This window comes from Siphateles boraxobius, unplaced genomic scaffold (assembly GCF_051911475.1).
Source record: "Siphateles boraxobius isolate OS27281-9 unplaced genomic scaffold, OSU_SipBor_1 66, whole genome shotgun sequence".
Taxonomy (NCBI): Eukaryota; Metazoa; Chordata; class Actinopteri; order Cypriniformes; family Leuciscidae; genus Siphateles; species Siphateles boraxobius.
Window position 1 is genome coordinate 16715589 of NW_027509193.1, and position 60948 is coordinate 16776536.

The 60948-nt window shown below is 43.5% G+C and overlaps 1 protein-coding gene across 1 annotated transcript; it reads right to left on the minus strand.

The window, feature by feature from the left end:
• Positions 1-6762: 6762 nt before the first annotated feature.
• gsg1l (gsg1-like) lies at positions 6763-59659 on the minus strand. Its single transcript, XM_077212614.1, has 5 exons — positions 59074-59659; positions 32129-32176; positions 28684-28836; positions 25734-25845; positions 6763-7860 (listed from the first exon to the last, which is right to left on the minus strand). The coding sequence occupies exons 1-5, from the start codon at positions 59360-59362 to the stop codon at positions 7548-7550; spliced, it is 915 nt and encodes a 304-aa protein (XP_077068729.1). The 5' UTR covers positions 59363-59659; the 3' UTR covers positions 6763-7547.
• Positions 59660-60948: the final 1289 nt, after the last annotated feature.

Sequence of the window (60948 nt, forward strand, 5' to 3'; positions counted from 1 at the left end):
GAATGTATTACAGAATATGAGAAATAAAGATAGAATACATCTGTTCAAAAGCACAATCCACATATCCATTATAGACCCAAATTACATACATTAATCACTTTATACTGGTTAAATTGAAGAATTGAACATACCTGGAAACATATGGGACAATTTGATCAGAAAATGTTTGTTGCGCCAACCTCTTTCCACGTTATATATAGGGATGCACCCATATGGAAATTTTGGCCGATACTCTTTATATTTGGAAGCCGATGACCGATAAATTGTCCGATAAATGCAAATCTTAATATTATTTTCTCTGATTACAAAAACAAAAGCAAAACGAATACAGTGAACTGCTTTTATTTCTTTTTTAAAAATGACTGCAGAAAACAAGGAAACTCCAAGGAAACATCTCAATCTTTCTTTTCCCAAATTCATTCACTAAATGTAGCCAACTTATATTTGGAACATATTTCATAACTTTTCAAATTAATTATACAATTATATCTTTGAACAATATTATTTATACAAATATATATTTTTCCTGACAAAAATGTTAATAATGCATAAAACTTACTAGTCACTGAACAACATTAACAAATAATCAAAGTAGAACTAAAATCATTCCTAGTTCCTGTGGTGCGAACACCCCAAAATCCAGGTACTTCCGCCATTAGTTCTAGGAACTATGAAAAGGTTCCTCCGGTGCGAATGCCCCTATAGAGGTGATCACATTTGCTTATGATCAATTAATCAAAGACATTTGATTAGCAGCACCTAACTGCTACTCATTCCTTTTAATATGGAAGCAGTAAGGGTGTTCTTAGTTTGTCACACATGGCTTTTCCATTTTGGTCTAGTTTTTGTTAAATAAATAATGACACGGTGTAATATGGCATGTGTTGTTGTTCATCTGAGGTTGTATTTACCTAATTTTAAGACATGCTAGTAAGGACCCAATGATATTTTGTTATGTTCTGATACATAAAACCACAGAATTCAATAGGGTGTCCTTTTTTACTGACTACATGCACAGGTTTCTTTATTGACTATAGAATTGACATTATTGTCTCAAATTTTTAGTTGCCATTTGGAACTCTAGCTTGGAGCTCTTGCATTTTTTAATTAGCTAAAATGTTTTATATATATGCACCCACCCCTGCTATGTCTTCACCAAACCACAAAGTTTATTAACAATGCCTAAAAGGGTATGCATGACTGAATAAAGAGAAAAACAATGCCTTGAATTGGCATATTTCCACCTAACAGACGTAATTAAATGTGAAGAGTGGTATATGATGTGATGATGCCCTCATAAATTATTCAGCATTTTTGATGAGTATAAGAAACTAATGAATGTTTTGGAAAATGCCGTAAGATTCAGAGGCGGCTTTATTATGTTTCAGTTCAGTTAATATCCTCCAAACTATAAAACTGGCAAAGATAAAATATATGCAGGTTTTCAGACGGGCCACTCAGAAGCTGAGCTATGTGAGAGGGATAAAGCCCCATGCTTTGTGACTGCTTGTATAAATCTCCTGTATCCATTAAGAAGTGGTCAGTGATGCAGTGTAAAGCACACGTCCCCACATGTCCGCCCACACTATACCTCACCAGCCCACTAAACCTAATACATCTCATGTGCAAGCGACACTGTGGAACAAATCACACCCACTTAAAGGACATTAAAAACACAGACAGGTCAATGAAAGGTGAACCACAGTCTAATATGTTTTTGTCCCTCTAGGTCAGTCATTTAAATGTATATTGACACAGAAGGGTTACCGTAATTTCTGTTGCAGATAAATTTCTGTAAGTCTGCTATTGTTGGAAAAAGAAAATATAGGGAGATATAGGGTTAAGAGAAGAGGGAGCAAGTTTCCATTCCAAGGCCGATTCCAGTCCTACAGATGGAGTTGTTTGATTTGACCATCCATCAAGCTCTGATAAGACCTTTGATTATTCTCCGTCTGGAACATATGTCAGGATCTGAGAGACCCAACTAAAATCCCATGATGATGGAGATAACAGTCTATCATGCATCAAATACCAGAGAGTCTAATGAAAAAAAACATACATGGGTGTTTCTTTAACTGTGAGCACTTTTGGCCCTGTGGATGTTTAGGAAAATGTATTTATTGCCCAACAGCATATAATAACGAAAAATTATAATATGTACAGAGAGAACAATGCTGGCTTTTTGTTTTCAATGTCACTGTTTTCTTCTTGGTACACTCATTAAAAACAAGTTTATTCAACTTGATCAAATGTTCTTATATTTATAAAATATACGTTTTATTGTTATGTTGTTTTTGGAAAAAGGGATGTAAATCAGTATCACACAGAAAATGCTCAAATTAAATAGTTTTATTTCTCTCTTTTGATTTTAATATTTTAAGGTTTAAAGCCTGAGCCTGGGACAAGGGTAAGGCATGGTAAAAAGTGTCTGAGACATTTTTAATAAGACAAAATGAAAAAGGTTGAAACCAACCACATTAATCCCCCCCACACCCCACCCCATACACAATCCTAAAATGTGGGCATAATCATAATCCAACATATCCCGCTTAAATGAATAGCTACCATATGGCTTTAAAGGCTTTAGAAGAATAGAGCACACGAGTTAAATGCACCTCTTGCTGTTGTTTTGTTTTTGTTTTGTTTTTTACTTTAGAAATCCTGTGGTCATTATGAACTTTCATTTGAAAGAATGCATAAAGTTTCCTCAAAATGTCTCCTTTTGTTTTCCTACAGAAACGGCCAATGGAACCATTTTTCTTTAAGAGACATATCCCTCTCTGTAGTTGCATTACCATCCTGCAATTAGAAGATGTTTCATTTTTTCAGTCCGGTAATGATGCATGCCATATTATGGGAAATGAATGTCATTATTACACTGCAGCTAGTCTCTCTGGTTTTGTGTGCAGCATGCTGCTTATTTTGCGCTTATTTTCAACCTCCATTTTGCCCATTGAGAGGAACATCATTTATTATAATTTACATGTCTTAATTACTGTTATCTGAGCAACATCAGGGGCAGGAAGTGAGAGAGATTCCTCTCATCTGGAAATGAGAATAAAGCTGAATCTCAGGCCAGTCATAACTTCAGACGTAGATGTATCATGTCGACTGGCCGCCTAATGAAAATTAAACAAATTTGGAAACAGCCCAGCAGGTACACCTCATAAACTTCTTCAGCTGGATTTCATTACCTACCATGACTAAACATTATGTAAATGGCAAATATATGCTCTGAAAAAACAATTGCTGTCTGTTGCCTTGTATGTGGATAAAAGGAAGGCAATTTTAGACCTTGGATTCATAGCTTGGATTCATTCTCGTAGTACAAATGAGCTTCTTTGTTTTGCACATAATTTGCAGAACTGAAAGTTATAATACTGTAAGCAATGCCATGAGGCAGGAGACACACTGCTGATGCACTTTAATTAGTGATGGGTTCTCCTTCAAATATCAACAAACCGTGATGAATTTCTCCTCTCCCTCTGAGCTATCTCTTACCCCAAATGTCAGCTCATTGTGTTTCATCTCCAGGGCTGAAATTGAGCTTGTACTGTATGACCCTTCCTGTAAGACATGATGAAAGTGGCTTTGTATTGTGTGCTTTGTAAAACTGAATGTGAAAGGAGGCTCTTTTCCATCACTGAACCATCCTGTCAATGGCAGGGTGATGGAGTGTTAATACAAATGCCTCTGTGGTCTGCCGTCAATCCCTTGTGCCATATGGAAATAGACATAATTGCTATTTACTTAAGGTGCTGATAATCATTGTCCAATAGTTCAAGGGTCGTCCACAGGTCAGCGGCCTAGTTAAGGGGCAATGTTGTGTAAAATAATCTGTAAAAAACGGATCTGAGACATCACACTGTACTTAGGGCAGATGGCAGGTGGTCAATCCTTGAGGAAACAAAGGATGATGGATGAAGAATGAATAAGAGGATGGATGAATGAATGGATGTTAGCTGATTTGCCAGATGTTTGTCACTATCTATGCTGCACTACTTCCGTGGCCCAGCTTGGAAAAGCAGATTCTTCCCTGTAGATTTCACCCACTAGAGAAAGCACTTCACTGATGTACTTATGAGCACCATTGACCAGCAGAGTGTCACTTGTGTCTTAAATATATATTGATTATAGAGAGCATGCACTAAGTGCTCTTAAGGTCTTTATTTAGTAGGGCAGCAAAAGAGGATATCTAGAAGAGATTGTAATAGAAATCTCAGCCGAAGCTAGACTCCATAAGTTAGTACTGTACTGTTACTAATACAGACTCACAGTTTGACTGCACATTAGCACAATATGTTGCAGGATCTGTAAAGACTTCGGAAATAATGAACTAAATTTCAAGAAGAATGCTGAAGCAGCATATTCTTTATGTATACGGGAGTGTAGTAGGCTATGTGCGTAATATTTGCATGTGCGTAACTTAACTGCAAAAATCATTACTGTTTTCAGAAAGTTTTCAAACATTCTCTCTGTTTAGCTCCGTTATCAGCTTTCGCACATGCATTATTCCATCTCCGTTCTCAGCTTTCGCACATGCATTATTCCATCATTGTGAATTGGCAACCGTAATAAAATCCTCAGATAGAGCTTTCTGAAATACTTCATATGCTGCGCACCGATGAATCTACAGTGTGATCAGTGTGGTCCAATTCCAGAATGAATGGCTCTTTTGAGCCAGTTCTTCTTAATGAATCATAAACACACAGCTCAATGAGTGTAATCCAATTCCCAAAATAATGACTCTTATGTGACGGTAATTTGGTTGTTGCATCATGAATTCTAATTATTCCATATTCCATACATCTCATTTGACTGCTTTTGCATGCTGGGTAGCAGGGAGCATAAGTATGCTCTCAGAGTCACAGTGAGTGTTTACAGGTTAAATGAGTAATTACCTTAATGTCCAATAGAGAAATAAAATAAGCTTGCAGCTGTTCAGGTGTTTTGATAATGTATGAAGATGAGAAAATGGACATCCACTCTTCTTAACACAAATGAATGAACGAATGCCCACTCTCTGACTGTCTAACTTCACATAATTACATGAGCATTAAGAGTGTTGCATTAAGCCTAGTCTCGCGTAGCCAGAGCTTCAGACTGACGGCAGAAGGTCTGGACTCTATCGCAGCTTGCTTGGTCAAGGATCGCCCAAGAGGACGTTTACGCAACCAATCACAGTTAGTTTTGTTCTGCGTCATGTTTAGGGGCGGGACGATATAATGTCGATGTCCCTACAATAACAGACCGGCGTGCATCTAATCAATTATTCATTCAAGAACGTTATGCAAGTTTACTGCAACAGTGGAGCAGCAAACTTCACATACTTTTGAAAATCCAGCGTTTAGTTGATCCTGGTAAGCGTTTATTGTCACGGTTGTAAACACAACGGCTTTCTTCTTCCACGAGGGGTTTTGGCGTCACGGCATTTGTTTGCCAACGGTTCGTGGGTGTGACGTCTGAGGCTGAGACTACATTAAGCCTCATCTGTTAGTTTTCAAACTGCAAGATCAGTCCCTTTTAATTTGACTTCTGTTTGAAGGGCCTCTGCTGAAGGCAGGTTCTAAACCATGCTAGCGCTTGTTACAGCATGGCTTCTAGTATAATAAAGTAGCTTGAATTGCATAAATCCAGAACTCGGAGAACATGATTCACTAAGAAAGACTGTATTCAGAGACTTGCTGCTGAACTCCAGATGTGAATAATATTCCCAATAAAAGCATTACAAACAACTGTGCGTTATGAACGAGTCATACAATCATATACTGAAATGATTCGATAATGACCAAAACAAGTTTTTTTTTTATTCTTTCTTTGAAATGTGCATGTCTGCAAATCTGCTAACCTATTACAGAATGTGTTTATTCATAATCATTCATCTATAATTTTTAGTATCTGTATTTAGTATTAGTATAATTTTTTGTATTTTCTGCTGAAAATTAGTATTGGAAGCATTATTTCATTATCCATATGTATCGCTACACTACATTACACTTATTATTTCTGATACCTTTTTAAAAGACTACATTTTAAAAATGCATAGCCTATATTATACATCAAATTCAACCCGCCAAAGTTGCAAATAGGAGTGACAGTGGTACACGCCACTGCTGAAATCAACCCGGGTTGGCGGGTGTTAATGTCAAGCCCTGTGTGTGTGTACACACAGTATATATATAGAGTGTAACTGTAATGTTTGATCAGGCACCAGTCCACCAGAGGGAGCCATCACCTGAATATTGAAGTCTGTCACTTCCTGTTCCTGCAACATCAGTTTCTGTCTTGTCATTTCCTGTCACCAGGTATTTAAGCCATGTGCTATCACTGCCATATTGCGAAGTATTGCCAGTTCTCTTTCTTACTAAGCGTTCTACCATATCTCTGTTGATGATTACTGTTATGACCATTATTTTTGCCTTTTGACTCACACTTTTGGATTGCTGTTTTAGATTTTTCTGCCATTGGATTGTTTTACCTGTGCTTCGACCACGGCCTGTGACCTGACTACGAGCTGTGACTATTGTTTGGATTTTATGCTCAGATCCTTTAATAAAGACCCGCTTATGGAATCCACTGAGCCTACATCTTCCTTACAGTAAGGGTACATCTATTCGTCCTGAACTGTCATGGCCATGGCATGGATGTCACGATCATGAACTTTTGCCAAATTATTCTATTAAGAGGTTTCTAAAGAATAAAGAACTACTGTACATGGCTTTCTATCTTCTAAAAGCAAACCCCAAAAAAATCAACAAGATGACAATTTTGTACCTCTTTTATCAAATGAAAAAGACAGGATTATAGTGCATACATTGATAAATATTTAGTACATTCATTAATAGATATAATTCCATTCATTGTATGTACATTAATAAGAATATTGCCACAAAAATAAATTACCAAAAAAATGGGGGCAGGGATTATAATCTTGTCACTGACTGCTGCTAATCGACCCAGTAATGCACGACAAAAGACAAAAATCCAAGTGCCAGTAACCTTTTATCCCTAGTGGATGTTGCAACTGAAATGGGCTGTGCTTCTCCTGTGTTCAGCTGCAGTTGTATTGAAGGCAGGATTTAAACGGTACTCTACTCTGCTGTTTGAAACATGAAGGCATATTCAAGCAGATCTCACCAAGAGAGGAGGGCATTTCACATACTGTGTAAGACCGGTAAATACTCAGGAGCTTGTCTAGCTGTCAGGGCGAGGGACTGACAGATGCTATGATACGGTTTTAGCAGCATGCACTGCTCAGTCTTCATGGCAATGTAAGTCGTTTTGTTTTCCCACCTGCCCGTACATAATTCACCTATCTGTTGGCGGGGAAAAAATGCTCCCTTTCCACATGATTTTATTTACAATCACCAATTTATCTTCACTAAGACTCAGCTTAATACCTGCATGCCTCGTACAATACTGTTATTTATGTCCATTTTCAACCTCATAATCCATATTTTTAAAAAAACCTCGCCTCCCAGTTAATCAGTATTCTGAGATATCCGGTCAGAGCAAGGCCACCTGTGCAGTACCGGATGTATGTCCTCTCAGCACTGCTCTTCTCCCAGGGACTCTGTGTTGTCGCCCTGGTCCACCGAAGCCGGCGGGGAGCGCATTTTCCCATGACTGCTCCCGTGGCTGCTCCCGTGGCTTTGGTAAACATCTATAGAGCTGGAGATGGACTGGACGGACGTATCACGAAAGTAATGGAAGGCCTCCGGGTCCAGAAAGGTTTGCTCCTCTCGCAGGCCTTGTTCAAAGAGCTTCCGTTTGTGCCGGAACTCGATCACCGTCTTTGTGTAGGAGTTGAGGGTGGTGACGGAGGCGGCCATGCAACAGGTGAACGAGCCCCAGGCCATACTGTGAAACATACATATATAAAAAAGATATTGAGATGTATTATTGTATTAAGCTATTTATTTGCATTTGTTTTTTGCATAGTGCACTATCAAACAGGATGGATGGATGGGTGGGTGGATGGATTGATGACATTTGTTGAATGTGGCATTTTGCATTTATGGACTAACAAAGATACTTGTTGACTGTAGAAAAAACAGTCCCAGATGCATTTTGAGCTGTCCAGTCTATTATACATTATATCGGTTTAGTGGAATTGAAATGAAGCCCAAAGCAAGTGGCATGCAGCACAACAGCACACTTTAAATCAGGTTTTGTGATGGGGATTTTGATTAATCTCAGTGACTCAATTCACAGATCCTTCAGTGACTCTTTCTGTAGGTTACGTTGTTACACCAGTAGGTGGTGACAATTAAGCACACTTTTATGCTATGAACTAATAATTGAATCATACACTCAAACCCTTAAATTATGACAGAAATAGACTATGTCTACACATCTGCTTAGAGATTCCAGAAAATGCTAATTCATAAGAGTCATTCATCTATTTTGTACTGTACAGGTATTTTTATCAAGCTATATACAATTGTTCATTCATGTATGAGATTCAGACTCAAAACACCCACTCAATTTGGAAAAACAAGGACTATTACATATCAAGCATTATATTATTTGGTTTTTTATCTTTTTTTTCTGAATAACTTTTGTTTCAGTTAGCATTTTTGATACCTTTATCCATATTTGGAAGTTTTATCTTAATTTTTGTTCACCTGCAGTAAAAAAGAAAGAAAGTTGCATTCCCAAAACATGTCTGTGATTTATAGACTGCAAATTACCTTTGGTTTCCAATCAGAAACCATGAGAGTGCAGTATTTGAGCTTGTGAGCTGGGGAAATTAAACCTTGAAGCTGAAGGATTTACTCTTTGATTTTCAGAGTCTTGCCATTCAGTAAGATAGTAAAGGTACAGAGGGAGGAGAAAAATTTGGCCAGATGGCAGAGGACAAATGAAGCAATTTTGGCCTAGAATAATGGATGCCAGGCAAACATCTGTGGTAATTCAGTCAATGTAAATACCACTTTCATGCTTGTCAGAACCCCAATCCATGTCTCTTATTTCCATGTGCCAAAATAACACACATTTGTTGGGTGATCCAATAAAGCCATTCCCTCTCTGGTCTAAAGGACAGGCATGGTCCCAAAAAAATTTAATGACAGAAACTCACTCCAAAAATTCACCGTAGAGCTGACACGCACAATTAAAAAGTTCACATTTAACACTTTTTACATTCTTATAAAGGCTGTAAAAGAACTTCTAACCTAACCTTATATTCAATGTAACTGGATTTTTACCAAAATGACACAACATGGTCACTGTTTGAAATGACTGACTGTTTTCAAACATCCAATTTAGCATTCCAACAAGTATTTGACCTTCTCAATTCACAACAGATTTAGTAATATAAAAATGGCAGCATTTCAGAAAATATAAACTTATAAGCAAGCCATTTTTTTCTAAATCACAGATTAATAAATTATATTGCCTAATGTATAGCTTATAAATATAGCCTAATACAAATCCGAGTGTCAGAGAACTATTCTGAGTAAAATATTTTTTGCTTTCTAGGTCAGCAGGAACTCTTTTGTAAAGGTCAAATTATTTGTCCTGTAGGCACGTGCTGCAGTTTATTATTATTTTTATTGTGTATATATACAGTATAAAAAAATTATGTTAATTTCAACTTTCTATTTATCAAATAATGTATCACAGTTTCCACAAAAATATTAAGCAGCACAACTGTTTTCAACATTAATAATAAATGATTTGTGAACACTGGAGGTTCTGGAGGATCGTGTGACACTGAAGACTGGAGTAATAATGCTGAAAATTCAGCTTTGCCATCACAGTAATAAATAACATTTTTAAATATATTAAAATAGAAAAGTTATAAATTCTAATAATATTTCACAATATAACTGTTTACTATATTTTTTATCAAATACATGTAGCTTTGCTTGGTGAGAAAAATAGACCTTTTTCCAAAACAATAACAATAGTAAATCTTAAAAATCAAAATGTAAAATTTCTAATATGCTCTAATTCAATGTTTCACTCCTTTTGGTCCGTTTGTCTGATATATGGGTTAATGTGGCCTCAAAATATTGAGAGAAACTGAGGAAACCATTTAGAAGTCTAATTAAAAAAAAAATTCTACATTGTTCGTTCAGTTAGAAAAAGAGCATACTGTATATTGGAGAAAGTGAACCTGAAATGAGAAGGGTCTGCTTTAATTATTTTTTTTCTACATTGTTCATTCAGTTAGAAAAAGAAAATGTACTGTATATTGGAGAAAGTGAACCTGAAATGAGAAGGGTCCGCAAGAGCCAGATTCATTTGTTGCAGAATGAGACCAAACACCAGCACATCTGTGACTTTTGAGGATGCATCGCCTCTTTGCCTTGGTGAATTATATATCATAGGATGGAAAAGCAAAATCACAGTGTTGGATGGGATGTAGAGCTATACTGCTGTAGAGAAATCCATTTCATTATTGATAAGGAACAACTAAGGGTGAAAAGTTTGAATTGGTCACAAATCGAATACCGCACCTTCTCCCATGAACTTGAGCAAGGTTAAATGTAAAGTGAATTTGCTAATGAAAAACATAATCCACGCTCAAAGCTGTAATGTGACTTCAAAAGGCTCAAAATACGGCAAAGAAGTCATATGGAGTATGTACTTTTACTGGTAATATTTGTCATTTTGGAGCTTGAAAACACCAGTCCTCATTCAGTTGCGACTATATTCACCTAAAAATTTTAACCTTTTGTATTCCAAAGAAATAAGTCAGTCATGCAAGTTTGAAATGACATGCGTGTGAGGAAGGAAGAGAATTGTTATTTGAGTGAACTGCCTCTTTAAATAATATTTTAAAATGACTTTAAAGAAATCAATTCCATATAGTCAATTAGATGTACACTAACATTCGTAACTTTGGGGGCGGCAAGATTCCTAAATGTTTTTGAAAGAAGTCTCTTCTCACTTATTTGATCAAAAAAACAGTAATATTGTGAAATATTACAGTTTAAAATAACTGTTCTATTTTCAAATATTTTCAAATGTAATTTATTCCTGTGATGCTGACAGCATTTTCAGCATCATTACTCCAGTCTTCAGTGTCACATTATCCTTCAGAAATCATTCTAATATGCTGATTTGCTGCTCAAGAAACATTTATTATTTTCAATGTCGAAAATAGTTGTGCTGCTTGGTAACACTTCACCAAATGGGTGCATTAATTCATGCTTTTCTAATGCACAGATAGTTAATGTATGACTAATGAAGAACGTCTCGGTTACGTATGTAACCCTCGTTCCCTGAGTAGGGAACGGAGACGTTACGTCGGATGACGACGAATGGGGTTTCGCTTAGAACACCTATCGACTTCGAGTATTACAAAACGAGCCAATGGCAAAGAAATGCCATGGGTCTGCGGAATTTGCATAGCGTATCTCCGCCTTACCTCGTGGGTATAAAAGGAGGACGCCGGCAACAGGCAGATATGTTTCTTCGCTGAGGAGCCAAGACTGAGCTCAGGCGATCCCCGCGGTACAGCGGAAAGTGGCAGGAAGACGTAACGTCTCCGTTCCCTACTCAGGGAACGAGGGTTACATACGTAACCGAGACGTTCCCTTTCGTTGTCACTCCGAGTTACGTCGGATGACGACGAATGGGGTTACCAGTCTAATCACGCCACCTTCTCAGCTGTCTTCCAGTGCCCTGCGTTAATCTGAGATCCCTGTCGTGAGACTGGCACGGACGAAGGACTCCTATTTAGCACAGGAATACCAAGGTACACTGGGGAGCATATCCCAAGTTCAGGGAAAATATGCAATTACTGCCAACCCAGAGGGGGGGACTTAGAGAATACACATGTGACCCGAAGGAGACATGGAGAACACTGGGGTGTCCAGCCGCAGGTGGAATATTTCAACCCCAGGGGTGGCAAGGTAGCTTGCCAAGGGAAAGACACATGCTCGGGAGGCTTACAGTGGAAATACACATGTGGGGGTCGCTCAGGGGAGGGACCATGCACACGGGAGGCACCTAGCCGACGCACAGGCAATAGACACTGGCGCCAACGTCAGGAGTGCTGGAGGAACTCAGGGCTTTTCGGGGAAGCTCACCTGAGGAGAATATCGCACGTATCCAGTCCGTGGAGTGGAATGGCGAGCAAGCGAAGACACCTGAGCGGGTCCAGTACTAGCTGGTTGAAGCGAGTACATGAGAGGACACTGGCTCCACTCGGAGATTGTAGAATCTGGCAAATGTGTTAGGTGTCGCCCAGCCTGCAGCTCTGCAGATGTCTGTTAGCGAGGCGCCATGCGCTAGAGCCCAAGAGGATGCCACACTCCGGGTGGAGTGGGCAGTCACACCAAGGGGGCACGGTCGACCTTGCTGCTGGTATGCCAAGGCAATGGCGTCCACTATCCAGTGAGACAACCTTTGCTTGGAGAGAGCTTTTCCCTTCAGCTTCCCACCATAACAGACAAAGAGCTGGTCTGAGGTCCTGAAACACTGCGTCCTGTCTACATAGGCGCGGAGGGCGCGTACTGGACAGAGCAGTGCCAAGGCTGGGTCTGCCTCCTCCGGGGGCAGCGCTTGCAGGTTCACCACCTGGTCCCGGAAGGGAGTGGTAGGAACCTTGGGCACATATCCAGGCCGGGGTCTCAGGATCACGTGAGAGTAAGCCGGCCCAAATTCCAGGCACGCTTCGTCAACGGAGAATGCATGCAAGTCCCCCACCCTCTTGATGGAGGCCAATGCAACCAGGAGCGCTGTCTTCATAGACAGGAACTTAAGCTCCACTGGTTGCAAAGGCTCAAAGGGAGCACTCCGCAGGGCAGTTAGAACCACTGAGAGGTCCCAAGAGGGAACGAGAGGAGGGCGAGGAGGATTCAGTCTCCTCGCTCCTCTCAGGAACCTGATGATCAGGTCGTGCCTTCCAACAGACTTACCTTCGACTGGGTCATGGTGTGCGGCAATAGCGGCAACATAGACTTTCAGGGTGGAGGGAGACAGCCTTCGCTCTGGCCTATCTTGAAGGAAGGAAAGCACGACACTAATCGAACATCTCCGGGGGTCTTCTTGAAGAGAAGAGCACCAGTGACGAAGAGGTTCCACTTCAACGCGTAGACATGTCTCGTGGACGACGCTCTAGCGGAAGTGATGGTAGCCGCCACCGTAGGTGGAAGGGTACTCAACCTGCTTCGTCCCGTCCAGGAGCCACACGTGGAGGTTCCAAAGATCGGGACGAGGGTGCCATAGGGTGCCCCGTCCCTGAGAAAGGAGGTCCTTCCTCAGGGGAATCGGCCAGGGAGGTGCTGTCGCGAGGAGTACTAGTTCGGAGAACCAGGTCCGGGCGGGCCAGTATGGCGCGACCAGAATGACCTGCTCCTCGTCCTCCCTGACCTTGCGCAGGGTCTGCGCAAGAAGGCTCACTGGGGGAAACGCATATTTGCGGCCCCGCGGCCAGCTGTGCGCCAGTGCATCCGTGCCGAGCGTGCCCTCGGTCAGGGAATAATACAGGGCGCAATGGGTCGAGTCGTGAGAGGCAAACAGATCTATCTGTGCGTCCCCGAACTGGTCCCAAATCAGCTGAACCGACTGGGGATGGAGTCGCCAATCTCCCGGGAGGGGCTGAAGCCGTGCGCTGCACAGTTCAGGGCTCCGGGGATGTAAATGGCATGAAGCGACCTCAGATGCTTCTGACTCCATATGAGGAGGTGGCGGGCGAAGTTGCGACATACGGCGGGAGCGTAGACCACCTTGATGGTTGATGTACGCTACAGTGGCGGTATTGTCTGAACGGACTAGTACGTGTTGGTTCTTGAGCACGGCCCGGAAGCGGCGCAGAGCAAGACGTACGGCCAGCAACTCGAGGCAATTGATGTGCCAGAGGCGGCGGGGTCCTGTCTAGGAGCCCGCGGCAGCACGTCCATTGCACATGGCACCCCAGCCCGTGGAGGAGGCATCTGTCGTTACAACAACATGCCGCGAAGCTCGTTCCAGGGGCACTCCGGCCCGTAGAAAACTGAGGTTCGACCACGGGGTGAAGGTCTGACGACAGGTCGGAGTAACTGTTACTCGGAGGGTGCCGTGTTGCCATGCCCACCTCGGGACTCGGTCGCGAAGCCAAAGCTGAAGCGGTCTCATATGAAGCAATCCGAGCGGCGTTGCCGCGGCTGCAGAAGCCATATGCCCAGGAGCCTCTGAAAAAGTTTCAGTGGAACCGCACTCTTGCCCTCGAACTGTCTCAGGCAAGTCAGCAGTGACTGCGCGCGCGCTAGCTCGTAAGCTGCGCGGACATGGCGACCGAGTCGATATCCATACCGAGAAAAGAGATCCTCTGCACGGGGCAAAGTTTGCTCTTCTCCCAGTTGACCCGAAGGCCCAGACGAGCTAGGTGCCGAAGCACTAGGTCCCTGTGTTCGCAACCTGAACTCGAGAGTGAGCTATGATCAGCCAGTCGTCGATATAACTCAGGATGCGAACCCCGTGTTCCCGAAGGGGAACAAGGGCAGCCTCGACGACCTTCGTGAAGATGCGAGGAGACAGGGCTAGCCCGAAAGGGAAAACCGCGTACTGGATGCCTGCCCCTGAAAGAAAACCGAAGGAATGGTCTGTGTCAAGGAGAATAGAGACATGAAGTAGGCGTCCTTCAGGTCGATCGCTGCAAACCGATCCTGGGCCGTATGCATTCGAAAACGCGTTTGAGCATCTTGAACGGCATCCTGTGAAGGGAGCGGTTCAGCACGCGCAAGTCCAGGATTGGCCGTAACCCCTGGTTTTATTGTGGACAATGAAGTAGGGGCTGAGAAGCCGGCTGGACCTCATCTCGGCTGGAGGGACAGTCTCGATTGCGCCCTTCGCCAGCAGGGTGGCAATCTCTGCTCTCCTGATGGGGGCATAGCCACCGACAAAAGTGGAGCGGACTCCCCAAGTGGGGAGGAGACCGTGCGAACTGAATCGCATAGCCGAGCCTGATGGTCCGCGCGACCCAGCGGGCCAGACGGGGAAGCTCTAACCAGGCTCCCAGGAACTGAACCAGCGGGATCATGCGACCACAGGCGTCCCCCCGGAGGGGCAGCGAAGCGGAGTAACTGGCCCAGACGTGGACGGCATAGCGGCCCGATGTGGGGGCACAGTTAGCAACCGCGCCCTGGCAGAGGGGCCAGGGGAGGACCAGGCTGGTCGTCCCGCGGGGGCCTGCTCTGCCAGGGGTCTGGCGACAGAGGGGGACAGGGGCGAAGCGGTCCGTGGACGGCACACCATGTCAACCACCTCTGGGACAGAGGGGGACGAGGAGAGCACGGCTTGTGGGCGGCGCTCTGTGACGTCCGAGAACTCTGTGCTCAGAGACGGGAGAATCAGCTCTTTGGAGAATAAGGATTCTTCCCCGGCCCTCCCCGGGGAAAGGAGTGGTCCTGCTACCAACTCCTGGAAAGAACTGAGTCCCATCTCTGAGGAGCCCAACTCAAGAGCGCCGCTTAACCCGGCGTGTAGCGGGGTGCGGGGCTGGAGAGGACTGTGGCGTCCGGCCGCGGCCTCCAGAGCCGACCCGGGTGAACGGGCGGGGTGGGAGCCGCGGGGGGGCGCCCTCGGCAGTGGGCAGACCGAGGGATCTGAGCGGACGGGGGGCCCGTCGGGACAGAATCAACCTCAGTCTGCTCCATCGCCGAGGTGCCCGTCTCACGAGCGCCGCTTAGCCCGGCGTGTAGCGGGGGGCGGGGCTGGAGAGGGCTGTGGCGTCCGCCCGCGGCCCCCAGAGCCGGCCCGTGAACGGGCGGGGTGGGAGCCGCGGGAGGGCGCCTTCGGCGGTGGGCAGACGAGGGATCTGAGCGGACGGCGGGGCCGTCGGGACAGAATCAACCTCACTCTGCTCATGGGCGGCTGAGAGCTGTTGGGCAAGCCCTCAACCGCACCGCCGAAGAGGCCGACCTGGGATATGGGAATGTCGGACAGACGGGTCCGCGCGACATCCAGCACATCAGACAGGTTCAGCCACAGACTGGTGAGCATCACCTGACCCAGGGAGCGTACGGCCACTTTCGTCGCTCAGAGAGCAAGGTCAGTGGCGGCGCGCAGCTCAGTGAAGAGCCCTGGGTCAGTCCCGCCCTCGTGCAGGTCCATGAGCATCTGGGTCAGGTGGACCAGCAGAATGACCATGGCATGCAGTGAGGCGGCTGCCAGTCCCGTGGCGCTATAGGATCTCGCCACAAGCGTAGACGAAAAAATACAGGCCACGGGCGGGTGCTTAGGATTGCGCCGAGAAGAAGCACTCTGAGGACACATAGCATCGCAACAGAGCGTTCAGCCGGGGGAACCCCAGTGTACCCAAGGGCAGCGGCCCCATCGAGGGGAGGAAAGGCGGATGAGATCAGCGAGCGGTCCTGAGAAGACAAGGGGGTCTTCTAGGACTTCGAGATCTCATCATGCACGTCCGGGAAGAGAGGTATTGGGGTTTGCCACGGACGAGGGTCGGCGGCCTTACCCAAAACCAATCGTCCCAGGAAAGCATGGCCGTCATCTCCGGATCAGACTCAGGCACAGCCGTATGCACACCGGAAGGTGGCAGCTGTGACGAGCCCTCACTTCCAGAAGACTCAAGCCCACCTAGTGATGCTGCAACAGACATGGCATCTTCCTCTGTAGCTTCAACTGAAACACGCGGGCCACCAGAGGGTAGACTCGCGGGAATCAGCAGTTCACTAGTGGGCACCGTCATTGAAGAGGGGGGCTGGGGTCACGGACACATAGTCGGCGCCTTGTTCCAGACCGTAACCCTCAGGTCACCCTGGCCACCCGCCGAAGATCGGGGGGTGGATGAGGGGACTCTCACTCTTGCGAGTTCACCGAGTCTCGACCTATTTATGACGCGATGATCACGTTCCCTTGCGAGAACATGAGTCACCCACGAGCGCTGTTCAAGCATGATCAAACACACTAGACAGCGCTCGTGCCCATCAGAGTCCGATACCAGTCCGCTGCAACCAGAAATGCACGGGCGAGCCGTCTTTAAAAAGACGTGCCGCGTGCGAGCTCTTTTATGAGAGGAGAGAAAAAACTCCGCGATGTTGAAGCGCACAGGGAGACACACACACACTGGCAGATTACTGCACAGATCAGCAGGCACTGTGAGCTCGCTGCAGATCGCCGTCACACCAACACCGCAGAGAAAAGCTCGTCTCGTAGAGCGAAGTCAGAGATGACTGTGGAGTGAAGAAATGCTCTTGGCTCCGAAGCGAAAACATATCTGCCTGTTGCCGGCGTCCTCCTTTTATACCCACGAGGTAAGGCGGAGATACGCTATGCAAATTCCGCAGACCCATGGCATTTCTTTGCCATTGGCTCGTTTTGTAATACTCGAAGTCGATAGGTGTTCTAAGCGAAACCCCATTCGTCGTCATCCGACGTAACTCGGAGTGACAACGAAAGGGAACTATGATTACCGCAACTAAAGAGTCTATCTGAATAATAGTTTAAGTCATATATGAATTCCTATTACAGTTTTTTTCAATCGCTAAAAAGCGCTTACCCATACTTCAGATACTTTTTCTAAACTCTTAACACAGACTCACACCTACAAAACACAATTGGCCAAATGGATAGTTTTCTTCTCAAAAACACATTTTGTTAAATATATACTAACTCTTCATTTCAAAATAGAACACATCTTTCTCTGCACACAATAACTTTACCAAAACACTGGAAATCTGACTCAGAATGAAATTATTCTGTCAAAGAATAACACTTGTTCCCTATCGGTCAGTCACTACAACGTAGGTCATGACTGACCAATTGGAATCTCGCTAGAGAGGCCAATCTACTTCGAGTGAAACTAAAACAAGCCAATACACATTGGCGTGCAATCATTTGCAACAGCTGTGCAGCCTCGCAGCGCGGGTATTTAACAAGCAGCTGGTGCGATTGCACGCTAGCTTTTTGCTTCGGAGCCAAGCACTTCGTATGCTGAACAGAGTGAATTTGAAAGCAAGCCTCTTCTGGATCTCTCCACTTTGGTGCGGGCGTGACGGCACAGCAGCGCGAGCGGTCTTTTTCTCTTCTCTCTCTCTCTTCTTTGTTTGTTGTTTTAAAACTGAGCAAACAAAAAAGCTGTTTTCACGGCTGGTAAGGTGCGCGGTTAAAGCGCTCAACGGCCGTTTTTACGGCTGGTAAGGTGCGCAATTAAAGCGCTCAACGGCCGTTTTCACGGCTGGTAAGACCAGCGAGAGAGAATCGCGCACAGACAGGTGCACATTCCTGTCTGTGTTCGCCGTGACCGTTCCCCTGCATGCTTCAGCACCAAGGAGAGCAGTCTCTAAAAGAGCTTACACAGATAGTTTGGGTCTTTTTCAAGATGACATTCTATCTGTGTGTTTCTGGATGCGGTCGTTACCTGGGGTCGCGGGATGGTCACGATCGCTGCCTTGTGTGTCTGGGCCTCGAACACGCACAGGCAGGATGAGTCATGTACCCATTGTGGGAAGATGACCATCTCGGAGCTGAGGTCGAGACTCACGTTCCTGCAAAGGGGCGGAGTCCCCGTGCCTGCACCTCGTTCCAACCCCCCTTCGCGGGTTGCTACGGGCAGTGACACGGGTGACCTGAGGATTACAGTGAGCGCGCTTCCTTCGGGGAACCAACCCCCTAGGAACCCTCACTCCTCTCTTGCTCCGCAACCAGTTGAGCTGCCAACGGAACGTTCTGGACCATCCTCGAGATGTGTACCAGTCGTTTCGTTCGGCGCTTCCTGCGACGACCAGATGTCGATCGCTGCATCGGAGGGTGGGTCAGACCTCTCCGCGGACGACGGCTCGGAGCCGCTGCCTCCTTCAGGTGTGTCAGCGGTGCCCGAGTCGGACCCGGAGATGATGGCCATGCTTTCCCGGGCCGCCAACAGGATCGGGCTCGTGTGGAACCCTCCACCGTGTCCCGAGCCCTCGAGGTTGGACGATTGGTATCTCGGGGTGGCGCGCGCTGGTTCTCAGCAACCCACCCCAGTGCCTTTCTTCCCAGAAGTGCATGAGGAGCTCACAGGGACGTGGAACGCCCTTTTACTGCCAGAAACCGTCTCGGTGGCTCCTCCTCCCTCACCACCCTTGATGGCTGGGCAGCTAAGGGATACGCGCATATCCCGCCAGTGGAACGGGCCGTTGCTATGCAACTGTGCCCTAACTCCACTTGGCGTGGAGAACCGTGTCTTCCTTCCCGGGCCTGTAAGTACTCGTCGGACCTGACCGGCAAGGCTTACAAGGCCTGTGGGGAAGCTGCCTCTGCCATGCACGCTATGGCGTTGTTGCAGGTTCATCAGGCCAAGGCACTGAAGGACCTGCACGAGGGTGGTCATGATCCACAAGTTCTCCAAGAACTTCGTACCGCAACTGACCTCGCGCTCCGTGCGACGAAGGTCACTGCGCGGTCAGTGGGACGTGCGATGTCCACACTAGTGGTCCAGGAACGCCACCTCTGGCTGTGTCTTGCTGACATGCGGGAGACCGACAAGATCAGGTTCCTTAACTCCCCCGTGTCCCAGACCGGCCTCTTCGGCGACGCGGTCGAGAACTTCGCCCAGCAGTTCTCGGCTGTACAGAAGCAGACTGAGGCCATTAAACACATCCTGCCGCGGCGGTCAGCTGCTGCCTCCACCCCACCGCCCGCGGCTCCTCGGTCTGCTCGTCGCCGTGGGCGTCCGCCTGCGTCTGCCCCTGCTCCCGCGCCGCAGCAGCAGCCTCCATCCAAGCGGCACCGTGGAGCCAGTCGCAGGCAGGGCGCCCCGCCCGTACAGGCCCCCGCCAAGAGGGGCGGCAAAGCCAAAGGTAAGCGGCCCTAGGACGGGCGACCCAGAGGTGGAAGGGACTGCTCTCCAGGAGACGATGACTGCATCGCTCCCTCCCCCGGAAGAGGGCCGGGTGGAAAATCCTTTGTTTCGTTTGGTTTGTGTTTCGCCGCTGGCCTTAAAACCAGCGGTACCCAAATTTTCAATAAAAGAGCAGTTTCTATCATCTCTGGGTCCGAAGAGGGCCCGGAGAGCAGTGGGGGGTCGGAATCCTTACCACTCTCATCCGCGTCTTCTATCGCCAGCCGGCAGCTGCGTACGGTCCGAGAATGCCACCGAGCCGCCTCCCGCACCTCCTGCCCCGTGGAACCAGGTAAGTGCTGCACAGCACACTCAGACCCCGCTACGGGCCGCCTCCCAGAGAGAGCCTCCCGAGCCACGTCCCTGTGTTCCACCTTGCTGCCCCACTCCGGGTACGCCTACGGTTCCTTTGGTCCCACTTGTACGGTCTCTGCGAGCCTGGTTAGCGCTCCCCAGGCCATCTCGCTGGCTCATTCGAACCATCAGGCTCGGCTATGCGATTCAGTTCGCCCGGCATCCCCCCAAGTTTCGGGCCATCCACTCCACTACAGTGAGAGCAGCCGATGCCCATGTCTTGCGTGCGGAGATCGCAGTCCTACTGGCGAAGGATGCGATAGAGCCGGTCCCTCCAGCCGATATGAGGTCAGGGCACTACAGTCCCTACTTCATTGTACCCAAGAAACGTGGTGGGTTACGACCGATCTTGGATCTGCGAGTTTTGAATCGGAGCCTCCACAAGCTACCGTTCAAAATGCTCCCGCACACACGCATTTTCGAATGCATCCGTCCCCAAGATTGGTTTGCAGCGATCGACCTGAAGGACGCGTACTTTCATGTCTCAATTCTTCCTCGACACAGGCCATTTCTGCGCTTTGCGTTCGAGGGTCGAGCATATCAGTACAAAGTCCAACCCTTCGGGCTGTCCCTGTCCCCCCGTGTCTTCACGAAAGTCACGGAGTGGGCCCTTGTTCCCATAAGAGAACAGGGCGTTCGCATCCTCAACTATCTCGACGACTGGCTCATACTAGCACACTCTCGAGATCAGCTATGCGAACACAGGGACCTAGTGTTCAGGCACCTCAGCCAGTTGGGTCTTCAGGTCAACTGGGAAAAGAGCAAACTCTCCCCTGTGCAGAGGATCTCTTTTCTCGGTATGGAGTTGGATTTGGTCGCCCAGACAGCGCGCCTCATAGAGCAGCGTGCTCAGTCAGTGCTGAACTGCTTGAACACGTTCAAGGGCAGGACAGCGGTCCCACTGAAACTCTTTCAGAGGCTCCTGGGGCATATGGCAGCAGCATTAGCGGTAACCCCGCTCGGCCTGCTACATATGAGACCGCTTCAGCACTGGCTTCACGGCCGAGTCCCGAGATGGGCGTGGCATCATGGCACTCACCGGGTGGCAATCACACCGGAGTGCCGCCAGACCTTCAGCCCGTGGTCAGACCCCTCGTTCCGGCGGGCAGGAGTCCCCTTGGAACAGGTGTCCAGGCATGCTGTGGTATTCACAGATGCCTCTGCCACCGGCTGGGGTGCCACGTACAATGGGCATGCAGTGTCAGGGGTGTGGACGGACCCTCAACTGCATTGGCACATCAACTGCCTCGAGTTGCTAGCAGTACATCTCGCCCTGACCCGCTTGAAAAGACGGCTACAGGGCAGGGACGTGCTGGTCCGTACGGACAACACTGTGACCGTTGCGTACATCAACCGTCAAGGTGGTCTACGCTCCAGTCGCATGTCGCAACTCGCCCGCCAGCTCCTCCTCTGGAGTCTGAAGCATCTGAGGTCGCTTCGAGCCATGTATGTCCCCGGCTTGCTCAACCGTGTGGCCGACGAGCTATCACGAGCTGTGCTCCCGGGAGAATGGCGACTCCACCCCCAGGCGGTTCAGCCGATCTTGAGAGAGTTCGGGGAGGCTCAGGTAGACCTGTTTGCCTCCTCAGAGACCTCCCACTGCCAGCTGTTTTACTCCCTGACCGAGGGAACACTCAGCACGGACGCACTGGCACACAGCTGGCCCCGGGGCCTTCGTAAATATGCGTTTCCCCCAGTGAGCCTACTTGCGCAGACACTGTGCAAAGTCAGGGAGGACGAGGAGCAGGTCCTTCTGGTGGCTCCCTATTGGCCCACCCGGACTTGGTTCCCAGTACTCATGCTCCTTGTGACAGTCCCTCCCTGGCCCATTCCTCTGAGGAAGGACCTTCTGACTCAGAGACGGGGCACCCTATGGCACCCGCGTCCAGACCTCTGGAAACTCCATGTCTGGTCCCTGGACGGGACGCGGAGGTTTTAGGTGACTTACCCCCTGATGTACTTAACACCATCACTTCAGCACGGGCGCCGTCCACGAGACGTGTTTACGCCCTGAAGTTGAACCTGTTCGTCGAGTGGTGTTCTTCTCGCCGAGAAGACCCCCGAAGATGTCCGATAGGGTCTGTGCTTTCCTTCTTGCAGCAGGGGTTGGAGCGTAGACTGTCTCCCTCCACCCTCAAAGTACATGCTGCCGCTATTTCAGCTTATCACGACCACATAGATGGCAAAGCAGTTGGAAAGCACGACCTGGTCGTCAGGTTTCTTAGGGGGGCGAGACGATTAAATCCTCCTCGACCCCCCTCCATACCCTCTTGGGATCTTTCCCTGGTGCTTCGAGCACTTCAGGATGTTCCCTTTGAGCCTCTGCAGTCAGTAGACTTAAAGCTTCTTTCCATGAAGACTTTGCTGCTGGTTGCACTGGCCTCTGTCAAGAGGGTAGGAGACCTGCACGCATTTTCGGTCGACGAATCGTGCCTAGAGTTTGGCTATGTGCCCAAGGTTCCTACCACTCCCTTCAAAGACCAGGTAGTGAACCTTCAAGCGCTGCCTTTGGAGGAGGCAGACCCAGCCCTGGCTTTGCTCTGTCCCGTTCGCGCTCTGCGTATGTACGTGGACAGAACTCAAAGCGTCAGGACCTCAGACCAGCTCTTTGTCTGTTACGGAGGCCAGCAGAAGGGAAAGGCTGTCTCCAAGCAGAGGATGGCCCACTGGATAGTGGATGCCATCGCCTTGGCTTACCAAGCACAATGCGTGCCCTGCCCGCTCAGGTTGCATGCACACTCCACGAGAGGCGTTGCATCCTCCTGGGCACTGGCACGTGGCTCCTCGCTAACAGATATCTGTAGAGCTGCGGGCTGGGCGACACCTAACACGTTCGCTAGATACTATAGCCTACGTGTAGAGCCGGTCTCCTCCCGTGTTCTCACCCTAGACGGGTAGAAGCACTGAGAGGTCTGGCTCTGTCGGCTTGCTGCACCCTACTGTGCACCCTTATTGCTCCAGAGTAAAACCTGTCGAGTCCTCCATAACCCCTCGGCCCGGACTTGGCGGAGCGTCCGGCGCCAGGCCCTTATCCGGTGAATCCTTGAGAACCGGATCTGGGCTGGGTTCCATATGTGTGACCCTACGGGGATCCCATATGTGTATATTCCACGGCTGCTCCTATCGGAAGCCTGTGTCTTTCCCTTGGGCTAAGTCACCCATTATTTCATATGCAGTACAGCCTTCGGGCTAGTCCATATGCATTTCCACATAACTCTTTGAAGAAGTGGCTTCCGCAGCGTTCCTTCCTAAACAGAAAGGGCACGCTTTCCCAGTGTTATCCAATATCTCACTGTATGGGTTATCACGGAACAACAGTGTCAGACTCACTCTGTGTAAGCCTCCGCCTATCGTCCTTCCAGGCAAGAAGGTGTAGAGGCTTGCATGGGGGCGCTGGATGGGGTGCAGCAGCTGTGGCGCTTTGGTAGGGATTCCTATTGGTCAGTCATGACCTATGTTGTAGTGACTGACTGATAGGGAACGTCTCGGTTACATATGGTAACCCTCGTTCCCTGAGGGAGGGAACGGAGACGTAGGTCCCGTCGCCACATCTGCTGCCGCCCGCCGGGACGGCCAGCTTTTTCAGGCTTGGCTCCTCAGCAAAAAACTAGTGTGCAATCGCACCAGCTGCTTGTGAAATACCCGCGCTGCGAGGCTGCACAGCTGTTGCAAATGATTGCACGCCAATGTGTATTGGCTTGTTTTAGTTTCACTCGAAGTAGATTGGCCTCTCTAGCGAGATTCCTATTGGTCAGTCATGACCTACGTCTCCGTTCCCTCCCTCAGGGAACGAGGGTTACCATATGTAACCGAGACGTTTTCACTTCACAAGGTACATGCAGTCAATCAAAGTACACCAGGTTTCAAAATACTGGCTATTGTTGACATTACAAAAACTTCATAGACTTTTGTGTTTCAGTTTTACAGGTATTTGCATGCAAAACATGCAATCCACCGTTTTTACACTAAATGTCTTGGTTGGGAACTGTATGTCCACATGTACTGTAATGTTCACATTCAAAAGCATTCCAGTAAAAAGCAAATCATTTTTTATTTCCTTTACTGTTTACCAGCCTCTCTTAGTGAAAGACCGTGGTTGATTACATGGTCAATGATAGTGGCAATTTCATCACTGACTACTGTTCTTGCAGCCCTTGGAATGCCACCACCACTCATTCTTACACCTCTACCTTGCCCTCTCCTTGGGCCTGCTCTTCTCCCTGGCCCTGCACCTCTCACTGCATCTCTCACTGCACCTGCACCTCTCACTGCATCTCTCACTGCACCTGCACCTCTCACTGCACCTCTCACTGCATCTCTCACTGCACCTCTCACTGCATCTCTCACTGCACCTCTCACTGCATCTCTCACTGGACCTCTCACTGAATCTCTCACTGCACCTCTCACTGCACCTCTCACTGCACCTCTCACTGCACCTCTCTCTACACCTCTCACTGCACCTCTCACTGCACCTGCGCCTCTCACTGCACCTGCACCTCTCACTGCACCTGCACTTCTCACTGCACCTGCACCTCTCACTGCATCTCTCACTGGGCCTGCTCTTCTCCCTGGGCCCCTTGCTCTTACTCTTTCTCGTCCAGACATTACTGTGTTTGTCTTTTTCTGTTTCTGTGTCCAAAAACATAACTCCTCAAAGTCCTCCGTTTACTGTATAAGTGTCAATGCAATAGAAAAAAATAACCCCTGCTACTGAGTCTAAGCCAGACTGGAATCAGCTATGGTTGGCCCAATTTACCCAACATAAATCAGCTACGGTGTGTTAATTATTTAATTATTTGTTTATAATCAGCTGAGATATATTGTTTTTGAACTGATATAATTGCAGAAGCAGATGTTTTTATACTGTATCTAAGGTTTGGAATATTGTTTTTGCTATTGTGGGATGGTCTGTGTTAACATTTGTAAATACTACAAAAACAATCCATAATTTTGTTGGGAGGTATAGCTTGTCTGTTAAGAAAATGTAAGCATTGTGGAAATGTGTTCACTGACTGCATATTGTGTGAAAACGACATGAAATGTGTGAATGGTATGGCCACAAAAGACCGATGCTGTGCTAATTGTGTTTAGAGTTTTGAAAATGTGACAACTGGTTGGACAAACGCTTGTTAGCGACTGAAAAAAACTGTAATCAGAGCTCAACATGTATTAATTCCTTATCAACATATAGTATTAATTAATAATGTAAATGAATGAGTTAATAACTGCAATGGGTCAAAACCATGTATTTCAACTTCCAGTTGTCTGCTTTAATCATAAGCTAACTCATGATTATCTGTGTATTAGTTAATACACAGTTAATGCATGTTAATGCATATTAGCGCACCTGTATTGTAAAGTATTACCAATATTTTTGTGGAAACTGTTTGAGGATTTTTGACAATTTTTTTTGACAAGACTTTATTGACACTTTTGACCACTTTGTCCTTCCTGAATTAACGTATTGGTTTCTTTCTTTAAAAAAAGAACCAAATGTTTCTGACCCCAAGCTTTTGAACTATATTGTATGTGATCAACACGTCCACTGCTTTTCATCCATCATGTTTTGGCTGATGTGACTGGAAGTATAAGAGGTGCTTACCAGAAGGACCAGCCGTAGTCCCATGTGTGAGGCCTCCAGTCCTCTGGTCCCAAACTGACTGTGATCTGGAAAACTTGTGTGTACATCATGTGAGCCACCATCCCCAGGAGACCTGTTGAGGAATCAACAAATTCAGTTAGTGATCTCTCATACTGTGTTTGCTCATTGGATAGAAAGAAATTTGTCATTATTTATTCACCCCATGTCATTTCAAACATGCATGACTTGCAACTGGATCATTGAATCTGAGTTGAACTCTTGAGTCATTAATCAGTTCCGACTCTTGGCTCAAAGATCCAGCATGGATAGTAACTTTTTTTTTAAATCGCCTTTTGTGTTCCACCAACAACAAAAAAAAAAAAAAAAAAAAACAGCATTTGAAATGAGGATGAGTAAATTAGGACCGGTTTATGGACATATTTGTATATTTATGGAACTGTCTACACCAGTGTTTCCCAACCTTTTTTTTCTTTCTTTTTGCCACGGAACACTTTTGATCAGTAAAAAAATCACACGGCACACCACTAAGCACTAAAATAACAATAAGGTCATACAGCTAGTTATATGATGTTGTTGGTGATGATAAAACAACAAATTTACAAATCGTCACTGTCGGTCGGAAACCTTGTATTTTTTAAATAATTCAACTGTGTCATAAAAGTTGGAATTATGGCTTTATATGGTCAGACATGTCCAAGTATCATTATAATATATACAATCATTATGATTATATATTATAAATCATTATAATATAAAAGCTCAGATGGAGCTACAAGGTTTTTGACCAGTGAGTGATATTTGTTGTGTCCATCACTGGAACAGCCACATCTAAGGCAGTAAGTGCGTCGCATTACGATCAACTTACAGTTTATAACTCCAAACTCCATGCAGCAATTCATTCATGATAGAGGAGGGTGGAGTTATTAGGGTTGACCGACAGTTTGAGGATCCAGTGTTGGGGTTTAAACACAAGATCTTTTTAATGATTTTCATTGGTTAAATATTTGTAAAACCCACATACAGGCATCAAGGATGACCAGTAGTATTGATTTTGAAAGTAAAAAATATATATAGAGAGAGATACGATGTCTCCGTCTGACAGCGACAATATATTCTTATTTTATAGCATTTATATTTATATTTATTTATTTATTTATTGCCATTTGATAACCTGACAACCTGTAGTGGCACACTACAGTGGTTGGTAAACCCTGGTCTTCAGAATCTGCATTTGCATTGGATATAAACACACTTTCAGTACAGATTTAAAATTCTCTCTGAAAAACACTACTATTAACTTTTGATCCTTTGGATCACAGACAAAATCCATGCATATGTGCAGGTAGAACATGTTCCCTATTAAATACAATATATGATCAGTGAAGGGTGTCCAGTGTACCATCTAGTGTCAAGCGCACAAAACCACCGAGGTATGAATAAGGTGGAGTTGAAACAGTGTAACTGCAAATCCTCACTTGCATTACATTTGTTTTTTTACTTTAAATAAAACTTGTTAGTCTACTGTGATTTCCTCTAAATATGTTTGGTTCAACTGGTTTTGCCTTAAGACCCAGATAATCAGATCAGATGATAATCAGAAACAGCAACAAAAATGTGTTTTAAATCAAACTTTAAAATGAATTTGTGCCACAAAAAAAAAAATGTAGTTTGATTAGACGGACAACCTGTGATGTCAACCACTGAAGATATGGGAATAGATGTTTTTTTTTCTTTGAAAAGTTAAAAGCCTATTTTTATTTTATCCAAATCCATGTTTAACCGCGGTTAGCTAACCACATGAAGGTTCTCTCTCTCTCTCTCTCTCTCTCTCTCTCTCTCTCTCTCTCTCTCTCTCTCTCTCTCTCTCTCTCTCTCTCTCTCTCTCTCTCTCTCTCTCTCTCTCTCTCTCTCTCTCTCTCTCTCTCTCTGCTACAGTTGGAATTAAAAGGCATTAAGTCACCAAATGAACTGGACTATATTGGGTATTAGTTAAAGGTATTCAAATCAAATAATCAGAAACTCAAAAAGCAGCAGACGTTCTGGCATTCTAATTGCTGGGGTTTACCCATGATGCACTGGACTGCAGATAGAGAGGTGTAATCTGGGGATAATTACTTTTTTCCACATCTCATTCTCAAATCAAGTGTGAAATTATTATTAGTTAACCGATTTCACAATTTTTTGATATAACAAGCTATTAAATATCAAATATTTACAGGGTTTTGGAGTTGGTAAGTTTTTAGGATTTTGAAAGAACCAAGGCTGCATTTGATTGACTATGAAATATTAATTACAATTTTAAAATAAAATAACAGTTTTTTTTATTTTAATATATTTTAAAATGTAATTTATTTATTTGATGGTAAAGCTTAATTTTCAGCATCTTTACTCCAATCTTCAGTGTCACATGATCCTTCAAAAATCATTATAATATAGTGATTCTGTGCTATTATTATCAATGTTGAAAACGGTTGCGCTGCTTAATATTTATATAAATAATGGCATTTATTTGAACTTTACTTTTAATTTTGATCAATTTAAGGTGTCCTTGCTGAATAGAATTTTTTTTCTTTTAAGAAATCTTATTGACTCCAAACTATTAAACGGTAAAGGTATAACTGGAAATGCAAATTTTTTTTTTTTACTAAAGTCAGGTAAAATTGTAGTCAAATGTTTTGTCTAATGTTACAAGAAACGTATTTTGTCATTTAAAAGTTCTGTCAGCACTGTTACGAAGTCACTATACTTGAAAATTACAGATTTTGAATGACTAAATTACAGCATGGACTAACAAAAAAAAAGCCCAACATTTTCTATTATGCCCATCATTTGTGACTGTGGTGACACCCAACAGGAGAACAAGGCCATGTGTCTTTAGATGATAAATGTAATGAAGTAATGCGCAATTAGTTTCTCTAAGTGTGAGTTGGGGACAAGGGTGCAGGCCTACCTGAAAGCACGGTGAAGACTGCGGCGAAGGCGTTCAGTTTGAGTCCATCGATCACATTACTGGAGTGAAAAAGCTCCAGGCACATCAGACTGAAGCCAACGACCAGCAGCATGATGTATAGCACCTCAGACACAACTGACAGCCAAAGGACACCTGCAATACACACACACGCACACTGGTGAGCAAAGCGCTCTGCTGTTGCCCCATAATTCTCTCTGTCATTATTCACACGGTCAGATTCAAGTGGAAATTTTACAACTCGCCCCCTGCATTTAAAATGGACATGCATTGGGTACATTTCTGCCTAGTTCTTCTTTACGATGAGTTCAATTTGCAAAGTGCAGATAGGTGTTTTGAGCTCACTAAGTCAATAGTATTATATGACAATTATCTATAATATCGATATGAGCATTATCTATAATAACTGCTCCATGATAGAACACATTACAAATCTAGTGTAAACCTGACAATAGTTTCAGGGTTTTGAAAAATGTTAAACAATGAAACAATATGACTTAAAATTAATAAATATTGCAAGTTATAAAGACAGAATTTTGAGGTATAAACTCGCAATTGCAAGAAAAATGTTAGAATTACGAGTTATAATCTTTTTTTCCACAATTGTGAGATATAAACTCGCAATTCTGACTTTATAACTGGCGATTCTAAAAATGTTCTCGCAATCGCGAGTTTATATCTCACAATACTGACTTTATACCTCACAATTGGGACTTTATGTCTCACAATTCTGAAAAAAAGGTCAGAATTGTGAGATAAAAAGTTGCAATTACTTTCTGGTGCTCAGTCATACAATACAGTGGTATAAATTACTTCATGAATAATGCCTAGATTTTTATTCTACTCTTTAATCCTATAAATTAAAATGTTTTTACAATTAGACAGATTTTGTAATCATTGTGAAAGGTTAGCTACAGGACTGTGGCCAGGAGAAAAGAATGTCGCTCTCTCAACATAGGATCTCAAGGCCACGACTTTACAATGCGTGGCCATGACATAAGGATGTTGTTACTTGTCACCTCAACAAAACGATCTTGTGGCCATGACATTTTATCAAAATTCCCATGAGGTAACATGACATTTCCACTAATTAATATATCATGGCCGTGGCAAACAAAGTGAACCAAACATGTCCCCTCCTTGTCACCGTACCTAATATTTATGAACTGTGATTCAAGAACAGCATTTATTTAAGATGTATATTTTTTATGTAAAAATTCTAAATCTTAAAAAACAATCTTTACTATCACTTGTTTTGATCTATTAAATACATCCTTGCTGAATAAAAGTGTTAATTTATTTAATCTGAACACAGTTGGTGAGTGATTAAAGCATCTTAACCTGAAAAATGACAGCATTATTCAATATTAATGTCTGGAATGTTTGTCTTCAAGAGTTCAAACACATCGGGCACCTTTGAAAGTCTAAATCTTAAAAAGCAATCTTTACTGTCATTTGTTTTGGACAATTAAATTCAATCCTTGATCAATCCCTGAATAAAAGTGTTTATTTCTTTAATCTGAACCCAAAGTTTTGAACACTACTGAAAAAAAAATGTAATAAGAAAAATGCAATATAGAAGCACTTGGACCCTGTAATGGTGCTGTATATTCCAAAAAGAAGTAAACAAATTATTTCTTACTAGAAGTCAGCTTTCTCATTAGTCATTAGCGGTATTTATATTAAACTTGACATGACAGCAACATCTGCAATTTGAAAAACATCTCTGAGCACTCGTGTCTCAAAAGGATGTTTAATATTTTTTTTTTCCTTTTTTCATATTTATGTATTTTTGAGAGATTAGGGAAACATCTAGTAACTATCAGACTGACTTAAGGGTGTTTCCATAACAGCAATCAGCTCCTTCTAATTAGCAGAATTCCCAATCACCCCTGAGCTTCCTCAGAGGACTCGGGAGAGATAGCAGGAGTTGTTTTGGTCTGAGATCATAATGCTATTTTGCTTACTTTCAACATTCGGAGTCTTGTCTGCTGCTACACCTGTGCTACCCATTATGCACTGTGAAATTTGGCTTCGTTTGAGGTTTCCTGACACATTCTCTCACACACATTGTAAATAAAAGATGACAGACTTTGAGAAACACAATTTGTGAGTGATTAAAGCATATTAACCTGAAAAATGACAGTATTATTCAATATTAATGTCTGGAGTGTTTTTCTTCAATAGTTCAAACACATTGGGCACCTTTGAAAGTCTGCCCTGCATTTTTCAGAGGCGAATATAAACAGTGAGTCAATTTTCTTGAGGGCTCCTCGAGGCAGAGAAAAGCATTGTTTGAGGACTTGATATTGTCATTGAGAGAGGATAGAGATAGAAGCACTAAATCTTCTGTCGGCCTGACCTGAGCATATTCAGTAGTCGTAAATCAAATTTCTCATTCTAATTTTTGCACAAACAGGTCTTGATAAGCTTCCGTACAAGACAACACTTAGAGGGCTGAATCTGAAAACACTTCAATCAAAATGTACTTCCATCAGACATCACTCTTTGGCTGATTCCACAAACATCGGCAACTTTGTATCAAACATGATTATCACTGGAGACCTTGAGGAGTCAGTCATGACTTAAAAACCGGAGTCTAAAGAGCAATAGGCAATTGTGTAGTTTGTCTTGCAAATATTCTCCCCTGAAACTGTGGCAGATGTAATTTGCAAGCTAAATTCATTTTCCTTTTTGATTGCGTAGTAATATCTCCAGAATTGTTCAAGGCGAGATGTATTATGCAGTAGTCCCCTGAACAGAAATAAAATTCCATATCCATAAAAATTGTCACATTTTGGTTTGTGGGTGTTTTTTCAACAACAAACCCTGTTGAAATTTAGAAAATTACACTCTCACGGTTTAATTTGTTTGCTAACAGTGTCCAACAGTGGACACAAGCATCACATTAGAATTGTTATCTGTCATAACAGTGTCATTTCCATCACGTCTCAAATTGTGTATTTTGTTTAACAGCATTCTGTGGTGAAAATTAATTATTATTTTTTTTACATTTGTTTGAAAAAGGGCCACACACCTTTTTATTTTATTTATTACTACGCCGATTGGAAATGATGCACTATAAAGTCTATTCACAAGCGACTTTTACTTTTACTTTTCTTTGTTTCAGTCCAGTTTTAAATATTTATAATGGATTTTCATACTTTTAAGATTAAAGCGCTTGGTCTTCCTTGACAAGAATAAAAGTATAAATTATAGATAAAAGGCATTTAAATAGTATAAAAGAATTTTTTAAGTTTTAAAATGACCTTCAGAAAAAAGTTGATAGATTATATTATATAAAGACCCTGGCACTCTACTAAAGAGTGATATTGCATATGGAAATATGGAAGCAGGCCACAACTCTGGTTTCAGTGTGTGCTGTTGGACAAGCCTCAACGGCACTCTAATGACAGCCATTACTCACCTCTCTCAGATGCCGGGGCCAGATCAATAAAACTCCTGCATTTCTCACCTGGAAAGACACAAAACAACCGAAAAGTTAACATCTGTGCTCTACAAGTTCTTTTTTGTGTACCGAGAGTCAGAGAGCTCAACTTCATCTTTACTGTGCTGTTTTCCAGTGATAAGACAACTTCAGCAGTCTGCCTCCCCCTGGATGAATCCATCACTTGAATTTTTTGTCTAAAGAGATTGTAGTGTTTCTTATAGCATTAGCCTCTACGTGTCATTTCGGTATCAGGCATTTTTGATAACACAAACTAAGCATTTTTGCACACTTGCAGCTTAATGTCATGTTACATTTGTAGCATACAACATGGTTTTGCTGCAATTATAGTGATCATATAAATGTGTAGTCTGCATAATGTATGCCTCGATGAAACGAGTAAACCAATTGTCTGTGGTCTGACCAAAATAACTGTTTTAATTAAGATTGTCTTATGTGTCTCTGAGCTAGAACATAAAACGTTTTTGGTGCATCCTCCTAAATTGGACTTTTAATTAAACTGGTGAGGACAATTTGAGGCTGAAGGCTGTTTCTTCAACAAAAAAAAAACTTTAGTCTGCAACTTTCAATTATAATCTTGCCTGTGAAGGGATGAATGAAGATGCTAAACTGTGCCTAAAAGACAGAGGTCAAATAGAAGTGAGAGATTATCTAAAGTAGCAAGGTAATATGAAGACAACAACATAGTAACGTTTGCACATAAAACATATAAAACAATTTAATATGGAACTATTGTGATTGTCATAATAGCATTTTCCTTTTTGGCTATGTGGCTCAATGTGCCCCAGTTCAAAGAATAGGCCTACATTAAATATATTGGCAGTAGCACTACTGCACAAGTCTGCAGACACAACACTCATAATTCTAGGCTTGTCAGACTCAACAAAACTTTATGTACTCTGCCTTTTACATTACAGACCACACAGGCCTTTCAAAGTTTTATTACCTTCAGAAATCAAAATTTAAAGTAGCATTTAAAATTTGGCTAAAGTACAAAAGCAGTTCATATAAATGGCAATAAATTGCACCCCCAAACACTGCCAAACAATGTTCCGTCATTAAAATATCCCACATGTGGTTCCTTACAGAAACCTGCTCTATTGTGACATCAGAAGTGAAGAAATAAATCAAACAGAGGCCACCTACAATGTAACGTTTCAGGACTGACAACACATTGCACAAAATTATTGTTCTGTGTTTCTATGGAACACAACTCACTTCAGAAACTGCGATGAATGACACTGTGGTAAACGCAATGATCTGGTGTCTCGCATGTTTGGTATCTGCTATTCTGACAAAAGTAATATTACCGCGACAAAAGATTTGTTATGTTCAGCAATTTTAACTAAAGCAGAGTTGACGGTCCCGTTGCGATGTCTTCTTTATGCTTGTAAAGGCTGGTTCACAGAGCGTGCCCTTGCAGTGTTGCCATGCCTACTTATTAAAAGTGTTTTGGGATTGTTAAAGTCCCCATGAAATCAAAATTGAAGTTTTTTTGGCTTTTAATTTAAATATGTTCACCTTAAGGTTATCTATAAGCTAGTGTGCTCCATAACAATGCCAAAATTCATTTTAGATTTAGAAGATATAATTGTAAGAGCCATATTTCATATTTCATATTTCAAAATGTATATTTTTATTATGTAAATTTGATACAATCATTATTTATGTTAATTAGTAATTTCCTGTTGAATATACTTCTTTGCTTTATATTTGTTCGTTCCGCGCATGTGCAGTGACGTCCATTTTGTAGCACATGTAAGAAAAGTTTAAAGCTCATGCAATAAGTGATGCTCGTTGGGAGAACACAAAGGTTTTGACCGTATATTATAGCATAAATTGCCTTATAAATATAGTATCTCTTCAAACAAGTTGTTGAGAAGACATCGCTGCACAAGAGGATTATGCTGTATGTAAGAAACGTGATTCTTTGTTGATTTGAAAGAATAAACAGTGATAAACGAACTATATGGATTTCGAGTGTGAGTACAAGGCAAGAAGATACACGTCAAAACTTGTGGAATAAATAAAAGACATTCACATTTCCCGTACATGTAAGTCAAAAGCTTTGTTCATTGTTTAAGTGTGTTTACAAGTGCGCACTTCAATGCACGTTAATGGAAGACCGTGCTTGAGACGTCTGAAGGACTCGTTTCGCTTGTTGTGGCCAAATAGTGCTGTGCAGGATATTGGAGTTATAAATTAATGAAGATCGATCATATTTCCGCATGCAAGAAGTGTTAGTTGTGTAACTTTGATTGTAAGTAAGATTGCACGTCTTGAAGTGTTACAAATGGCGGACAAAAACGACGACGACGACGAAGATGTTGTTACGCGGTCTGAACGCAAGAGGGCGCTAACGGACAAGGGTTTTGGAAGAGAAGCTTCACAACCAGATAAACGCCAGACGAGGCAAGTTGAGACAATTAACTGCAAAATCAAATGAGATTGAATTGCTTATGGAGAACATTTCCAATTTGAATGATGTTGAAAACAAGCAGTTTAAATTCTACAAACGGATGTTTGAAGAATTTATTGAAAGTAATGCAACAGTGTTGTTGTATTTGAAAGATGAAGAGCATGATGCTGATCAGGATTTCTGGTTTCAGCCTAAATTATTATGCTGCAAAAAGTTCATGGAGAAATTGAAGTCATGGATTGAGGAAACTAAACAGTGCAATAAGATGTCTCAAATATGTGATAATGAAGTCTCGCCGATGGACAGTGTGTCAATGGTGTCATCCAGGACGGTCACGTCTAATAAGTCAGGAAGTGGTACAGCATCTGTTTCCAAAAAATCATCAATATCAACAGCATCATCAGCTCGGCTTAAGGAACAAGCTAACAGAGCAGCCGCTTTAAAAGAAAGGCAGGAGTTGGAAATGAAAGAAGCAAAGTTAAAGGCTGAAATGGAAAAGTTGGAAATAGAAACGGCTCTTGCAATGTCTAATGCTAAAATTAAAGTGTATAAAGATTGTGAAGAACAACTACAGTATGCAGATCAAAATGTGGCCATCCAAGCAGCCGATGTAGTCATTCCAAAACAGGAGCATTATGAATATGATGAATACAGTGTAAGATCAAGGCATGGTAAAATGCTATCACGTCCTGAAGCAGTTCACTCAAGTATACCTGCAAGTGTCAGACCTAAGAAAACAAACACTGCGAAGGAATGGTCAACACCAATCAATGAAACATTGTGTGGTAACACTGATACATCAGAATTTCAAAGAGTGTTGCAACGCCAGACAGACATCACAGCAATGCTTGTGAAGAATCAACAGATGTTTTGTTTACCTCAACGTGAGGTTACTTTGTTTCATGGAGATCCACTTGAGTTCAGATCTTTTATGAAGGCGTTTGAACATGCTGTTGACTCCAGAGTTGACAGTAATGCTGACAAGTTGTACTTTCTGGAGCAGTACACTAGAGGTGAGCCCAGAGACATTGTCAAAAGCTGCCAGCACATGCCAAATGATCGTGGTTATGCAAAAGCAATGAGACTCTTGCATGAGAAGTTTGGAAATGAGTTGAAAATTGCGACAGCCTTAATGCAAAAGGCATTCAAATGGCCTGAAATAAAGTCAGAGGATGGAAAATCTTTAAGTGCATTTTCATTGTTCCTGGTTACTTGTCGCAATGTAATGGAGGACAATGAATACATGGATGAGTTAGATAATCCTACCAACATGAGGATTATTATCTCAAAATTGCCCTACAAGTTGCGTGAAAGATGGAGAGCCCATGCTTACGAGTATGAGGAGCACAATAGAATAAGAGCCAAGTTCATTCAGTTGGTTGAGTTTGTTGATCGCCAAGCAAAGGTAATATCAAACCCACTTTTTGGAGATCTGGATGCTTTGGCAGGTGACAAAAACACACAAACAAGTCTTTTCAAGGAGCTAAGCTGAAAAGAGAAGGAAAAGGAAGTAGTAATTTTGCAACTGACTTAAAACAGGTTGGCGAAACTCAAAAAGACTTGACAATGATGAAAAGTAACAGTGCGGCAGTTATTAGTGCTTACACTAAACCTTGTGCATTCTGTGAGAAAAGCCATACATTGGAGCAATGTTATCAGTTTGGTGCTAAGCCATATAAAGACAAATTTGACTTTTTAAGAAAGAATGGATTTTGCTTTGGATGCTTAGTCAAAGGACACTTAAGCAAAGATTGTAACAGAAGAAGCACATGTCAGCTGTGCTCAAAGAGACATCCTAGTATGTTACACTTAACCACACAAGACAAGATTCCTGAGAAGGAAATGGTAAAAGTTGATAGTACTGAAGTTAACACTTTACCCACCACAATGAGTCACAAGACAAGTGCCTGCACTGGGGCCGGAGACGACTGTGTTCTTGCAATAGTACCTGTCAAGATAAAGTCAAAAAAAGGTGATAAGTGCGTGGAAGTGTATGCCTTTGTGGACCCAGGCAGCTCTGCCACTTTTTGTACTGAGGCACTAGCAAGACAGTTGAGTGTCCAAGGCAGAAAGATTGAAATGATGCTAAGCACCATGAACTCAAGCAAACGAGTGGAAAGTTACATGATCACTGACTTGGAAGTGAGTGGATTGGAAGAGAACAACTTCATTGAACTTTCCAAAGTGTTTACACAAAAGAGCATACCAGTTTCAATGGAAAACGTTCCACAACAACACGAAGTTGACAAATGGTCGTACCTTAGTGAAGTGAAGTTGCCTCACATTGATGCTGGAGTGGAGATCCTCATAGGAAACAAGGAGTTCAAGCTTCTGGAACTATGGAGAGTAATAAATAGTAAGCACAATGGGCCATATGCAGTTAAGACTGCCCTTGGATGGATTTTGAATGGACCTCTTAGAGAACCTGAAGACAGCATGCATGGCTATGCACAAACAAGCGTTGCAGTCAACAGAATTTCCCTGGAGAGTGTGGAACAAATGCTGATACAACAATACAATCATGATTTTCCCGAAAGAAATTGCGATGACAAAGCCGAATTATCACAGATAGATCACCAGTTTTTGAAGTCTGTATCTAATTCAGTGCAATTTTCTAATGGTCACTATTACATTGACCTTCCAATCAAGAAAACGGTTGTCCAAATGCCTAACAATCGAAGTGCAGCTGTCCAGCGAGTGTTAAATATCAAAAGGAAATTCCAAAAAAATCACTCCTTTCATGAAGAGTACAAAAACTTCATGACTGGCATGCTGAGCAATGGTTACGCAGTCAAGGTGCCTTCATCACACTTAAGTCGTCAAGATGGTCAAGTCTGGTATATACCTCACCATGGGGTGTACCATCCTCAGAAGAAGAAGCTGAGGGTGGTGTTTGACTGTGCTGCAAGTTTCCAGGGAGTGTCTTTAAATAGTGAGCTATTACAGGGTCCAGACATGACAAATTCACTCATTGGAGTGCTCACCCGCTTCAGACAAGAGTCAGTTGCCATGACGGCAGATGTCGAAGCTATGTATTACCAGGTGAGAGTTCCTGAAAAAGACAGTGACATGCTCCGCTTCTTATGGTGGCCAGATGGAGATGTAGATCAAACCTAGGAAGAGTACAAGATGGTTGTCCATCTCTTTGGAGCAAGATCATCTCCAAGTGTAGCTAATTTCGCTCTTAGGAAGACAGCAGAAGAAAATCGTAGCATGTCATCTGTCGAAGCAGTCCACACAGTATTTAAGAACTTTTATGTAGACGACTGCTTAAGGTCTGTTTCAAGTCATGTTGAAGCAATTGCATTGTACAATGATCTCACAAAACTTTGTACGAGCGGAGGATTTCATCTTACAAAGTGGGCAAGCAACAGTCGTGTATTGTTAGCCTCTTTCCTGAAGGTGAGAGAGTTGAAGATGTAAGAGACTTGGATTTGAGCCGGGATGCACTTCCTGCTGAGAGAGCATTAGGGGTGTTATGGTGTGTCAATTCAGATGTGTTCAAATTCAAAATCAGTTTGAAAGAAAGACCTGTAACAAGAAGAGGAATCCTGTCAGTTACAAGTTCCATCTATGACCCCTTGGGCTTTCTCGCCCCTGTCATATTGCCATCAAAGATTCTAATGCAGCAGTTGTATAAAACCTGTTGACTTTGGAGTTTCAACTTCCGCACAACCACATCATTTCTCAGATGCTAGCGAAGTGTGATTTGGAGTTGTGTCATACCTCAGATTGTTAAACACTGATGGACTCGCACATTGTGCCTTCATGATGAGGAGGTCACGCGTGGCGCCGTTGAAGCAGACCACCATTCCACATATGGAGTTGACCGCTGCAGATGTTGCTGTTAACACAGACAAAATGCTGAAAGATGAACTGGAACTAGAATTGCTTGAATCTGTATTTTGGACTGATAGTACCACTGTTTTGAGATATATTGACAATGAAGTTTTGCGTTTCAAAACGTTTGTGGCCAACAGGATTGCCGTTATAAGGGAGTCGACCAGGCCACAGCAGTGGAGGTACATCAACACCTCAATGAACCCGGCTGATTGTGCATCCAGGGGACTTACTTGTGAAAAGTTCATGAAAAACATGAGTTGGATCCACTGTCCTTCTTTTCTCAAAGAACCAGAGAATAAGTGGCCTGAAACAAATCATGACCTAGCAACAAAAGTGGATGACAGTTAGGTTAAACACTTAGCTTCAGTGAATCTTGTGTGTGCAGTGGATGGCACAGATGCTGTGAACAATTTGATCAATTATTACTCTGGTACAAATTAAAGAGAGCTGTGGCATGGATCCTTCGTTTCAAGGAGATAATTATACAGCGCAGCATTCAAAAAACAGCCAAAGACAAAGAAGTTCAGTTGTGAGACAAAATACACAGCAGAAAACCGCAAAGCTCTAACAATACAAGACTTAACAAGGGCTGAAAATGAAATCATCAAATTCAGTCAAAGTCAAGTGTTCAAAGAAGAAATTTCTTCATTGCAAAAAGGTAATTCATCTGTTAAAAGGAACAGTTGCCTGTCCAAACTGGATCCAATACTTCAGGATGGATTGCTGAGAGTTGGAGGTCGTCTTGGTAGATCTGCAATGCCTGAGCATGTGAAGCATCCTATCATTATACCCAAACATTCACATGTCACAACTTTAATCTTAAGAGACATTCATGAGAGAATTGGACATTGTGGAAGGAACTATATTCTTTCAAAGTTGCGACAAAAATTCTGGCTTCCTTCTGCAAACTCCATTGTCAGAAAGTTTCTCTCCAGATGTGTGACATGTAGAAAGATTAGAGCAAAGGCTGTAGAGCAGAAGATGTCAGAGCTGCCACACGACAGAATAATGCCAGATCAACCACCCTTCACCAATGTTGGGGTAGACTACTTTGGACCGTTTGAAGTCAGACAAGGTAGAAGTAATGTTAAAAGATATGGCGAATTGTTTACCTGCCTAACAAGAAGAGCTGTGCATATTGAAGTTGCACATCCGCTAGACACAGACTCGTGTTTAAATGCCATCCGACGTTTTGTGTGCAGGAGAGGGCAGGTGTCAATCATGAGAAGTGACAACGGTACTAATTTCATTGGTGCTGAGACTGAACTGCGTAAGGCCATTCAACAATGGAATCAATCAAAAATCGAAAGTACTCTCATGCAGAAAGGAATACAATGGATATTCAACCCACCTTCTGGATCTCATTTCGGTGGAGTGTGGGAAAGACAGATAAGGTCTGTTAGAAAAATCTTGAGATCTGTACTGAAATAACAAACACTTAATGATGAGAGCTTGCATACATTCCTGTGTGAAGTGGAAGCAATAATAAATGACAGACCACTTACCATTACAACCGATGATCCAACAGATCTTGAACCTTTGACACCTAATCACCTGTTATTAATGAAAAGGAAACCAGCCTTACCGCCTGGACTTTTCCAAAAACAAGATGTATATGCACGGCGCAAGTGGAAGCAAGTTCAGTATCTTGCTGACCTATTCTGGAAGCGATGGGTGCGTGAATATTTGCCCTTACTCCAGGAGCGTCAAAAATGGAATCAAGTAAAGAAAAATCTTGCAGTTGGCGATGTCGTCCTGATAATAGATGACTCTTCACCAAGAAATTCATGGGTCTTTGGAAGAATTATGAAAGTGTTTCCAGATAACAAAGGACTGGTAAGACGTGTGTTGGTTAAAACTAAGACCAATACATTGGAAAGGCCTTTTGATAAGTTGTGCCTTATTTGTGAAATGGACTGTTAAATGCTCTTCAACATCAAGGACAGTTTCTATGCCACACAAAGAAATTGATAGTTCAAAATTGATAATGAGCACTTAATGTTTCTAAAGTGATGTATAATATAAATATTGTTTCAGTATGGCTCCATTGTTTTTTGTTAAAAAGGTAATTGTCAGTTTGCCTGCCTGTCAATTAGGGGCCGGAAATGTAAGAGCCATATTTCATATTTCATATTTCAAAATGTATATTTTTATTATGTAAATTTGATACAATCATTATTTATGTTAATTATTAATTTCCTGTTGAATATACTTCTTTGCTTTAAATTTTTTCGTTCTGCGCATGTGCAGTAACGTCCATTTTGTAGCACATGTAAGAAAAGTTTGAAGCTCATGCAATAAGTGCAGATGCTCGTTGGGAGAACACAAAGCTTTTGACCGTATATTATAGCATAAATTGCCTTATAAATATAGTATCTCTTCAAACAAGTTGTTGAGAAGACATCGCTGCACAAGAGGATTATGCTGTATGTAAGAAACGTGATTCTTTGTTGATTTGAAAGAATAAACAGTGATAAACGAACTAAATGGATTTCGAGTGTGAGTACAAGGCAAGAAGATACGCGTCAAAACTTGTGGAATAAATAAAAGACATTCACATGTCCCGTACAATAATCATTCAAAACTTAGTCTCTCACTTCCACCAAAATGGATCAACGATTTTGATGACATCACTCTGCACTTCAGCTACTCGTCAGATTTTCTGTCCAATCATATGTTTCCTAAAATTTGAAGCATCCTGTCCCCTGCACTATAAATGCATAGATTCTGAAGCTGTGGCTGTAATCGGTCACTTGTTCAGACAATCATTTTCTATGTGGTGAACACAAAACGTATCGGACCCATTTGAATTCTACACAGAATGCTGTATTTTAAATCGATTTTGAGGAGATTAGGAGGAGAAACGTCTTGACCGACTCGGCATTAGAAACAGCTCTGACGAGTAGAAGCGATAACACAAACATAAATTACATACTTTTCAAACTACACATTCTTAGCATGACTATGACTACTTTTTTTTACCTTTTTGTTGAGACTATTACTTTTTGCTTTAGTAACAGTTTCATAAAACATCTGAATCTATTAGACTGTGGCTGTCATCTGTCAAATGCAGTTTTACTGAGCTCAGCAGACGAGCTGAGATATAAACAAAACGCTATTGGCTATTTTTTAAAAGGGGAGGAGCAACTCAATATGTCCCAACCTGACTTCCTGTTTCATTGGAAATTATGTCAGCACATTGAAAAATGGTGCACATTTCAAGGCACTTCAGTGGACCTTTAAGCTTGGCTCATAAAGCGTTACAGAGTTATTAAAGTGAGCAGGTGCAGGTCGTGATATTTCAGTATTATTTTCAGCAAAAAGCATTTTTGATTAATTTCGTTCTTTTATGGGCTGGTTATTGTTCGCTGTTTTTCTAGCAAGATCTGGCAACAGGAATGAGCCAAGACCTTTAATTTCTTGCACCTCATACACAGAAGAGAGAAACATCTCAGACGCATGTTAAAATACATGATTAACAACTAGTTGTTCAGTTCGGATCCGTCCACACTGCATTAGTAAACGTGGTTGTCAGTAGCTGCATTTTTTTAGGAGTTAATTTGGTTGTAGAATGCGGTTGTCACTCCCGTAAATGACTGAAGTGTGTGTGTACAGAACAGGATTAAGCTCTAAAAGGTGAACTGACAACCGAATTTATAGCTGCAGTGTGTACATGGCCAGAAAGTAGTTCAGAATGTGACTGATCACACATTAGGTTGCCATTGAACATGACAGGGTGTCATATTATGGTTCCCTTTTGAGGGAACTCGATGATGCTTTGGGAATGCCCCTGCGTCTGAAGCACTTGTGTCACTAGTCCAATGGCGAGAGTAAGCGTCACAGGCGGGTGACGTCACAACCAGGAAATGATAAAAGCATATCCGGTCTGACCAGCGTTAGCTTCTGTGCCTCATCAAGCGCTCTGTGTTTATACTGTCTGTCTTATTTATTGCTGTCTGTCACTAAATCAGTCACAAGCATAAATATTATGGCGAACAAACAAACTTTAGATTGTGGGTTCCTCGCTGCCCTCGTTTCGTTACGGGTGGGGATACACACGATTTATGTGTTGTTTGTTTGGAACGGAGCATGCTCAGCGCTCGGGGCCCCCGTCGTGGCACAATATTGAGCGCAATATTGGCCCCCATTGTTGCCGAGGCAGCACGGAAGCTGGTATTATGGGGTTCGCAAATGGATCTCCCGGAGGGGTTAGAAACAGGCTCCGCCTTTTCTCTGCTTTCACCCAGGGGATCCAGCGCTCTCTCTCTCTGGGATCGGAAGCCCGCGCCGTGGCTTCTTCTGCCCTGGTAGAGACCCCAGTGTTTCAGCAGTCTATCACTGAGGAAGTAGAGGTGCTGAGGATCGATGCGGGGGAATAAAAACTCACCACCCTCATCTATGAAGAGCATGTTCGAAGAAAAGGCATAGCTCTATAAAAAAATTAAAATAAGGAGGCGGGCTGTGTTCATTTATAAAATATGTGTGCACTATCGGGAGTTTCCCCCGCTACTGTTTACTTTAAAAAAAAAAAACTATGCAATAAGAATCGAGTGGCTGAGGCAACGCATAGATTAAAGAGATACGTAGTGTATTGCAAGCTATGAATTTATGATTCTTTTATTGTATGTTGAATCTTTTTTCTATATATAACTATATATATATACAGCCTTTCATCCAGACCGTGATAACTTGTCTGCTTGATCTTTTGCTGTTTAATTTTGTGTAATTAAATAAGTTGGCTACATTTTATTTTTGAGAAATTAAATGTTATAATACGGTGCTGCAGCTGTCCACCTTAGAGGAGATGGATGTGCTGAGCATCGAGTTAAGGGAATTGAAGAATCTCAATCCCCTGTGTACAATGCGTTTTTGGAGTTTATAACTTCCATGTCAGGGCCTTCCAGTTTTTCCTGATCTTTACTAATAAAATTCGAGATCCCGGATCAAACCCTTTCAGCTTTGTTTTTTAGTTCTCAAAATATCTATTTAATAAAGTGGGTTGAAAGAGCTTGGGCATGGGCCATTGCCAAAGGCAGAACAGACGCTTGAGAGCTATCAGTCCCGTCAAGGCTCCCCTTAAGGCTCGGCATTACCCTCCAGGCCATTTAGAACTACTATGGCGCAGATGGGTAAGACTGCTGGGCAGAGCAGCCCCAGGCATTAACAAACTCCTTGTACAGGACAGAGTGTCGTTTCCTGTGCTTCCCCTCCGAAAGATTGGGGGCAGGGATGGCATTCTCAACCGAAGCCTTTGAAGCAGAATATGGATCTGAGGACCGTTGTTTCTGTGAAAAAGGCTTCGGCCAAGGTCCTGACGCCACTGGTGTCAGACCTCTGAGGGCAGGCACCGACCAGGCTGGAGCGGTGTACACCTCAGTATAAGGTTCCCGTCCCACCTCTGTACCCTCAGGGGGCTGTTCTGCCAACCCTGCCACCCTTGGTGCCTCGGGGAGCAGCGGTCTCCAGCGACCACACGGCTCAGTGTCACCACGACGCTGTGTCAAACTCGCACCCTCTGAGGGGGGTTCAAAAACAGTCAGTTCGGTTGTTTCCTGCCAGTATGCTTCAGATCACCGAAGTGGCTGTTCCAATTACACCAGAAGCCAGTCTCGAGAGGCTGGTTCCCTAAGTAGATTATCTGACAGAATAGAAAAATCTGCCAAATATATCTCAGTGTGTCCTGCAGATCATAGAGTAAGGCTATAGAATCCAGTTTGGTTCTCTTCTGCCACGCTACAACATGGTGTTGCTCATGTTGTGAGTGTACCCCTAGCAGGCTCTGGTAATGGAGCAAGAAATGAAGACTAGCAAAGGAAGCTATAGAACAGTTGTATTCACCCGACAAAGAATCAAGTTTTTACAGCCGTTACTTCATTGTTCCGAAAAAGGATGGGGGGTTGCATCCTATACTATCTTCGTCAGATGAATTGTGCAGTCAAGAAACTCAAGTTCAAAATGCTGACACTCAATCAGACCATGACTGAAATCAGATCCTAGGGCTGGTTTGTCACGATAGATCTAAAAGACGCATTCTTCCATGTCTCCATCCTCCTTTAGCACAGAAAGTTACTTAGGTTTTCTTTCGGGGGCAAAGAATACCAATATCGGGTGCTTCCATTAGGTCTAGCTATCACCCCGGACGTTCACCAAATGAGTAGATGCAGCTCTGGCCCCGTTCAGGCTGCAGGGCATACGCATTTTGAACTAAATAAATAATAAATAAATAAATCACTCACTCGCGTGTCGCGGCAAGATGGCGCCTGTGTTTGGCTTGGCCGCTGCTGCATCGCATCTGTGTAAACTTTTTACGTTTGTACTCACCATATATGTTGTCATATCAGCCCTATCGTCTGACTATAGTGTCTTTGCTGCAAGGACTTATGATCGACGCTCGTTGTTGGACATCAGAGTGTCTATGGAAAGACTCTTTGAAAGTTGGGAAAGTTTCAGACAAACCTTTCCGCCCCCGTTCGTGCGTCCTCCTTCATCACCTGAGTACCGGCTCCTGTTTACAGCCAGGGGACCTGGGAATCCTAAGAAGAGACCGAAGAGAAGGGGTTGCAGAGCTGGTGTTCAAGTCAAGAGAAGGCACCAATCCTGGTCGGGGGTGCTCTGGCCATATCGCGGGGAACGATTCCGGTGGCTGCGACTAGTTTCCCCCCTAATTACGGGTAAAAATGCTCCTCAGCACCAACACCCCGCGATGCTTTTACCGGTTGGATCTGAACCTCGCGTGTACCAGCAATTTGTTGATGGGATCGTGATGGACTTGCCATTACCGATGTTCTCTGTGTCGCCTGACCAGCGACAGACAATTCGCCGCAACTGGAGACCTCGTGGTTGTGTCAGCTGTTTACGGTCAGTTCCGTCACAATCAGCTGTTCTTGATGCCGGTCTGTCGAACGCTACATTACGCCTCTTTGCCTTGCTTAACGCCCGTTCCATCTCTAATAAATCGTTTATTCTTAACTCTTCGGGGTCGCCGATCACGCCGGCGTGATCAAGTTACATGACCAGTTTAAGACGTCGAAGCATAAAAACAAAGTCACGTTGAGCGCTGCCGTCCACTTCTGTCGAAAGTGCTGGCTTGAAATTCTATTTTACTTTTTGTTTTGTGTTGATAGACCAAGTAAAAACGGAGATATGATCATTTAAACTTTATATAAAAAAATACTGACGCGTTCGTAAAAGAACGCAAGATGGGATGCGACAGGCGTTGCATTTATTCTAAAAACTTCGTCGTTTTTTGTCATAAAACAAAACGGAGAAAAATGTGTGAATCTGCTGACTCTGCTCTTCAGGATGCACGTTTGAGGGAATGGAGGAGGAGCCAACTGAGCTAAGACGCAAAATTGAAAGGCAGAGGATTTACGGAGTTGATAAAGAGAGACATATATCTACGTTATATATAGAGAGAGAGATTATTGATAGTTTTTGGAAGAGTTTGAGTAGATTTTGAGAGTAGTTTAGGAGTAGTGTAGATAGTTTAGGTAGTTTAGGAGTAGTTTAGGTAGTTTAGGAGTAGATTTAGATAAACTGTTTTGAGGAGAGGCACAGATAAAAAATAAAAATAAAAAAACACCTGATATTTGTTGTAAATAGTTGTATGTATAATTTGATTTTGTGTTCATTTTACCTTTTGTATGGTATATTTGCACTATTGAGGAACCCCTCTTACTCAAGGAATGAAATCCCTGTAATGTAGCTATCTGTGTAATTGTACATGAAGTGTTTTGTAGAGTTTCTAAGCAAAAAAGAAAAGAAAAAACGCCTATTGCCACACCTGCTTTTTGCTGCATATAGTTTAATTTTATCTCAATTTTACATTTTTTTATGTTGAATTTGCACTATTTGCGAACCCTCATACTCTGGGAATGCAAGGCCTTAAATATAGCTCTCTGAATAATTGTGTGCACAACATTTTTTTAAAAAGTGGCTGAGCTAAAAAGAAAGAAAAAAAGCCTATGGCTACACCCGCTTTTTTTTGTAAATCATATTTTTTTTGTATATAGGTTGATTATATCTGAATTGTACCTGTATATGTTGACATTTACAACTTTTGTTTACATTTTAAACCTTTTAAAATGCTTCATTGAGCATGTTTGTGTTTTTTGTAGTAGAAAAGCTATAATTTTTCTATTCGGATTTTGTGTTTTTTGTGTGATTTTGGGTCCAGTATGTTGATAGAGTACATCAAAGTGAAAAACTAATTGTCTGATCATATAGGTGATGTTGTGCTGAAAAAAATTATACCAAACATTGGTATGGTAAACATTTGTTTATGTTGCAAAATTTAAAAAAAATAAAAGTACTCAAAAACGGCCAAAATAGCCCAAGACTCCGAAGGGTTAATGAGCTTTTTATGAGTAAGAATATTGATTTTATGTTTCTTACGGAAACGTGGCAAAGGGAAAATGAGTTTGTTCACCTAAACGAGCTCTGTCCTGTTGGCTGTTCTGTTACTGGGATGCCCCGATTGGCACGTCGTGGTGGTGGACTTGCTGTTGTGCAGCGTGACAGTTTTATGTGTAGAGTGATTAACTCAGAAAATGTTGCCTCTTTTGAATCTCAAACGCTTAAAGTAGGCTCTTCTAATGTTTTTTACAGCGTGTTAATTTACCGCCCTCCTGGGCCGGCAGGGTTCTTTCTCACTGATTTTACTGACGTTTTATCATCTATCATCAAACTTGAGAAGGTTTTAATTATTGGGGACTTTAACTTGCATATTGATGATTCTACATGCAATACAGCTGCTAATATCCTTTCTATTGCAGACTCTTTTAACTTCACTCAGCACGTTACTGGACCCACGCACATTAAGGGTCACACCCTGGACCTTGTTTTTTCTCTTGGTCTAGATATTGTAAATACACATGTGGAAGATGTACATGTGAGTGATCATAGCTGTGTGTTTTTTAATATTAACTTTTCTCAAGTTCCTCCGCCCCAGAGAACTATGACACAAAGGCGGATTATTAATCAAGAGACTGCAGAGAGGTTCTCTGCCTTGTTTGACCCATGTTCTCTGATAGGATGTACTGATGATGATGAATTTATCCTATCTTTTAATGGTCAATGCTTATCGATTCTGGATAAAGTAGCACCAGTTAAATTGAGCGGTGTCTCCCACAATAAAACCTGTCCATGGATTGATGAAGCTATCTTAAATTTTAGGAGAAATTGTAGAAAAGTGGAGCGTCTTTGGAAATCTTCTAAACTCGAGGTTCACAGGCTCCATCTTAAAGATCTAATGGTCACCTTGAATGAGATGTTGAAAAAGGCGAGAATGTTTTATTTTTCTCAACTTATTTCTTCGAATAAGCACAATCCCAAAATCTTATTCAACACCATTAATACAATAGTTTCTCCAACTAGCTCTCAAACTACTGTATTATCTAGATCTGACTGTAATGAATTCCTCAACTTTTTTGTTAATAAGATCAGAGATGTTAGGGCTATCATTGAACCTCCATTGGCTCAGAGCTTTGCCTGTGACTGGTCCCCTCCGCATTGTTGGTCCAGTTTTACACCGGTGACGTTACTTGATATTACCTCTCTGTTACATTCTATGAAATTGTCATTTTGTCCTATGGATGTTGTTCCTACTGTGCTATTTGTACAAGTTTTTGACTATATTGGCCCCTGTATTGTTGAGATGCTTAACTCCTCACTCTTAAATGGGGTTGTTCCTGCTTTTTTTAAACAAGCCGTTGTTAAGCGTATACTTAAAAAAACTAATCTGGATCCGCTACAACCGAAAAACTATAGACCAATTTCGAAGCTTCCTTTCATGTCAAAAATTCTAGAAAAAGTTGTAGCTGAAAAACTCACCCTTTTCCTAGAGAATCATGAGTTATTTGACAAATTACAGTCTGGTTTTCGCAAAAAACATTCCACAGAAACAGCGTTACTTAAAGTCTCAAGTGATATTATGATGTCAGCTGACTCTAAAAAATACACATTGTTGGTCCTATTGGACCTCTCATCAGCTTTTGACACAATTGATCATAATATTATGATAAATAGACTTCGTGATCTGGTTGGCATGTCGGGATCAGTCTTTAAATGGTTTTTGAGACTCAATGCCAAGAAGGGTGTGCTTTCTCCACTACAGAGAACCATTTTCCCTGGTGTAGTTTGGGAATCAGTCACGATGTGTGTCGTTCAATCGCCCGCTCGTGTAGCTGCTATCCTCATAGCCACGAAAGATTTAAAGCTAGGTCAGTCACGCACTGTGAAACAGTTTCAGAGACTGTTAGGCCCCATGGCATTGGCGTCCAATGTGATGCCCTTTGGCCTGCTGTACATGAGACCTTTGCAGTGGTGGCTTAGGACCAAAGGGTTCTCCCCGAGGGGAAACCCACTTTGTATGATCAAGAATACGCGGCAGTGTCTCCGCGCCTTGGTTATATGGAGGAAACCTTGGTTCCTATTCCAGGCTCCAGTGTTAGGAGCTCTTTGCTATCGGGGTTGCTCTCTCGATTGATGCTTCCCTCAATGGCTGGGGAGAGGTAGTGGAAGGCCGCTCAGCTCAGGGTCTCTGGAGGAGTCATCATCTTTCGTGGCATATAAATTGCCTGGAGATGATGGCAGTCGTCAATGCGTTGAGACACTTCCTCCCAGACCTGAGGGGCCATCATGTGCTTGTCCGGTCAGACAACACATTGATGGTCTCATATATAAATCATCAAGGGGATCTGCATTCACGTCCACTGTGCTAACTGGCCCACCAGATTATCTTGTGGTCCCTAGGGAAGCTGCTCTCCCTGAGAGCAGTTTATATTCCGGGGCATCAGAATGTAGGAGCAGACATCCTGTTGAGGCAGTGGCTGAGGCCCGAGGACTGGAGGCTCTACACCAAGGTGTTGGAGCACATTTGGGGAGTTTATGGCCAGGCACAAGTGGATCTGTTCGCGTCTCAGGATACAACGCACTGTCCACTTTGGTTCTCCCTCACACGCCCAGCTCCCTTGGGGACGCTGTGGTATAGACATGGCCGAGGCTACATCTGTACGTTTTCCCCCGATTACTCTGCAGTAGGGCTGCACAATTAATCGTATTTCTAATCGCGATTACGATTACGGATGCCACGATTACGTAATCGTTCAAAGCCGCGATTACAAAAGAAAATCCACTCTGCGTGTGTGTTTAGAGCATAAATATGTTATGAGAGGCGAATCACGGCTACTTCAGAAAACCCTGCACAATATGACATACCAGGCAGTGACGAAAGTGTACGCTGAAATAAAAAGACTTTCACCTCAGAAAAACGGACTTTACTGTCCTGTCAGCCGTTATACTGTGCTCGTAGCGCGCACTCTTCAATTGCACGCGCAAATGCGGCGGCGCGCGCTGTGTTTCGCTTCACTGTATAAAGTGCAAAAGAAACTACGAGCATGCAACGTCGTTACAATGTAAATTAGTAAGTCACGAAATAAAAGTAAAATACCAATAAATCACGTGTTAGCTGAGAAGGATTTGCATGCATGTATGATTTTCATTCTATTCACCAGGAGCTGTTTCTTGTTAGTATTGTGTATTTACCATGGTAAGTGTCATTTCCATAACCCCAAAATGCCACTTTATTTTCACTTTGTGTTATTTTTTTTATTTTTAAATGACTGAGCTGGCTCATATCAACATTGTATCAACAAAAACTATTTTGTGACTGCTATTTAATTGCTTTAGCATAGTCCTAATGTTTATCTATTAGTAGTCTTTACTATTAGTAATTCTTACAATTGATGTGTATGTTAAGTAAAGGGGGACAGTACTTGTGTGTGTGTGTGTGTGTTAACAATTTTTTTGTAAACATGTATTATAATACGCCTATATATATTCAATGTAAATTGTGATAATCGTAATTAATAATCGCAATTACAATTTCAAGGGAATAATCGGCAATTATGATTTTTGTGATAATCGTGCAGCTCTACTCTGCAGCCAGGAGTTCTGGTGGAGGTCTGCCGGGACGGAATAAGTCTACTACTAGTAGCACAGTACTGGCCGAGCTGACTAGTTCTTGGACCTGGTGTCCCTCCTCGATGGCTCTCCCTTGGAGATTCCGGTCAGGGGGGACCTTCGGTCTCAAGTGGGAGGGGTGACCCTTTACCCCACCCCTGCAGGATTTGGTATGCGGCAGGCTGGTCCTCTTTGCTCTAATTCGTAAGGTTTTACAACTTCGACCTGAGTGCTGAGCCCCAGGTTCACTGGTGCTCTTGTCTTAGTTGTGCTCTCAGTATTCACACAGACAGGCTCTGGTCGCTATGACGTTCAGGCATTCTCGTTCCCAAAGCGTCATCAACTGAAACCCTAGTTCCCTGAGAAGGGAACGAGACACTGCGTCACTTTGCCTTACTCACTGCATTCTTGTTATCGACATTCTTGTTATCGGCTTAATTGAAGCTGCTGCTGGTCAGACTGGATGTGCTTTTATCATTTCATGGTCGTGACCTCACTCTTGCCATTGGACTAGTTGACACAAGTGCTTCAGACGCAATCACGCAGGGGCGTTCCCAAAGGTCATCAACGCAGCGTATCGTTACCTTCTCAGGGAACTAGGGTTACAGTTGTAACCTGAGACGATTTCATATTCTGCACCTTCTAATGGCGTTTTTCCACTGCATGGTACGGCTCGGTACGGCTCGGTACGGCTCAGTACGGTTCGGCTCGGCGCAGCACGGTTCGGCTCGCTTCACTTTTCCACTGCGTGGTACGACTCGGTGCGGCGTGGCTCGGTTGGCTTTAGCTCGGTTGCTTTTCCACTGCAGTTAGTATCGCTTCAAAGTGGGTGGGATTATGACTGATCGTTATAGTTTATCTGCTCCTCGTCAACCAACAAGAGGAACGTCTGCACTTCTCGTCCACTGACCACGATACAGCCATTTCCTTTTTGGAAGTTTTTTTTCTTCAAGCAAGTAGTTTTAAAAAGGTGCTACAGCGGTGGATTTTACTGGCTATTTAAATCTAGCGGGTTTGATGTCTCGCAAATACAATGATGTATTTGCACGTCACATTTTTCACGTCACATTTTAGTATCGGTACAGTAAACAGAGGAACCTCAACAGAGGTGGTACCATTTAAAGCGAGCCGAAGTGAGCTGTACCGTACCATGCAGTGGAAAAGGGCCACAAGTGAGCAGTACCGAGCCGAGCCGTACCGTACCATGCAGTGGAAAAGCGCCAAAGTGTGCCTTACCAAACCGAGCCGTACCGTACAATGCAGTGGAAAAGCGCCAAAGCGTGCCGTACCGAACCGAGCCATACCGTACCATGCAGTGGAAAAGCGCCATAAGTGCACTTCTTTTCTCATTACGTCTCCCCTAAGCATTTTTCCTCAGTAAATAAGGTCCCTGAAGGGAGTTTAATCCTTATGTCTGGCAGATAAGTGACCCATGGTAACCTCTCCTCAATTTGAATAACTGAATCTCACAGCACCTGGAGAAATGCATTTACCGATTCCAAAACTGGCCGATGGTGCAAGAACATGAGTAATTGAATTTCTAGTGGGTTTTATTTTACCAGTTAGGTGAGGCACTTGTGGTAATCATTTAATTTATATAAATGACATGGAATGTCTACAATGATTCATTCTAGTCCCATTTTTGGATACAGACTTATTTGTGTAGGCCTACTAGTCGAGCACAAATGTGAATAAAGCTGTTTTAAAGAAAAGTGATTGAAATAGCATCAATGTTATTTCAAAAATTCATAATTGAAGAAATCTACTGAATCTATATGCTTTTAACGGCTAATCTCTGGCACAGTTCGATGCAGTCATATTACATACATATTGAGTATGCAATTCCTTACCCAATGCCTACCCTGGGGAATCAGAATGACATGGGCTGACTCACTCATTATGGATTTAAAAGCTTTAATCATCTTCATTCAATCCATTCCTGTTCTTCCAGTCTTCCATATGATTAAAGAACCCTGGCTTTTGATCTGCTTCTAATGTGTTTAATCTGGTACCTGAGGTTGAGGGTAATTGCATCGGTAATGAGAGTGAATGATTTGATGGCCATTAGCATTATTATATGATACTGTACTGATCAGGCAATGGCAAAGAGAAGAGATCTTCAAGTATGATTTATTAATTAGCACTCTACATTTTAATGCTCTCTATGTGGCTTTGCCACTCCTCCGCCTGAACAAGTTATTGGATGTTATGGTGTTAAATGGGGGCATTGGTCAGAATGGTCACTTCATAAAAGGGTGTCAACAACAACACTGACAAAAAAAAATCTAGTCACATAACTCCTCATCAGCGTAACACACTGACCTTCCCTCACTCCCTTGAAAATGTCTGTTGGATTAAACTGAATACAATACTAAACTTTCTGTTTATGTCTGTCTATTGAAGACATTATGTCAGAGTGTCTGTGAGACAACATATGACTTTGAACCTGATAGCCCCGATCTTGGATTTAGCTGTTGATCACACTTTTTTTTTTTCAGCATGTCCTTGAGAACTAATGAAAAAAACATTTTCTTTTGGAAAACAAAGAGCTTTTCTTACATTAATAATATAATTTGCACAATACATACTGTATTGTGCAAGTAAGGTAAAGATTTTTACACTTTTCTATCTCAGTTTATTTGGGTATTAAAGTTACAATATGTATTTTTTTCGCCGCTAGGGGTCGCTAACCTCTTACAATAACAAAGGCATAGGTTTATGACGCAGTGATTAGTTGAATGATGGGACTTAGTGTCAAGCTGATGGATCTAATAATGTTTATGGATGAATGAAAACATTCATGTTTTTTAACATTACAGTGGTATGAAGCAGGTCGCAATTGCTAATAAGAGACAGATATCACATGCGAGTCCCGCGGATATAAAGGAATAAGGACGTTTAATTCTTCTAAACTACCCGCAAGTGCTGAATTACTACTCACACAGGTCAGTTTATTAGTGTCACGTGTCTGTTCTGTCTTGTATTGCACTTGGGTGTATTTGTTATGTTGGGCCATGTGATCTTGTTATTGTTTGATCCCTCCCCCTTGTTACCTGATTAGTGTTTGAGTTCTTCCACCTGTTCCCTCTTGATTTGTTCCCTTTTTAAGTCTCCTCTTGTTTGCAGTCTTTGTCGGATCGTTGTCATATGTTTTCCCAGTTTCCGTGTGATGGTCTTCGTGTTCAGAGTCAGTGTTTGTTCTTCAAGTTCAGTTTTGTTTAATGTCTCATTTATTGTGTTTTCCCCCTTGTGGGTTTTTGCTTTGTGTTTTGTTTTCTTTTGTTAATAAATCATCCGTTGCTGCACTTGAGTCCTCCTCTCCACTTTTTGTAACTGTAACGTGACAGAACGATCCGACCATTTGAGGACTCAGCAGCATGGATGACGATGATTTTGACTGGATGGATGATGACGCTTGCATGGATGACGATGACTTGGATTGTACAGACTACACAATCGCTACATTTGGATCGACCCAGTTTTCCACTATCTTTCATGACGGAATGACTCCGTCCTCTAACGAATCTGGCAGAATGAATATTTTTCAGGCCCTCGCTTTTATGGTTCATCAAAGGGAGGAGTCGGAGCGTCTGGCCGGGTTCTCGGGGACCCGTAGATGTCGTAGAGGAGGAGGAGAGGGTCGAGAAGAGGCTCAACACCACTCTCCATCCTGGCCCCCCTTCGATCCTGGGCCAGTGAAGGACAGCTTAGAGCCTACTTCTCACCATCACGGACGGAAAAGGAGGAGGAAACGTCCGTCTGCACAGCGAGAGACTGTTCACGCCACGTCGGTCCAGCGAGAGACTGTTCACGCCACGTCGGTCCAGCGAGAGACTGTTCACGTCCCGTCTACCCAGCGAGAGACTGTTCACGTCCCGTCTACCCAGCGAGAGACTGTTCACGTCCCGTCTGCCCAGTGAGAGACTGTTCACGTGCCGTCGGTCCAGCGAGAGATTGTTCACATCCCGTCCGCCCAGCGAGAGACTGTTCACGTCACGTCCGCCCAGTGAGAGACTGTTCACGTCACGTCCGCCCAGCGAGAGACGGGTCAAGTCACGTCTGCCCAGCGAGAGACTGATCACGTTCCGTCTGTCCAGTCTGAGACAGAGCCAGAGATCCCTTTTGGCGTGGCCGCCAAGGTTGTGACGGACTATCTGAAGCATCTGGCTCGGATCTTGGAGATGCCAGTCTCTGCTGTTCCAGAACCGGAGGCAGAGCTAGTGTCCGCTGTTCCAGAGCCGGAGACAGAGCAAGTGTCTGCTGTTCCTGAGCCGGAGCAAGTGTCTGCTGTCCCTGAGCCGGAGCCAGTGTCTGCTGTCCCTGAGCCGGAGCCAGCGTCTGCTGTCCCTGAGCCGGAGCCAGCGTCTGCTGTCCCTGAGCCGGAGCCAGCGTCTGCTGTCCCTGAGCCGGAGCCAGCGTCTGCTGTCCCTGAGCCGGAGCCAGTGTCTGCTGTCCCTGAGCCGGAGCCAGTGTCTGCTGTCCCTGAGCCGGAGCCAGTGTCTGCTGTCCCTGAGCCGGAGCCAGTGTCTGCTGTCCCTGAGCCGGAGCCAGTGTCTGCTGTCCCTGAGCCGGAGCCAGTGTCTGCTGTCCCTGAGCCGGAGCCAGTGTCTGCTGTCCCTGAGCCGGAGCCAGTGTCTGCTGTCCCTGAGCCGGAGCCAGTGTCTGCTGTCCCTGAGCCGGAGCCAGTGTCTGCTGTCCCTGAGCCGGAGCCAGTGTCTGCTGTCCCTGAGCCGGAGCCAGTGTCTGCGGTCCCTGAGCCGGAGCCAGTGTCTGCGGTCCCTGAGCCGGAGCCAGTGTCTGCTGTCCCTGAGCCGGAGCCAGTGTCTGCTGTCTCTGAGCCGGAGCCAGTGTCTGCTGTTCTTGTTTCATTCAACGGCCGGTGTCTGCTCCTGAGCCGTGGTCGCCTCCGCCCTGGCCGCCCGAGGGTTCTTCTGCTTCGCCCCGGCCGCCCGATGGGTCGTCTGCTTCGCCCCGGCCGCCCGATGGGTCGTCTGCTTCGCCCCGGCCGCCCGATGGGTCGTCTGCTTCGCCCCGGCCGCCCGATGGGTCTTCTGCTTCGCCCCGGCCGCCCGATGGACTTTGTGTTTCGTCCGGGTCTCCCAGGACTAAACGCTTTGTCCCTCCCGTCCAACCCTGGTCTGTCCCTCCCGTCCCGCCCTGGTCTGTCCCTCCCGTCCCGCCCTGGTCTGTCCCTCCCGTCCCGCCTGATGGAGCGTCTGGTAGCCGCTCCGTCGGGAGGGGGTAATGTCAAATCCAAGTTATTGCGGACGTGGAGCTCTTGGCATCTCAAAAACACACTCCTGCACGCCGATATTGATCCTCATTTTAGTTCTCCTTTTTTGTCCCAAAGTCTGCTTGCCATTGTCTATAATGTTTGAATGAAACAAGAACAGCACTATACAGTTCATCGATATTTACGCAGTTGACCACGTCTGTCGCCATGGTTAACGCATGGCTATGGCATTATGAGCGGAAACCGAGGATATCGCGGATATTGCGTCATTGACAGGCGAATTTTTTTTCCGGGACGGCCACTTATTTAAAATTGGAATTTCTCTGAAATAAAAAATCGTTGGAGACTTTTGGGATATTATAGGTACACAGCTGCAGGAAATATATCACATTGTGCAAGTGATTTTTGGATATTTTATTACAAAATTCGTACACATTGTACCTTTAATGTAGCCTATGTTATCTCATGCTGTAACATTTACCATAAATATAAAAAAATATTATGAAAGCCAATTTAATTAAATGTGAAAGCAAAAAACACATTGACATTTCATGTTTTATTCCTTTAGCAGGATATCCTTTAATTTTGGTGTATGTTCACTAACCAATAACTCCTGCTGTTCTACCGTAGATTTTGTGACAAAACTAATTTTATTAGTCTGAGATTTTTTTAAAAAAACTTTTCAAATAGAATAGAATAGAATAAAAATATTTAAAAATAGGAGGCTGTCCAGGAGCTGCTTATTTCACTGTATTCCATGGGGAACGTGTTTATCTAATGGTGCCTTTACTTAGTTCTTCAAAACTCATTGGAGTTAAATCCTGACAGATGTTTCCAAAGCTGTTGGCGCACAATCATTCCCCGCCAGTGCCGGAGCCAGTGCCAGTGTCTGCTCCAGAGCCGGAGCCAGTGCCAGTGTCTGCTCCAGAGCCGGAGCCAGTGCCAGTGTCTGCTCCAGAGCCGGAGCCAGTGCCAGTGTCTGCTCCTGAGCCGGTGTCTGCTCCTGAGCCGGTGTCTGCTCCTGAGCCGGTGTCTGCTCCTGAGCCGGTGTCTGCTCCTGAGCCGTGGTCGCCTCCGCCTTGGCCGCCCGAGGGTTCTTCTGCTTCGCCCCGGCCGCCCGATGGGTCGTCTGCTTCGCCCCGGCCGCCCGATGGGTCTTCTGCTTCGCCCCGGCCGCCCGATGGGTCGTCAGCTTCGCCCTGGCCGCCCGATGGACTTTGTGTTTCGTCCGGGTCTCCCAGGACTAAACGCTTTGTCCCTCCCGTCCAACCCTGGTCTGTCCCTCCCATCCCAAGCTGGTCTGTCCCTCCCGTCCCGCCCTGGTCTGTCCCTCCCGTCCCGCCTGATGGAGCGTCTGGTAGCCGCTCCGTCGGGAGGGGGTAATGTCACGTGTCTGTCCTGTCTTGTATTGCACTTGGGTGTCTTTGTTATGTTGGGCCATGTGCTCTCGTTATTGTTTGATCCCTCCCCCTTGTTACCTGATTAGTGTTTGAGTTCTTCCGCCTGTTCCCTCTTGATTTGTTCCCTTTTTAAGTCTCCTCTTGTTTGCAGTCTTTGTCGGATCGTTGTCATATGTTTTCCCAGTTTCTGTGTGATGGTCTTCGTGTTCAGAGTCAGTGTTTGTTCTTCAAGTTCAGTTTTGTTTAATGTCTCATTTATTGTGTTTTCCCCCTTGTGGGTTTTTGCTTTGTGTTTTGTTTTCTTTTGTTAATAAATCATCCGTTGCTGCACTTAGAGTCTCTCCACTTTTTGTAACTGTAACGTGACAATTAGACGAATTAAACTTGTGAGGTCACGCAGCCCTGTTTCACTTGGTCTAACGTTACACTATCACACTAAACAGCATTTAAATGTGTGTTGAAAGTTATAATGTTATTCTATGTGTTAGTTAGTTTGCTATATGAAACTAGCAGTAAACTAGATCAACATTAGAATAACATACTGATCATATTCTACCATTTCATCATGTTGAGCTATATAACATCGATTTGCTTAATGTAATGTTACATTTGCTGATCTGTCTGATAAATGTACAACAGCGGTGTCGCTGTCAAGTCGTGACTCGTGAAGCTCTGTCAAATCCAAGTTATTGCGGACGTGGAGCTCTTGGCATCTCAAAAACACACTCCTGCACGCCAATATTGATCCTCATTTTAGTTCTCCTTTTTTGTCCCAAAGTCTGCTTGCCATGGACTATAATGTTTGAATGAAACAAGAACAGCACTATACAGTTCATCGATATTTACGCAGTTGACCACGTCTGTCGCCATGGTTAACGCATGGCTATGGCATTATGAGCGGAAACCGAGGATATCGCGGATATTGCGTCATTGACAGGCGAATTTTTTTTTCCGGGACGGCCACTTATTTAAAATTGGAATTTCTCTGAAATAAAAAATCGTTGGAGACTTTTGGGATATTATAAGTACACAGCTGCAGGAAATATATCACATTGTGCAAGTGATTTTTGGATATTTTATTACAAAATTCGTACACATTGTACCTTTAATGTAGCCTATGTTATCTCATGCTGTAACATTTACCATAAATATAAAAAAATATTATGAAAGCCAATTTAATTAAATGTGAAAGCAAAAAACACATTGACATTTCATGTTTTATTCCTTTAGCAGGATATCCTTTAATTTTGGTGTATGTTCACTAACCAATAACTCCTGCTGTTCTACCGTAGATTTTGTGACAAAACTAATTTTATTAGTCTGAGATTTTTAAAAAAAAAACTTTCAAATAGAATAGAATAGAATAAAAATATTTAAAAATAGGAGGCTGTCCAGGAGCTGCTTATTTCACTGTATTCCATGGGGAACGTGTTTATCTAATGGTGCCTTTACTTAGTTCTTCAAAACTCATTGGAGTTAAATCCTGACAGATGTTTCCAAAGCTGTTGGCGCACAATCATTCCCCGCCAATCCATTGCGCAACACATTCACACTGCTTTACACACGGCCTGTTGAAGTTTCCCCACAGTGCAAAAACACTCTTTCACATAATTGTGGTATACTGTATAATTTAATTGAATTAAGTGATCATATTAATGAATGGTAATTTGATTAATTGACAGATATCATCAAAATCAGGAGGCTTTCTTGGTTAACTTAATATAGGCTATATATGCACTTTTCAACTTAAAACCGTATTATAGGTTTGTTCAATTAATTAACATTTTGTTCATTTTAAAAAGATGTAGCACGTAACAATTGCACTCTTTGTAGCTACTTGACATTCATTTACACAGTTTAGGAATAAATGTCAAACTACTTTAACCTGCTGCAGACAGACAAATAGGGAATATGGTGTCAAATTTTACGACGTAAACAGCCTAAAACAAAGAGTTGCATACACAGACAAATAAACAAAACAATAAAAAACCATTGCGTCATTGAATACCGTTAGGTTTCGCTTTAAACTTTAAAATGTAACTCTTACCTCCTCCATGGATATTCTCCTCACACGAATACCAGATGCCCGTGTGAAAATGCCTAAAGAGAAAGCGATCGTCACCCGTTTCCCAACTATAGTGAACTTTACTCGGGTCTGTCTCGTTCACCCCATAGTCAATACAATTATGCCGTCTCTCCTTACTGCAGTTTGGTTTGGGGACCCTCTGAGTCCCTTCGCACCAGTAGGTCGTGATGAACGCTGTCGTTGAGAATAAGAGTGCTAGAAGATTTAACCCCACAGAAAGCAGAGCACGGCATTTTCGAGTGGTCTTCATAGTCCTATACGAAGTGGCTCACACACACTTAAATGAGCTTCAAACCGGGCTGCAAAAGCTTGATTTTTGTGAGGAAAGCGCAGGGGTTGCGCTCACCTCACCTCACCTCTGCTCACCGGCCCGAAATGACAGTGACAGGTTCGATCTTCACACATATAAAATGAGAGTCACTCCTCTGATGCTCGCAGCTGGATCCATTCGCATGGAGAGACGTGACTCAAGTAAGAAAGATCTCCGTGACATCTTTGAGGCAGACACTTACGCTGCCAACTGTTGTGATCTCTCTCTCTCTCTCTCTCTCTCTCTCTCTCTCTCTCTCTCTCTCTCTCTCTCTCTCTGCGAGCGTCACCCCTCCCCTATTAATTTTTCTTTTGGTGACTAAAGGGGTCATAAACCTATTTTGTAGGACTAATTATGGGTCAATGACGACGTGTGCAATTTGTAATATATTTTGGGGGGGGGTAATTTACATTTAAAGTAAGATTACTGCACAGTCTAAAGTTAGCTGACCATAAACTATGTGATAGCCTATGTGATGTGAAAATCTAATAAACTGACAATGACAGTTTTGACGTTTTCCTGCAAGATGACGCAAATTCTGTGCGTATAAAAATGTTGTTTATATATAGCCTATGTGTTTGTGTATACAAATGTATTAATGTAAAAATAATGTTGTGCACATTTATTTCGTTCTATGCCTACACTCATATTTAATGCATACCAAATTTCCAAAGTGCATAGAACGATTATAACTACAAAAACAGACGATTTTGAAATCTGTCTTTTTTTCATCTTGCATATTTATCATTGACTCGTAATTATAGCCACGTGAAGTATTCAATATTTTTTAGCCAGACTTAATGGCTATTATATACGTATAGCCTACCCTAAGAGCTTTTAAATCCATGAATTCTTTACAGAATAATTGTTTATAGAGCCAAAATCAGCTTTTTTTTTATTTAATCACAGACCTTTGTTTCAGAAAGACCACTCACAACGAGAATTCATCACATATCGTTTTATAGTACCTCCTTAATCAATACAATGGTGTATGAGTTGCACTCTGCTAAAGGGTGAAATATCTCTCAGGGATCAGGCTTGTTGTATTGTAAACATTATGTCTTAGCATTATTTTGTAATCTATTCAACATGAATCAAATTTCATTTCTGGAAATAAACCTGTCATAACTGTGACTCTTTATATGGGTGCTTTGCATTTATAGACAGAGATGTCATGGTCATTAAAAAAAGTGGGCTAATTTAAAGCATACAAACTTTCATCATGTCAAGCATGTGTGTGTGTGTGTGTGTGTGTGTGTGTGTGTGTGTGTGTGTGTGTGTGTGTGTGTGTGTGTGTGTGTGTGTGTGTGTGTGTGTGTGTGTGTGTGTCTGTGTGTGTGTGTGTGTGTGTGTGTGTGTGTGTGTGTGTGTGTGTGTGTGTGTGTGTGTGTGTGTGTGTGTGTGATGATTAAGAGGGTTAAAACTTCTGATATGGTCATCATCTTCATTAGGGTGGAGAGTGTGGCCCAGCTGTCAGTTAATGTTTTCTTTGTGGCAGGAGGTTACAAAGCCTGCCCCTGTTGTGT

Excerpts from the sequence above, each read along its gene's own strand:
- gsg1l (XM_077212614.1), bottom strand. The coding sequence starts at position 59,362 with ATGAAGACCACTCGAAAATGCCGTGCTCTGCTTTCTGTGGGGTTAAAT. Across the intron at positions 32,177-59,073 it reads GGAGAATATCCATGGAGGAG|GTGAGAAATGCAGGAGTTTT; the intron begins GTAAGAGTTACA and ends GTGTCTTTCCAG. Across the intron at positions 25,846-28,683 it reads AGTCTTCACCGTGCTTTCAG|GTCTCCTGGGGATGGTGGCT; the intron begins GTAGGCCTGCAC and ends ATTCCTCAACAG.